Source organism: Ixodes scapularis, unplaced genomic scaffold (assembly GCF_016920785.2).
Source record: "Ixodes scapularis isolate PalLabHiFi unplaced genomic scaffold, ASM1692078v2 ptg001158l_1___fragment_1__unscaffolded, whole genome shotgun sequence".
NCBI classification, from domain to species: Eukaryota; Metazoa; Arthropoda; class Arachnida; order Ixodida; family Ixodidae; genus Ixodes; species Ixodes scapularis.
Genome location: NW_024610106.1, coordinates 160,605 through 232,693, shown reverse-complemented (window position 1 = coordinate 232,693; position 72,089 = coordinate 160,605). Strand labels below are relative to the sequence as shown.

General features: G+C 47.5%; 1 long non-coding RNA gene and 1 pseudogene across 1 annotated transcript; both read right to left on the bottom strand.

Annotated features, from left to right (window-relative positions):
* Positions 1–30,037: 30,037 nt before the first annotated feature.
* LOC121834424 lies at positions 30,038–32,931 on the bottom strand. Its single transcript, XR_006077210.1, has 3 exons — positions 32,908–32,931; positions 31,127–31,331; positions 30,038–30,101 (listed from the first exon to the last, which is right to left on the bottom strand). It is a non-coding gene; the product is annotated as an uncharacterized LOC121834424 (long non-coding RNA).
* A 15,678-nt stretch (positions 32,932–48,609) lies between these two features.
* LOC121834417 lies at positions 48,610–49,394 on the bottom strand (annotated as a pseudogene).
* Between the last annotated feature and the right edge of the window lie 22,695 nt (positions 49,395–72,089).

The window sequence follows — 72,089 nt, the reverse complement described above, 5'->3', positions numbered from 1 at the left end:
CCCGTGGTCAAACAGGTTTTGCATGAGTTCGGGTGAACTAAAAAAGTTGTCGAACACTACCAGACACTCCGTCCCGACAAGTTCCTCAGTGAATTTCTGGATTACCCTGTAGCCGAGCCCACCGCCATCGCCCTCTTTGCCCGTGTAGACTTCGAACTGGTTAATAGAGCCAGTTGTAGCATCAGCAAGCACCCATACTTTGAACCCACATTTGATAGGCTTCATGGGCATGTACTGTTTGAATGACTTCCTTCCTTTGAACAGAATCATACTCTCATCAATTGAGTGGTATGCAGATGGCTGGTAGCTAGCTCTGAATGTTTCGGAGAGCTCTGTGATAAGAGGTCGAAGTTTGTGCAAAGGGACATGGCCGACGTCTCCTTTTCTAGTCGCTGTCTTGTTGTCGTTGGCATGCAGTGATCGAAGAAGCTGAAAAAGTCGTGCTCTTGGCATCACTGGGCTAACTGATGCCACTCCGAGGTCGCTGTCCGTGGACCAGTAGTCCCGTCTGTTTTGAAGTTGAAGAATGCCCATTCTGATGAGAATATCTAGGAATCCTTTCATTTCTTCAGCTGCGGTATCCTGCCAAGCTTTCGTTTTGGTTTCTTTGGCGTATATGTTCGTTTGCTCAACGAGTATAGTCAAAGCACCTCCGAACAGGGCATCAAAGATCATTATTGGCGTGTGCGTTGGAGGAAGCTTAGGAGTTGCAGGTGTTTGGCAGCAATAATCGGGAATGTTGCTTCGGTGGGGAAGCGAACGTATTGTCCACTCACTTGCAGTCTCTTCATCATCACTGGCGTCATCACTTGAGTGCACATCATACGCACTCACCTGTGCTGCTCCTTGTGACGCTGTGCTACTCGGCTGGACTTCCGAACGGGTTACCGCACCCGACGGAACATCGTCGCCGTCTTCTTCTTCCTCGCTGTCACTTGACTGATTTGGGTCATCAGGCAGGGAGAAAAAGACATCCAGTGCCTCGTCCACTGACAAGAACTTCGACATATGTGGAGAAACAAGCGCAGGTATAATGTTCTGCTAAAGGCCCATAGGGAAATATATTCCCACCACCTATGGTCGGGAAAAACCATTACAGCATCTAATGAACGCAATGAACATGCTTATAAGTGGTTAAAATCGATGCACGAGATGCCGTAGAGACATTAATTAAATATATGCACCTTTAGAAGTTGTTTTTTGCCGTCCTCAGGCTAAAGTTTCTTCGGCAAATTGTACGAGCACAAAGATCCGAAGCCATGCCACCTTGCCGGGAAAAAACCATTCTCGCCGCCTAGTGGATGCACCGAAAACCTTCAAAATAATTTTGTGTAGTTTGTTAGGCATGTGGCTAGATGGCGCCACAATACAGAAAAAATAAAAAATTTGCATCAGTTGTTTATGGCGCCTTTTTCGAAGTGGGAAGCATATTCCCTTTGGGCTTTTAAGGGCTAAGCAAGTTGGTTAGTCTTGAATGAATTATTTTCTCAAGACCCTTAGACAGTATCGGTAAAATTGATATCGACCTATAGTTAGGTTGTTTTTGTCACCACCTTTGTGCAGCTCCGTTACTTCTGCCTTTTGCACTTTTGGAAAAACACTGGTTGTTAAAACGAGGTTAAAAATGTACGTGAGTGGAGGAGCAAATATATCAATGGCATATTTGATGGGTTTAATTTGCAATCCACATATGTTCTGGGATCAGCAGTTTTTAAGATTTAGGAACATGCTAATCACTTCACTTATTGTAGTAGGAAAAAACGTAGATTCATTAGGAACATATCGCGATGTTACCGACGGATCTATGCTATAATTTGCTGGTTGTACCAAATTTACGAAGTAATCATTAAAAGTGGTAGCAACCTGTAAGTCGGGCAGTTTGCTTCCATCTAGTTCAACATTATAACGAGAACATTTTTCAACTGGTTTTATAAAATTTGAGTTTCCATAAAATATCTCCCTTTTGTCTTACGGTATTATTGAACAGATTGTTATACAGTCGAACCTCGATATAACGAACTTCAATGTAACGAAATCTTCGATTTAACGAAGTATTTTATTTTTCATAATTTCTTGCCCATAGACCCCATGTATTTTAGTCTCTATATAACGAAGTCTAAGTCAATAACGAAGTGCCATTGCCATAGAAGGCAATAAATAAATCAACTCTAAAAAACAACTTCGCAAAAAAATTGTGGTTAAAAAAAAAAATTATGCGCAAACGCGAGCGCTTGATAGGTTACTTAACGGGGACAGGCCTTCCAACGTTCCCAGGCTGCCCGAGGATGCGGCGCCGGTAGCACCGGCGAGGCATGCGGCAAAGCGGATTCCGCGAGGTTGGCCAGAAAATGCCGAGCAAAAAGTTAACACGGCATACCAGCATCACCACTGACATTCACTGATAACCATAGTCCACTCCACTGCACCGCGGGTAGCGCGGGAGCCAACTTCAGCGGGGGAGCGACGTGATGGCGCGACCGCACGGGCAGTGCCATCTAGGAGAAGACCGAAAAGACCGATTATCGTCTTGCGAGCATGGGCGCAAGCGGCGCAAGCATCACTGTGGGCGCAAGGGTGGCAAGGGGGCAAGTAAACTGTGCGGTGAAGGGTGCTGTGTAGGTTGGAAACATTGGCACCGCCTAAACTGCCTAAACTAAACAGCTTTATTTTTTAACCGGGCGGTTCACTTACGTGCTTGCTGCCATAAGGAAACGTAAAGTTCTTTCTTTGGATGAGAAAGCAAACGTTTTGGACGCCATCCTGAAGAAACTGCCGAGATCACGAGCACTCGGGAAGTGCTCGACGCAATGGACGTACTGAGGAGGTACACGGCGTCGCATGGGCAGCAGGATGCCGTGCAAGCGCTCTGGGCGCTCGAACGCCGTATGACGCCGCTGCTACTGTCGGACAAGGCGCAAGCAAAACTCGCGGACTACTTCGCCCCTAAATAAATGTCATTTTCGGTGAGTTTTCATACCCGTAAAATGTTTCGGAATTTTTTTTCGCATGCTAAAGCCAAATTTCGATTTAGCGAAATTTCAATGTAACGAATTAAATTGCGAATTTTACCGACTTCGTTACATCGAGGTTCAACTGTAGTAATTCAATTTAGCATGTTTCAGTACGGAATTCAGTTTGTTACGGAAAGATATATAATCACATAATTGACTTGGTTCCCTGTTTTTAATAAATTTTTTAAAAAGATTTTTTTTACGGTATGTTTATTTTACGAACTGGTTCAGGTGTGACCCATGGCGTTCTCGACTTTTTGCTTTTCCCTATTTGTTATATGAAAAACAATTTTCATGAATCCTAGTTAAAGAAGACAAGAAAATGTTATGAGCTTCATCTGCTGTTTCTTTATGTATACTAAGCTCCAGTCAGTATTACCTATGGCATTAAAAAACATGTCCAATCTTTGGGCATTCATTTTTTGAGCAAATATTGGTTCCTGTAGTGGTATTGATGTTTTACTGCGAAATTTTCTAATAAATGAAAAAAAAAAATGGTGAAAGGGTCGCTGACATCACTGAGTATTACGCCAGAATACCCATGTTCATTATCATTATTTGTTATGAAGAGGTCAAATGTTAGACATTCGATTAAATAGTTAAAACCATTTGATTCGAGAATAGAGGTAAATAGAGTTTGCGAAGCAGATACAGTGGACAGGTCTATATTGAAGTCTCCACTCATTAACAATGTATATATTTGTTGACGCATACAAAATCAAGAAATTGCTCCAGAAACACATTTTCTTTGGCGCTGCACAGTAACCGCCCCTCTTGGCGTACAAGTGGTACAAGTACAGTGTAGCAGAGGCAACACATTGCACTCAGGAGTCAATTGAGATTTGTGTCATTGTACATTATTTATTATATCTGTGTTGTGTGGTTAAGCAGCTGCTCTCGCAAGTGTGTCGACTTGAATGTACTTTCTTCTACACTTCTTTTCATCCTGAGATGGACTAACTGCAAAGCCTACAATCGTGAACGAGTAGCTGTGGTACTCCCGGTGAACGTGCGCTCGTGCAGCCGAGGTAGTATGATTCAATGCAAGGAGCTCGCGCTTGTAACCTCACAGGCTAGTTGATGTTAGGATGAGACGAAGTATTGGTTAGTTATTCTTTATTTCAATATCTCAAGTTTCTACGTTACATAAACATATCTTGAAATTGCAAAGATATCTGTCGTTATTGCACTTATGGGCTATCGGTCATTGTAGGGCATGACTATGTTGTTTTAAGAGAGGACGAGCTGCGCTAAAGGGAAAGTCCAGTTTAACTAGGGAAGGTGTCGTTAGGCACGCTTGAACTGCACTTATTGACAGGTTTTTTTGCAGTGAACAGTGTTCCACGTGAAACAATTTTTTATTTACACAAAATATGGAGGTGTATCAAGTACGTACAGTACTGTGTTTGGTACTTGTATGCAAGTGCATGGTTGTTCATTATGTTTCTCATTTGGTTAAACTTCCTAGTATAAAATAAACCTCGAAATTAAAAAAAAAATTGTCATTGCATCGCTAAAGAAATTGCAATGCTATGTACGTGTACCCCATATCTTTCACTGAGGCACCACAGAAAGTTCTGATGATTTATGGAAAAAAATAGGTAGGTGAGGAAACTGAATAATCAACACGTCTGGTGCACTTCAGGTGGTGTCTTCATAGGTAGAGAATTTGACACAGCTTACACAAATCTGCAGTTGCCAAATTTTTTGTGTTTTTTTTCACACCTGAATAGTTCTCACCCAAGATACTACGTAATGAAATGAGCTAGTGTGGGCCAGTTGGGCCTCCACTTAAATGGTAAAATCTGTTTTCTAGTGCTAATCCGTATGAGTAAAGTGAAACAAAGCATGAATGTTGTGTTTGGACCAAAAAATCGTACAGGATACTGTACACTTCTGCAGTGTGATGAGAGTACTAGAAAGTGTACAATACAAGGAGTACATAATAGTGTCATAAAAATTGGAAACATGTCAATCATTCATTCAAACCAAACGGACACAAACAAAGCGAGGGTTGAAGGTGGTTCTAAGGGAACATTCACGGACAACCACGTCCCACAGAATGTACTATATTACAATTTGGAACATGTTAAAATCGAATTCTATTTAAAAAATTTAAATCTTGGAATCCTTTCCCCCATCTTGAATTTTTACTCATGTTGGTGCAACATTGTATGTTTTCCGTAGTATGGCTGCCTTTTCCAAAACACGTCCCCGTGCACGCCAATGCTCTTGATGAAGAGGGCAGTGTCGTTTCAGCCCAGAAACATTGGATAGGCTGCAGTTGCCCGATTGTCTTTTGCACTGACCGGAGTGCCCCTTTGTGGGTGAGCCGCACAGACCCAGACCGCCAACAGATGGTGTCCCTTCCTGAAGCATGGAGCTGCACTCTCTAAGCAGTTCTAGCACTCAGGTTATCTTGGCTGGTGCAGTAGTAGGAAAAGCTTTTTCCCCTTTCAAATTCAGCTGGGTCTTTTGCTTTCAGCACTCTTATTCCCAACTTTTCCCGATGTTTCAAGTCTGGGAGTGTGGTGTCTGTGGCTCTGCAATCTTTACTCACATTAGCCGCAAGATGTCCACACCTTTCCGATGGGGTGGCTACTGCAAGATCCGAGACAGTTAAGCTGTCAAGGCTCATTAATGGGCCATTCCTATAAGAGGCAGGCAGCCTGTCGAAGCACCAACCTTGGATATTCAAAATTATGGCACCAAAGTGTTTGCAGGGCAGTCTCGTCTTCTGAAAATCAGGGCAACTGCAGCTTGTTGTGGTGAACTGTGCAAGGTAAGAAGCATTTGCCGATGCAGCACTTTGAACATGAAATATGCCACTAGGCTCATCTGTGATTATGTGGTCCGCATCAATGTCCCCGGCAGCATGTAGACTTGCCATTATGTGCTTGACCACGGCACGTGGCCTGTTGTGCAGGAATGTTGGTACAGACTAGTGATAAACTCTGTGGCCTGAGGAGAAGTGCAAGTTGTCTTTTGAGAAATGTTTCTCCCTGTCACTCAGAAATGTCTTCATCATCTGCAGCAGACTTATCAGGCTCTTTCGTCCACTGTGGCATTTTAAGTAGTGCTCTTTGAGCATCTTGTTTTGGGCTTCTGTATTAGTTCTAACAGTTAGCTCACTCTTAAAGCAGGAAGCCCACATTTCTTTTACATTTAACCACTGTCCCTCCACATAGATCTGCAGCTTTCGAATCGATTTCCAGATGGTGGAAGTTAGAAGCACTCGACTTCCACCATCTGGTGGAAGTCGAGTGCCTCTAACGGCAAAATATCCCTTTAAAAAAAAAAACAAGTTTTCAAATGCCCAGCCGCGTAGGTGGCTGGCGCATCTGTGTTGATCTTCTGAGAAGAGGTGGAATGCCCCCCGTGTCTTGGTCCCGTGTGCAACTAAGCGGCGTGGCAGGCGAGTTTGGAGGGCCTGCCTCCGGCGTTGCAGGATCGTTCTGACTCTCTTGAAACGTGATTGGAAATCGGAGACGGTGAACCATTTCGCTGACTGATGCCGGAGGAAAGGGAAAACTTCCTCGATGTTTTTATGTGCCTGTGGCTCTCGTCTCGATACATAGATATTGCCTCTTGCTCCTTGGGTATATTGTCTCCGGTGTGTGTGTGTGATCCTGACATTCTGCATGCCGCCCATTTTTTATGAATACGGCTGTACCTTCCCCTCTTCTGCTTTGTCGTGTGAAACAAAACTTACTGAAACCATCCAGATGATAACATTTAGTTGCTCACTCATGAGCGTTGGTCTCCGATAGTACAAACACAATAACGTTGGCGATGACACCTCTTATCAAAAAAACAGAACTGGTCCCAATATTTTCTAATGATCCGAATATTTACGTGTACCACAGTATATATCAAATTTGGGGGTTTTACGTGCCAAACCTACGACGGGCATCTGGCACGCCCCAGCGGAGGACTGAGGATTAATTTCGACCACCTGGGGATCTTTTGACGTGCAACCGAAAGCTCGGTTACACGGCGCCTTCTCCGCAATAAGCCTCCGTCATATTGCGGGCACCTCGGTCGGGATTCGAACCCGCCACCTGGGGATCCGTAGGCCGGCGCTCTCGCCTCGGAGCCACCGAGGCGGCTCACAGTATATATGATGCCGCCGTCCAGTGCCAAGTTACTCATAAGGCTCAAAAAATCCGATAGTCAGCCTAAAAAAAAAAACCTGAGACGAAGTCATCAAGTTACACTATTTCTTCCAGGTCAACGTGTCAGTAAATTCAGATGGGACGGCCTTTCTTGTCCATCTTTGCAAAGACATTGACGTCCCTTACCTACACAAACTTCAAGTGCATTTCTCTGGCGTGGGAATGGGCCATCCAGAAGAGCTCTCGGTAGAGCCTAGTGAGGTTGCCATTGAAATACAGACGCTGCAGCGATGACCCCTTGCTTAGTGCGTGCAACCTACCGCAAGCCGTCATCCACTTTTTCTTGCCGCCAACCGGTTGGAACCTCACCAAAACTGGTGGGGTCCGCTTTTTCCACTCGGGAGGCGGTGTATGGCAAGCACCTGAACGGCCGGAAATTTGAGACGCCCGCTCTTCGCGCAATGTCTGCAATGATTTCCCCAAGGTGTTCTTGAGGTCACTGAGGCAGGCGTTGAATCTCCAGATTAGGGAGGCGGCCATACTGCTCGTTGGTGTTAAGCTCTTCTTTGAGAGCCTAGATCTCTTTGGCCTGCTCATGCATATGGCCTCTCAGCTCCATCACCTCAGCCCTGACCTCGTTAATGACCTGGTCATTAGCCGTGACCGCTGCCAAAAGTGTGTTGTACTGGGCAGAAAACAATTCCATTGAGGCCTGGACTCCACTGATTGTCTTTCATCTGCTTGACGACGCGCCTTAATGCCAAAAGGATGTCCACTTTCAAGGAAGCTGCTGGAGCGAGTCTATATGCTAGCCCTCATCATCAGGAGCTCTTTCAAAATGGAAGAGAGCTGTGACGGCCATGCGTCACATTCGGTGTTCCTGGTGTCGTTTTCCCTGCAGAATGATATTAATGGCTCTTTGCCTCACCCATCCTCAGCCTTCTGTGATCCTCGAGCACATCTTCCCGATGTGGCAGGAGGCTAAGCAGAAGGCGCACCTTATCATCCTGCCGTTCCTCAAAAGGGCCTTGGAGCACACAGAACATTCCGAAGTTTGTCACGCTGCATCACGATACAAAAATGAATGTATAAAAAAAACAATAGCCAAAGACAATGAGGTGGGCCAGCTGGTTGTGCCCCTGTGAGAAACACAAATAAAAACAAAGCCAACAAAAAAACAAAAAAAGAAACAACTGTAGTTGGTCAGCTAGCTTTACCCCTGACAGGAACAGTCAATGGTTGTGGGCGCCGGTGCAACAAAATAGTCCACTGGCTCCTGCGCTCTTGCATACTCATTGCGCGGCCGAGGTCGGAGGCAATCGGATGCGAACGGCCCCGGCCTCGACTGGGCAGTGCCGCCTGCTCCCCCCGCTGGTTCCACTTTCGGTGAATGAGCCACCTCACCGCTAGCTGGACACCGTGCCGAGCAGAAAGACCGTTGCGGAGATAGCATCCACGCACAGTCAGTATGTCAATAAATCAATCAATCGCTGACAAGCAATCAATGACAATCAATCAATCAATTAGTGTTTGAGTGTCCAGGAACAACCCCTTGAGTCTTAGCACTGGCACACTTGTGAGACAAAAAAAAAGGAAATTAAAATGGAAACACCAGGGCAATGGTGGAATGGAGTTCACCAGTCTTAAATGTACTGAGTCCTGACATGTACAGTCTTACATTCAACTGAAAAAAATAAGATGTTTACGAATCTCTAACGCAAAATTGGAGTGCAGCTCTTGAGGAGGAGGGGGAAGGGTACGGAGGGGAGGGTATGTCCCTCTTCCTCTATCCTCTCCTCTCCCGTCCTCCTCCAAGTCAGTTTCCTTGCTAACTTTAGCAAGGAAAAATAACTCGCACCTATGAAGAAATTCAATTGCTCCGCTAGATGTAGCGGGGAATTGAATCGGTGTTAAGGTCACGTGACATCAGTTTTCCCGCTAAATTTAGCGCGGTTATGCTGATATCGCAAAACATGGAAACGGGCACCTTAGAAAACTTTCAGGGCGCCGAATATACACAAGGACAAGATACAAGAAAGGAGACGTGAACAAGGCGCACTCGCAACTAGCGTTTATGAAAAAACCACTCCCTTATATACTCATGGAAAACAACACAGTCATACTACACAGTCATACTACACAGTCATACTACACAGTCATACTACACAGTCATACTACACAGTCATACTACACAGTCATACTACACAGTCATACTACACAGTCATACTACACAGTCATACTACGTCCGGTGTAGCCCCCTTCGTAGAAAAGTGTGCTCTTTTGCCGATAGTGACACAGACGTGTCACTAATGCAGTCCTGGCCCTTTTCTTTTATTTCGAAGGCCTCGTGCAGCTCCCTCGATATCCGATCGGCGTATCTGGCCAAAAACCTCGTGTCACTAAATGACGGAGTGCAGGAGCAACGGCTGCAGTGCGTGGCGAGGTGTCCCGACGGTGTAGCCCGTGTAGCCGCAGCATGTTCGCGGGCGCGATCATTAAAGCATCTGCCCGTTCGGCCAATGTACGATGCTCCGCATGACATGGGGATTTCGTATATGACGCCCGTAGCACATTCCGTGTACCTGTTGCGGTGCTTCGTATTGCAAGGATCTGCTGACTCACGGGGATTGTTGATTCTGCGACACAGTCTCGATAGTTTCTTTGGTGCGGAGAACACAATAGGCACATCGTACCTATCAGCAACCTTTTTAAGATTGTGGGTTAGTGAGTGAACATAGGGGATTACCACCGGCCTCACTGCTGCTCTTTCACGGGGCTGCCTCCGTGTGCCTTTGAACTTTTTTATTAGGGTTTCCGCTACATCCACCAGAACTCTCTGCGGGTAGCCCGCTTTTTGCAACCTCGCTGCCTGTCTCGTGAAGCTCGCTTGAGCGGTGTGTGCACACGATCTTCTTAGTGACGCCTCGAGACAACTAGATGCAATTCCTCTTTTTACAACTTTCGAATGGGCCGAGCTGAACGGAAGGATACCCTTCTTAGAGCGTGGCTCATATGTCCAGCATATGTGATTTTCTTCAAGACTTAGCCTAAGGTCCAAGAACTGTATATGCCCGTTCACTGGCTCTTCATGTGTGAACGACAACCCATCCCCGCATGACCTAAAAATGTCAAGCACTTCTTCAACCCCGCAGCTCGGTGCGTCAGCGGGTCTGCCGAGGACAAGAAAGTCGTCCACATATCTGAAGATGCGACACCGGTTCGCGTCGCCCAACCTCTCGGCAATCTTTCTTCCGCACACACTTAAAAAAATATTGGACAGTATCGGCGCAACACAAGACCCGATGCATATTCCCCTCTTCTGCACATACATCTCTCCCTCAAAAGGGACAAACATGCTCTCTAGGTAAAATGCCAAAAGTTCCAAAAAATGATCAACGGAAATGCCACAAGAGGCTTGGAACGGTAGAACACCGTTTCGTTCAATGCACTCTCTGACAGACTCAAACAGAGGCTTGTGCTCAATCGAATAAAACAGATCTACAACGTCGATCGAAAAAGCGCTGCGCATGCCGTGTTCTTCATCACTCAGGTATTCGATAATGCAGTCTGAATTTCGCGCAAAAAACGGATCATGCAATTCCAGCAAGGTCAGATACTTGCTAAGGTAGCTGGCAACATGAGCCTGCCATGACCCCCTCTCCGTGACAATAGCCCTGAAGGGGATATCTGTCTTGTGTGTTTTCGCGGTGAAGAAAATGTCAAGTTGAAGGTTCTTACTGGACTTGGCACTCTTTAGCAGTCCCGTTAGTTCCAATGCACCACACATTTCAATGGCGCGGGATTTCACCTTGGCTAGTGGGCCTGGTCTCACTCGTTTGAAGTTCTTCTGGATGGCTTCCCTTGCTTTGGTCTTGTAGAGGGCTTCAGGCAGGACCACGAAGCCTCCTTCTTTGTCCGAAGTGAGGAGCTTGAGGTTGTGCTCCAAAAAGTGGTCGACGATGGTGTTGGTCTTGAACTTCCTAGTCGTTTTGCCCTCAAGGCGTTGCAGGACATCCACGCCATCGGCTACACACCTTTCTCTGTCTTCGGGTTTGGCTTTGTCTCCCATCCATCTGATCAGCGACAGCTTTAAAACGGGATTCATGCACGGTTCCTGGCTGTACTTCGGCCCTTTATCCAAGCAGTCCTTGATTTGCTTAGGCAGTGTTACGTCTCCAAGCACAGTTACCTCCTGCTGCCCACCTTCGTTGCGTCTGGTATTCTTCGCCAGCCTCATTCTTGTTTGCTGCCAGAAGACCTCCGTGTACTGGGCTGCTGTCCGGAGGTGGAGTTTGTAGTTTCTTTCAGCGCTGCTCTCTTTCACACTGAGGGCGTGGCACTTGATCCTTAGGACGTCTCTGTACCTTCCCACCTGCTTCCAAGACTCCGATCTCAGGATCCTGCATATCCTCTTGGCATGGCCAGTCGAAGGTTGTGCTCCGTTGAAGAGGGCGACGACTTCGCGCGGGTAGCATCCGTGCCGGATGGCATAGCTGTATTGCCTGGCGCGGCAGCACTCTATCGCAATTAAGTTAATAAGGGGATACACTGTATGGTAGGTGGTGGTAGAACATAGAACAGAGCCCGATGTAAAAGAAATGTACTGCATTAGAATGGCAATCTGGGCTAGTTGGTTCATGATAACTTTCAGGGCGCCGAAAATACACAAGGACAAGATACAAGAAAGGAGACGTGAACAAGGCGCACTCGCAACTAGCGTTTATGAAAAAACCACTCTCTTATATACTCATGGAAAACAACACAGTCATACTACACAGTCATACTACACAGTCATACTACACAGTCATACTACGTCCGGTGTAGCCCCCTTCGTAGAAAAGTGTGCTCTTTTGCCGATAGTGACACAGACGTGTCACTAATGCAGTCCTGGCCCTTTTCTTTTATTTTGAAGGCCTCGTGCAGCTCCCTCGATATCCGATCGGCGTATCTGGCCAAAAACCTCGTGTCACTAAATGACGGTGTGCAGGAGCAACGGCTGCAGTGCGTGGCGAGGTGTCCCGACGGGGTAGCCCGTGTAGCCGCAGCATGTTCGCGGGCGCGATCATTAAAGCATCTGCCCGTTTGGCCAATGTACGATGCTCCGCATGACATGGGGATTTCGTATATGACGCCCGTAGCACATTCCGTGTACCTGTTGCGGTGCTTCGTATTGCAAGGATCTGCTGACTCACGGGGATTGTTGATTCTGCGACACAGTCTCGATAGTTTGTTTGGTGCGGAGAACACAATAGGCACATCGTACCTATCAGCAACCTTTTTAAGATTGTGGGTTAGTGAGTGAACATAGGGGATTACCACCGGCCTCACTGCTGCTCTTTCACGGGGCTGCCTCCGTGTGCCTTTGAACTTTTTTATTAGGGTTTCCGCTACATCCACCAGAACTCTCTGCGGGTAGCCCGCTTTTTGCAACCTCGCTGCCTGTCTCGTGAAGCTCGCTTGAGCGGTGTGTGCACACGATCTTCTTAGTGACGCCTCGAGACAACTAGATGCAATTCCTCTTTTTACAACTTTCGAATGGGCCGAGCTGAACGGAAGGATACCCTTCTTAGAGCGTGGCTCATATGTCCAGCATATGTGATTTTCTTCAAGACTTAGCCTAAGGTCCAAGAACTGTATATGCCCGTTCACTGGCTCTTCATGTGTGAACGACAACCCATCCCCGCATGACCTAAAAATGTCAAGCACTTCTTCAACCCCGCAGCTCGGTGCGTCAGCAGGTCTGCCGAGGACAAGAAAGTCGTCCACATATCTGAAGATGCGACACCGGTTCGCGTCGCCCAACCTCTCGGCAATCTTTCTTCCGCACACACTTAAAAAAATATATTGGACAGTATCGGCGCAACACAAGACCCGATGCATATTCCCCTCTTCTGCACATACATCTCTCCCTCAAAAGGGACAAACATGCTCTCTAGGTAAAATGCCAAAAATTCCAAAAAATGATCAACGGAAATGCCACAAGAGGCTTGGAACGGTAGAACACCGTTTCGTTCAATGCACTCTCTGACAGACTCAAACAGAGGCTTGTGCTCAATCGAATAAAACAGATGTACAACGTCGATCGAAAAAGCGCTGCGCATGCCGTGTTCTTCATCACTCAGGTATTCGATAATGCAGTCTGAATTTCGCGCAAAAAACGGATCATGCAATTCCAGCAAGGTCAGATACTTGCTAAGGTAGCTGGCAACATGAGCAGGCTCATGTTGCCAGCTACCTTAGCAAGTATCTGACCTTGCTGGAATTGCATGATCCGTTTTTTGCGCGAAATTCAGACTGCATTATCGAATACCTGAGTGATGAAGAACACGGCATGCGCAGCGCTTTTTCGATCGACGTTGTAGATCTGTTTTATTCGATTGAGCACAAGCCTCTGTTTGAGTCTGTCAGAGAGTGCATTGAACGAAACGGTGTTCTACCGTTCCAAGCCTCTTGTGGCATTTCCGTTGATCATTTTTTGGAATTTTTGGCATTTTACCTAGAGAGCATGTTTGTCCCTTTTGAGGGAGAGATGTATGTGCAGAAGAGGGGAATATGCATCGGGTCTTGTGTTGCGCCGATACTGTCCAATATATTTTTTTAAGTGTGTGCGGAAGAAAGATTGCCGAGAGGTTGGGCGACGCGAACCGGTGTCGCATCTTCAGATATGTGGACGACTTTCTTGTCCTCGGCAGACCCGCTGACGCACCGAGCTGCGGGGTTGAAGAAGTGCTTGACATTTTTAGGTCATGCGGGGATGGGTTGTCGTTCACACATGAAGAGCCAGTGAACGGGCATATACAGTTCTTGGACCTTAGGCTAAGTCTTGAAGAAAATCACATATGCTGGACATATGAGCCACGCTCTAAGAAGGGTATCCTTCCGTTCAGCTCGGCCCATTCGAAAGTTGTAAAAAGAGGAATTGCATCTAGTTGTCTCGAGGCGTCACTAAGAAGATCGTGTGCACACACCGCTCAAGCGAGCTTCACGAGACAGGCAGCGAGGTTGCAAAAAGCGGGCTACCCGCAGAGAGTTCTGGTGGATGTAGCGGAAACCCTAATAAAAAAGTTCAAAGGCACACGGAGGCAGCCCCGTGAAAGAGCAGCAGTGAGGCCGGTGGTAATCCCCTATGTTCACTCACTAACCCACAATCTTAAAAAGGTTGCTGATAGGTACGATGTGCCTATTGTGTTCTCCGCACCAAACAAACTATCGAGACTGTGTCGCAGAATCAACAATCCCCGTGAGTCAGCAGATCCTTGCAATACGAAGCACCGCAACAGGTACACGGAATGTGCTACGGGCGTCATATACGAAATCCCCATGTCATGCGGAGCATCGTACATTGGCCAAACGGGCAGATGCTTTAATGATCGCGCCCGCGAACATGCTGCGGCTACACGGGCTACCCCGTCGGGACACCTCCCCACGCACTGCAGCCGTTGCTCCTGCACACCGTCATTTAGTGACACGAGGTTTTTGGCCAGATACGCCGATCGGATATCGAGGGAGCTGCACGAGGCCTTCGAAATAAAAGAAAAGGGCCAGGACTGCATTAGTGACACGTCTGTGTCACTATCGGCAAAAGAGCACACTTTTCTACGAAGGGGGCTACACCGGACGTAGTATGACTGTGTAGTATGACTGTGTAGTATGACTGTGTAGTATGACTGTGTAGTATGACTGTGTTGTTTTCCATGAGTATATAAGAGAGTGGTTTTTTCATAAACGCTAGTTGCGAGTGCGCCTTGTTCACGTCTCCTTTCTTGTATCTTGTCCTTGTGTATTTTCGGCGCCCTGAAAGTTATCATGAACCAACTAGCCCAGATTGCCATTCTAATAAGGGCACCTTAGAGCTGTGTTCTAATATTAAATATATTAGTATTGCTATATTAATACCAGTGTGACATCAGGAAAGTCGCAAATTAGAAGACAGTTGGAGAAGTCAGAACAAGCAGATGAACAACGTAGAAGCTACAACAAAGCTTGCATATTCTAAACAAATGCAAGTACATGATATTGTAGTGACACACAAGTACTTATCAACCCTTTTCAAGCATTAATTGCCTGCAAACAGAATGACCAAAAGTTCTGCAGCACAAACAAAAAATAGAGTGCATCAGAGTACATGTTGTAGAACTCGGTCAATCTAAGAATAGGGCTTAATCGATTACAATGACGAGAGGTATAAAAGAATGATTGATGTCGTGTAAGCGCACGTGACACTGTAAGGCTCACTTCTAACAAAAGGCGGGGAGAGTTAATAAAATCGTGAAGAGCTCTGAATAAGAGCAACATGTTTACCTTAGCCCGGCACTGATGCAGGCTCAGCAAGTTCACAAGTTCAAAATCAGTTTCATAATTGAAGTTATGTGGACCACTCTTAACGTAGTGATGTTCTAAGATGGAAATGAACTTTTGAACTTTGTCGAGTGCCAAGGAGTTTTAGAAATGCTGTTCAATGCAACTGAGGCATACCCAAGTTGTGATCTCGCGAACGAATGGTGCAGTGTCGGAAACGTAAACGGAATTTTAAATTCTTTTGTTATGATATATGTGGTGCTAATGTGCTGAGAGACGAGTTCATAACTGTTTTTATGGGATCACCGAATCGTAAGCTTGAATCAAACGTAACTCACTGGTCCCTCATCCCAAATACAAGCGTTAAGAACTCACTGCGGATGCTGTACGCGAAAATGGTATTCAATGTTTTCCGTGAAAATGTCTTAACCATGGTTTTCGATTGGTTAAGACAAATATCATTAACCGAGCACCAGTTCTAAAAGGAACATGCATCCTCTTGAAGCTCAATGCAATCATCACTGCGAATTATTTGTTTGTAGAGTTTTATGTCATCTGAATACTGCAGAAATAAAGGCTTAGAAAACAGGGAGGAAGCGCTGTTTACGAAAGCAGAGAACCCGAGGGGACCTAAAACAGATCCCTGAGAAATTTCAGAGGAAGCCCTGTAGAATGAAGAGGCTATGTTGTTAACCCGGATGTACGCGATTCTTTTTGTCAGGTGGTCTTTAATCCAGTCCAGAAGTGAGCCACACACTCCATAGGCGGAACGCTTCGCTAAGAGAATAGTGTGGTTAACAATGTCGAAGGCCTTGCTCAAGTCAAAGCGGATAACGTCCAGCTGACCTTTATTACAAACGACCTGAGAAGGGGTGGACATTAATGTTGCGAGGTTTGTAGCAGTTGACCGGCCGGACATTAAACCGTGTGTGTTAGGGATGGCTATGTTGCGAAACTTAAGAGACGAGCATTGATGTATGACTATTTCAAAGTGCTTGGAAAATGAAGGAACAAGAGAGAGATAGGTCTATAGTTAAGGACATCAGCCCTATTTTCTGTCTTTAATATTGGAACCACAACAGCTATTCTTCATTTTTCTGGAAATATCCCCGACCTCAGGAAGTTATTAAGTACAGTGCACAAAATGGATAAGATTTAGTATTTCTGAGGGTATTCTGGCGCTCCAGCAGATAATGTGGCTCTCATTTTCTTAATACATAACGCAACACATTCTTTATCGACATGAATGCTACTGAGTAGGTTGCCGAACCCAGTCAAATGAAACAACGTAGGAGACGTCGAGTCGGAGCTGTTTTTATAGACTAAACCAAGATGAGCTGTAAACAACTACGTACACTCACCGCATCGCCTCCATGAAATTCGGAAGCTATCTCCGATCTTACTGGCGTACCTCCAGAATCTCTTTGGATATTTCACAAGATCCTATTCTACAGACTCGCGGTGAAGTTTTTGATCACAGTTAAAAAACGGTTGAATTGTTTTCTACCGCTCTTAATTCTGCTTCCCACTTTGAGAGGAAGTTTTTTTTGTTTTTTTTCTATGCAAGAAGTCTTTTTTGACCAAGAGAGATTTTAGTTCTAAGGATAACCAGTTAGGAAAGTGAGAATTTTTTGACGTTCTTAAAGGGACACTGACAGGGTATTTATGCTCGCCGAGGTTTTTAGTTGTACGTGACATATGAGAGCTCAACTACCCAGAACAGAATTTGCTGCTCAAAATTCGGTTTCTTTTTGCCCGAAAACCGCCGATCAAGAACTGGCCGGTTCGAGTCTCGCTCACTCTCTTTTTCGCGGTCACGGGCCGTTTTCTAAGGTATCGATGCGACCACCAAATTTAATCAAAGTCGTGCGTCGCTGAAGGCACACACTCATTATTAAAAATAGAAAAAAATATGAAACCCATTTTTGTGGCTTCCAAAAAGCTGTAAATACGTTGATTGAAAAAAAGCCGTTTACAACTCCCTGTAACGCCGAATTAGAGCGCAGCTCTTGAGGAGGAGGAGGGAAGGGTACTGGGGGGTGGGTCAAGTGACCTCGGGGGCGGGGGGGTCACGTGACCTTGGGGGTCACGTGACCTTGGGGTGTCACGTGACGTCGCGGGGGTCACGTGACCTGGGGCCACGTGACGATACCGATGACGTCATCAGTAGCGTCACTGATGACGCCATCAGTGATGATGATGACGATGCGGATGCCGGTGACGTCACTAATGACGTCATCAGTGATGATGATGATGACGACGCGGATGCCGGTGACATCATCAGTGACGTCACTGATGACGTCATCAGTGGCTATGACGTCAACGGGGGGTCACGTGACCTCGGGGGTATCCCCAGGTCACGTGACCCCAGGGGGGGTCACTTGACCTGGGTAACCATCGTGACCCTCGTGAGGGTAACCCTAGTAACCCTTGTGAGGGCAACTCTCGTGACCCTCGTGAGGGTAACTCTCGTGACCCTCGTGAGGGTAACTCTCGTGACCCTCGTAAGGGTAACTCTCATAACCCTTGTGACCCTCGTGAGGGTAACCCTCGTGAAGGTTACCCTCACGAGGGTTACTAACCCTCGTAACCCTCGTGAGGGTTACGAGGGTAAGTAACCCTCGTGAGGGTAACTCTCATAACCCTCGTGACCCTCGTGAGGGTAGCCCTCGTGAAGGTTACCCTCACGAGGGTTACTAACCCTCGTGAGGGTTAGTAACCCTCACGAGGGTCACGAGGGTTACTAACCCTCGTAACCCTCGTGAGGGTTACGAGGGTAAGTAACCCTCGTGAGGGTAACTCTCATAACCCTCGTGACCCTCGTGAGGGTAACCCTCGTGAAGGTAACCCTTTTGAGGGTAACTAACCCTCGTAACCCTCGTGAGGGTTACGAGGGTAAGTAACCCTCGTGGCCCTCGTGATCCTCGTGAGGGTAACCCTCATGAGATTAACCCTCGTAACCCTCGTAACCCTCACGAGGGTTACGAGGGTTGCGGTTACGCCGACGCCGACGCCGACGTCGACGCCGACGGCGACGGCGACGCCGACGCCGACGGCGACGCCGCTCAAGCCGGGAACGGGCCCCTAAGAGCTGCGCTCTAAAAAAAGTTCCACAGACAACCGGAAGCATTCTGTGTGTTCGTCGTTTCGCGTATCGTGGGACTCGCGGGGACGGCGATGGCAGCGGACGACGGGCGTGGGACCTCTATTTCAGAACTGTCGTTCGCGGTACCGGCGAATTCTGTCTACCGTTAAAAGAGAAATTTGGGACTGATCAAAAGAATTGGTATTCATCCCGTACGACACGCCCGGCCACCAAGCCGATTTGCACGAAAACGTCGCCGAGCCGTCGCTCCCTTCTCGTGGCTGAAGACATCGCTCGCGCAAACGTCAAGCACGACGTGTCTACTTCGAGTTGAGTATGCACGCGTACGATTTCTTTACTACGTGAGAATGTCACCAATGCGCGGTGCATCCCGACTTCGACCCAGGAGTGCTTTTGCTAGAGAAAAATCGACAGCAAACTTTCCAACTTACAGTTTACCGGCTGAATTGTTACTAAGGAAAGAGATCCACCAGAAAAGTGATGCCCCAGTAGCTCAGTGGGAAAGACGTCCGGTTCACACGCGGTAGGACCGGGTTCGATCCCCCGTGAAACTTTATTTTTTTTTCTTCAAACAATTTCTGATGTTTACATATATATATATATTTTTTTACAATCATCACTGAAGAAACAAACTAATGTTGTGGACGATACTTCGCTGATTTAAATGGTATGGGATTTCCGTTTTGACACCTGCGAGCTCAATGTAATCACTTTCCACAAAATGCAAGGAGCATATAAATCAGGTAACGTCCGCTTTCCGAGGTGCCCGTATATGTTCTACAGGAATTGCAGCCAGCCGTTGGTCCCGATCCCATTGATCTTTCGGAAACTCTGTCGCACAATGCCACTTTTTTTCGGATTCAGGAAATGTGAGCCAGCTCGTCACGCAACATCTTGGGTGTATTCTTTTCGGAGCCGATCATGGAAATTCACCACGGGCACTCACTACTCATCTCCAACTCCTCAATGTACAAAACAACTCATCTTGGAGTACAGAACAACGAGCGGAACAAACATAACTGCAAAACAATCGCACGGCGAGCAGTTCCCGCACGCCCCATCGCACGCTGCATGTCCTGTCGTCTGCTACCGGAGAGGAGAAAAAAAAAAAAAAACGCACGGTCGGGTGTAGCCACGTGACTTCCGCCACTCACTCTCTTCTCTCCACTTCTCCGACCTCCGTCGGGTTTCGGTTTCGGTTTCGAGGAGTTGCGTCTTTTGGCTTTATTAAAAAAATACGCTACTCTGTTGCAAAATATTAATTGGGTAGTCCTCCGACACCATAATGAAGCGCCTGGCAAAAAATAAAAAAATTTTTTTGGGGGGGTGTCAGTGTCCCTTTAATGCAATGCATATTGCCGCGCGCAGGGTCACGGACTTGTAGAAAGTTCTCGTTCATTCTTGCTTTGGACATAACTATCGTTCATCCTTGTTTTTGTTGTTCTAGAAAGTGCTTGTTCATTCTCGCCCCGAGCGCGCTACGCTCGAACCTTCTCTGCCGAATCTTCGAGATAGTGACTCACTCTAGATAAGAGGCCGCCCGCGACCTTGTCGAGTCAGTTTCGCCCCAGCGCTCGACTCCGCTGTCTCGCCGACCTCGACGCTCGCGACGCTTTGTTATTATTTTCTATTCTCCTTTTTGTTTTCGGCACAAGTTCGCCACATTAAACGTTTATTTCTTCCTGTTTATTTATTGTCATTCTGGTCACCACCCGTGACATTTTGGTGGAGGTGCGGGGTACCGCATGCCGGTACAGCGTTCCCCTCCAAGATCCCGCAGTGCAAGTCCGGTACCAAGCCCAGTGAGAAGACCACTCCCCGCGGAACCCGAAACTCGGACCAGCCGGCGCATCAAGGGAGAGGATCCTGAATACGGTTTGTTACTGGACAAGCCCAAGCCGAAGAAGACGACGATGGCCGACCAGGCGCAGGCCCCGGCTGCTCCTGCCGTCGTATACCTGCCCGTCGCACCCAAAACTCCGACGCCGTTCCACGGAGACGCACACGAGGACATCGAGGACTGGCTGCAACACTATGAACGGGTGGCCCGCCATAACGGGTGGTCAGCCGAGCACTGCTTGCAGAATCTTTACTTTTCGATGGAAGGAACTGCGAGGCACTGGTTGGAAGTCCACGAGGCTTCTTTGACGTCATGGGAGGTGTGCAAGCAAGAATTAAAGAAGAGTTTGCCTGCCAACACCGACGTGAGAGGGCCGAAGATCTCCTGCGAACAAGGACCCAAGACCTACATGAGAGCGTCACCAGCTTCGTTGAGGATGTTCTCCGCCTGAGCGCCCGCGCCGATCCTCAGGCTACCGAGGAGAAGAAGCTGCACCACTTGATGAGGGGTGTGAAAAGTGAGATATTCGGCGGCCCCATTCGCAATCCCCCGACAACCGTCGACGGGTTCGTCACGGAGGCGACGAATATGGAACGGGCCCTACAAGCACGCGCCAGACACTACCAGCGACACCCCGGCGTAACCACTCTGGCGACATCCGGATCCGACCTTGGCACCACCCTCCCCGGCATCCATGAAATTATCCGTGAAGTCGTCCAGGAGGAACTCAAGAAGCTCCTGCCCGCTGCAGTACGCCCGGCCTCACTCTCCATCGCCGAGGTTGTGCGGGAAGAAGTCCAGAGAACCTTCCAGAAAGAGGCTCCCGTCGTCGTGGCAGCCCCCGAGGAGCCCACGTTGACTTACGCCGCAGTGGCTCGACGGCCACCGCCTCCTCCTCGTCGCGCCTATGTCGCGCCGCCCCGACGTCAGTCTCCTGCGCCGCAGCACGACCGACACCACGACGACCAGGTCCAGTACGCCTGCCCGGAGCCTCGCGCACCCCGCAAGACCGACGTGTGGCGTACGCCCGACCGACGCCCTCTGTTCTTCCATTGCGGGGAAGCGGACCACACCTACCGCCGATGCCCATACCGACGACTCGGGCTTCGCGGGTTCCACCCGAACGACCCGCGACCCCGTTATGGTGAACGCCCTCGGGAGATCGACGAGTACCTGCGACGACCTCAGTCCCCCGAGCCTACGTCCCGCCGAGAGTTCCGGTCGCCGTCGCCACTACGTCCAGCTTCGCCGATGCACCGACCCCGACGTGAAAGCCTGTCGCCCCTCGCTCCTCGCCGGGGAAACTAGGCGCGGCAACCCCTGGAGGTGGAGTTGCCGAAGACGACCGACGCCAAGATCCTCCACGAACGTCGGAGGGCCCCCACTCGAACGCTACCAGAGATCGAAACCACGCCCCTGCAACGGTGTCCAGTAACCTAAACGTCGTCATCGACGGCCACGACGCATCAGCGCTCGTGGACACTGGAGCAGACTACTCAGTCTTGAGTGGGAGGCTCTCCCGCCGCCTTCAGAAAGTCACGACGCCGTGGGATGGACCTCAGATACGAACCGCCGGAGGGCACCTCATCACACCGGTCGGGAGAGGCACTGCTCGCGTCGAGATCCACGGTGAGACGTGCCCTGTCAAGTTCGTCGTTCTGCAAGACTGTTCGAGGGACGTTATCCTCGGAATGGACTTTCTCTGCGAGTATGGCGCCGTCATCGACCTCGGAGCAAACCGGCTGACGCTTCGAAAACCTGCTCCACCACATGAGGACCCCAAAATGACGTCATCCGCGGTACGAGTCCTCGCAAACCATGTGAACCTACCGCCGCAGTCAAGTGTTTTCGTACCTGTCGGGGTCGATGAGACTTTCTGTGGCGACGTTTTGCTCGAAGGAAGCCTCCAGTTGCTTCTAGGAAGAGGGATCGGCATCGCAAGAGGCGTCACGGAGCTCCAAGACGGACGCACTACTGTCGCACTCGTAACGAACTTCCGACAGGAGGCCCAGCACCTTACGAGAGGCACCGCCGTGGGCCACGCCGAGGAACTCCCGGACGCAGCCGCAATCGCCGGAATATCAGAAGACCTCTCTTCGTGGCCACCTAAGACAACGCCGCCTTCGCAGTTTGACATCGACCCAACCCTGCCTACCCCACAACGACGACAACTCAGTGACCTTCTCGCCGAGTTCACTGAGTGCTTCTCCACGTCGTCAAAGGTGCGCCAAACGACCGTTGCGAAACATCGAATTGTCACTGAAGACAACGCGCTTCCTGTGCATCGGTCGCCGTACCGTGTTTCCGTGAAAGAAAGAGAAGTCATCCAGAAGCAGGTCCAAGAAATGCTCGATGACGACATTGTCCAGCCCTCAAGCAGCCCGTGGGCTTCACCGGTAGTCCTGGTGAAAAAGAAAGACGGGACTCTTCGGTTCTGCGTGGACTATCGCCGACTAAACGCCGTAACGAAAAAGGACGTCTACCCGCTGCCACGCATCGACGACACTCTGGACCGGCTGCGCCATGCCCGATACTTTTCGTCGATGGACCTGAAGACTGGGTACTGGCAGATCGAGGTCGACGAACGGGATCGTGAGAAGACTGCCTTCGTCACGCCGGACGGACTGTACGAATTTAAAGTGATGCCGTTCGGACTGTGCACAGCACCGGCGACGTTCCAGCGCGTAATAGACACCGTTCTTTCCGGCTTGAAATGGCAAAGCTGCCTCGTCTATCTCGACGACGTCGTGGTATTCGCAAGCGACTTCGACGAGCACCTGAGACGTTTGCGAGCCGTACTACAGGCTATCCAGAATGCTGGACTGACACTAAAGCCGTCAAAATGTCGGTTCGCTTACGGCGAGCTCAAGTTCCTGGGCCATGTCGTGAGTGCTCAGGGTGTAAGCCCTGATCCTTCCAAGACATCTGCTGTTGCAGAATTTCCCAAGTCATCAGACAAGAAAGCCGTAAGAAGATTTCTTGGACTGTGCGCTTACTACAGGCGTTTTGTTCGCGATTTCGCCAAGATTTCTGCACCGCTCACGCATTTGACCAAGGACGACGTGAACTTCCATTGGGGGGAGGAGCAAGAACAAGCGTTCAACGAACTGAGGGAAAGACTCCAGTCGCCCCCTATCCTCAGACACTTCGATCCATCAGCGGAAACGGAAGTTCACACGGACGCCAGCAACGCCGGACTCGGCGCGGTACTCGCCCAAAGACAAGACGGAGCAGAGAGGGTGATCGCTTACGCAAGCCGGGCACTGTCTAAGGCAGAGAAAAATTACTCGACGACCGACAAGGAATGTCTCGCTGTCATCTGGGCGTTAACCAAGTTCCGCCCGTACCTGTACGGGATCCCGTTTCGCGTTGTCACGGACCACCACGCTCTCTGTTGGCTCGCCAACCTCAAGGACCCGTCAGGACGCCTCGCTCGCTGGAGTCTGCGACTGCAAGAATTCGACGTGGCCATTGTGCATAAGTCTGGCCGCAAGCATAACGACGCCGACTGTTTGTCTAGGGCCCCAGTCGAATCTCCTCCCGAAAGCACTGACGACGACGACGACGCCTGTTTTCTCGGTGCAGTGACAGATGCCGACATGGGAGCACTTCAACGAGACGACCCGGAACTTCGCGCCGTGATCGAACACCTCGAAGGCCAGGGAAGTTCAGTTCCGAGAGTCTTGGCCCGAGACTTGTCAAGCTTCGTTCTGCGGCGAGGTGTGCTCTTCAAGAAGAACTTCGGAACGAGCAACCCTGCTTGGCTGCTGGTTGTTCCGGCCAGCCTGCGAGAAGAAATCTTTCAAGCATGCCACGACGACCCGACGGCTGGACACCTTGGCTATAGCCGGACGCTCGCCCGGATTCGTAACAAGTACTACTGGCCGAGACTCCCGAAAACAGTCCATCTGTACACAAGGTCGTGCCATGAGTGCCAACGACGTAAGAGGCCTCCGACGAAGCCAGCAGGACTCCTGCAGCCGATACCTGCCCCAACTAGGCCTTTCCAGCAAGTCGGAATGGATTTGCTTGGGCCGTTCCCAACATCGACGCAAGGAAATCGGTGGATTATCGTCGCGACCGATTATCTTACACGATACGCCGAGACGAAAGCCCTGCCATCGGGAACAGCCGTGGAAGTCGCCAAATTTTTCGTCGAGTCCATTCTCCTTCGACACGGCGCACCTGAAGTACTGATTACAGATCGCGGGTCATCCTTCATGGCCCAGCTGACGCAAGAAGTCCTTCGTCTGAGCCACACCAGCCATCGTCGCACCACGGCGTACCACCCGCAGACCAACGGGCTGACGGAGAGACTCAACAAAACCATCGCCGACATGATTTCCATGTACGTCGACGTAGAGCACAAGACATGGGACGAGGTGCTGCCGTACGTCACGTTTGCGTACAACACAGCGGTTCAAGAAACCACGGGAATGACACCGTTCCAACTGGTACACGGCCGAACGGTTACCACGACGCTCGACGCCATGCTTCCTCACGTGCCAACCGGTGATGTCAACGACGACACTCAACTCATCTCCCAGCGCGCGGAGGAAGCTCGTCAACTGGCAAGAGTCAAGATTCAAGACCAACAGCGAGTCGACGCACGCCGGTATAACCTTCGTCGCCGGGACGTCCACTTTCAACCCGGAGACCGGGTATGGGTTTGGACACCAATACGTCGTCGCGGTCTCAGCGAAAAACTTCTGAAACGCTATTTCGGACCCTACAAGATCATCCGACGCCTCGGCGATCTGAACTACGAAGTTCTACCCGACGGAACGCGCCCATCTGCAAGACGTCAGCCGCGACCCGAGGTGGTGCACGTCGTTAGGCTGAAGCCGTATTACGAACGATAGAACTTTCCACTCTCGTCGACGGGTGAACTGTGAACTGTGAACTGCGACTCGCGATTCTGCTGCCTCTTTGTTTTGGATTTGTTTTTGTTTGTTGTTCTTCGTTTTGTGCTGCATCGGGACGATGCACTTTTTAAAGGGGGGGGATAATGCCGCGCGCAGGGTCACGGACTTGTAGAAAGTTCTCGTTCATTCTTGCTTTGGACATAACTATCGTTCATCCTTGTTTTTGTTGTTCTAGAAAGTGCTTGTTCATTCTCGCCCCGAGCGCGCTACGCTCGAACCTTCTCCGCCGAATCTTCGAGATAGTGACTCACTCTAGATAAGAGGCCGCCCGCGACCTTGTCGAGTCAGTTTCGCCCCAGCGCTCGACTCCGCTGTCTCGCCGACCTCGACGCTCGCGACGCTTTGTTATTATTTTCTATTCTCCTTTTTGTTTTCGGCACAAGTTCGCCACATTAAACGTTTATTTCTTCCTGTTTATTTATTGTCATTCTGGTCACCACCCGTGACAATATCTCTATAGCCCCCAGAACAATTCTTCGTGGGGCAAGTGACTTGCTCATTCACATTGATAGGCTTAAGAACAGATGCCCAGTTGACATCCGTAAAATAATAGTGCATTTAAATGTAGTCGCCTGCCGAGAAATTACTATACGAGGTGTGAGGAAGGCATCTTTAGGAAGGAGGAGTGCAAACTGGTGAAATACGGGAGAACACTACATCAAGTGCAGGGTGATATATATCTTCAGGGACCAATGGGGATTGACTCCGAACGATGGAAACGCGTTCCATACTAGAGAAACATGAATCTAAAGAATTCTCCTGGTTGTTAAAGGGGTACTCTGGCGATTTTTTTAGCTGCCTCAACTAACTACCCTACTGAAAAAACCCGTATAAAAATTCATACTGGTTGACCCGTATATCTCATACGGTGTTATGGGATACGGGTCTCCCGTATGATACTGGGAACCCGTACCTGTACAGGTTGACCCATTCAGATACAGGAACCCGTTTAGATACGGGGCCCGCACCTGTACGGGTTCACCCGTTTAGGTAAGGGAAAGCGTGCCTTACGGGTCGACCCGTTTAGATATAGGAACCCGTACCTTACAGGTTGACTCATTTAGATATAGGAACCAATATTTATGCATGTTCATCTGTTCAGATAGAGAAACCTATATCTTTAAAGGTTTATCCCTTCTGACGCAGTAATAGGAATCAACATGGTGTCCAACGTTTGCAAACGGATGGACGGATCTTTGCAGGTTTAACAATTCACATGCATTTGTCATGCAAAGAATGAGCATGAGCCAGGTCATTTCAGGTTATACGTGTATTTAGTGAACGCAAATTGGCATCTGCAGAACACCAACAAGAAGCTTAACCTCTAAGCAAGCTTAGAAGTCAAACTTCTAGTTAATATCCTGCAGTAGGATATTAACAAATTTGCATACTGCAGTAGATTCACCCGAGCTATCCTCTTCCCTGGAGAGGCCTCTCGAGGATGCCTCCATAGGTACTCGTTGAAGGCATCTGCAGGGGAAAAGAATACAACAATAAGTCATGTATATCTACAGTTCCCTGAAAAATTTAATATTTTACTTCCTGCAATTATAAGTAAGCAATTTCCGCTACAATTTATGCTTTGTTAATATCTTGTGATACCATGTAGACCCCAAGAGCAACTTCTTACGATTACACAGTCTGCTTAAAACAGCAGGCATGCATGATTCGGCCCGAAAGTTTTGAACCAGTTCAGACCGAGTTCAGAGGAGTGCAGAAGCAGTGCGCAAGTCGGGCTGCGGCTGCGTGAACTTAAGCTGCAGCGTTACAAACGACCCTGTAATTGGTTTCCGAAAGACCGAAGAGTTGCCATCTGTTACTGCATGAACGCTGAACTGACTTCGGCCAGCGCAAGATTCTGTGGAACTGAGGCTGAGCTCGTGCAGCACTGGAATAAATCGAACAGGCCAGTTCAGCGTCCATGCAACTTCCGGTTGAATCTAATGAGTCAGTTCTTACACTATTTGAACTAGATCAGCCAGTTCAAGCAAATCGAAAAGACCTAGTGTGACTTTCCACAACTATGCACTTAAAGTTTGCTTGCAACAATGTGTTCCTTGCATTTCAGTGTTTATGAAAATTATAGACCTTGGAGCAGGGGACAAAAAGGAACGGAAAGACACGAAGCTCCAGAGCTTCGTGTCTGTCTGTCCCTTTTTTTCCCCACGTTCCTGGGTAACCACGTCTATCCTTAACCAGCTCGCCTGCCTGTTAACTTAAGTAAAAGTATGTTCAATAAAGCTAAATATGTATTTTCAATTATGAACATGGGCCTCTGATTGCCCACAACCTCTAACTTATTTCATGCCCAACAATGTCACCATGGGAACAAGTAAAATGAACACTGAACACACAATTCTCGACCGGCAGTTTTAGTGCAAAAGAAAGATTTTGACTTGCAATTGTTGTTCTGGGCATGTATATAAATTGACAACACAGATTTGATATCAAGAACCATTTAACTAATTTAATATCCGTGTTACGACCCTTCAATGGTCTATTCATACGAGATAGTTCCCTGGTAAGAAAACTGAGCACTAGAAAGAAGGAACACCCACGGTCAGAAGGCGGTTCAGAAAAAATGGGCAGTACTCAAAGGACAGAGCCAAACATAGTTCGGTTGTAGCAGTTCTAGTGAACAAACAGACTCACTTTCACAACTCTGCTAGTGCCAGCTTTTCGTTCAAAAGAAAAAATAAGTGCCTCAGCAGAAGGTCCTGCAAGCAGGCCACTGATATCATGGACCTCCCCCAAAACTTGCAGGGATTAGCAGATATTTGCAATGCGGAGCATGTTACTGTAAAACCTCCTCAGTGTGAATACATCAGAAAGCACCAAGGGACCTAGATGACCGTGACAAGGTCACTTTACTTTTCTTCATATATTAAAAACAAAGAGGGAGATAGGGCTTCTTCATTTCGGTTTTGCGCTCAGAGCTTCACGTTCCTAAAGCTCGAACTAGTCGAACCGTGACCTTTCAACAGCCTATAACACTGAAAGTTCCGAAAGCCTTGGAATATTTTATCACATTAATTTTGTCGTAGCAGGTTGCAACTTCAGAAGCCATAAGGTTTGAGTGACTCACCAAGTATGAGACATCTGTGAGAAGTGGGCACTTACTGCTGCCAACTTGACTGGAGTCAGGGCCCTCTCGGCGAAAGCGCCCTTGAAGCGCCGGCATAGCACCCCAGTCACACTCCGCCCATGCAGCTTCTCCCTGCCGAAGATCAACTTCGTGGCCTCTTTAACGAACATGGAGTCTCCCCGGGCTCCCCTCACGTAGAACAGTTTGTCCTTTTCCACCAAGACACCATGGCAAAGGTGAACCTAGAAATAGATAGAAATGCTCTACAGGAAATGCAGCCAGCCATTGGTCCCGATCTCATTGATCTTTCGGAAACTTGTGTAGACGTCTGCCGCACAATGCCACTTTTTTCGGACGCAGGACATGCAAGGCAGCTCTTCATGCAACATCTTGGGCGTATTCTTTTCAAAGCCAATCACAGAAATTCACCACGGGCACTCACTACTCGTCTCCAACTTCTCAATGTAAAGAACACCTCATCTTGAAGTACAGAACAGAGAGTGGAACAAACATAACTGCAAAAGAATCGCATAGCAAACAGTTCCAGCCACGCATGTCGTCTGCTATGCACACAAAAAAAAAAACACGGAGGGGAAAACAAAAAAGCTCACGGTCGGGTGTAGCCACGTGACTTCCGCCCACTCACTCTCTCCTCTCCACTTCTCCGACCTCCGTGCGCGGGTTTCAGTTTCAGTTCTGAGCAGTTGCGTTTTTTGGCTTTAAAGGGAAGATGGGGGACTTCTACATTTGAGAAAAAACGCTTGAATTGCGTTCATTTGGCCTTTAGAATAACAGATATCAAAATTATATTTCAATGCGACGCGCCGGAGAGTTACAAGAGCAATTTCAAAATATGGCTGAAGCCCCGCCCCCCTAGCCTTGGGCAGCGAAAAGAGCCGTCGATGACGTCATGGACAGCGACTGTCTTTCGAGTTTTTCTCGCGTTTAACAATACTTACGCAGCAAATGATTTGGGTATTCGGGTTCACGGGGTAAAAATACACTAGAATTCACTTCTAACTCATTTTTTCCAAGAAGCTCCGTAGCTTCCCTTTAATAAAATATATGTGACTGTTGCAAAATATTAATTTGGTAGTCTTTCGACACTATTAAAAATCGGCTGGCAAAAAATGAAAACTTTTATTGGGGGGTTAAGTGTCCGTTTAAGTGAGTTCAGAGTAAAGAGAGAAAGCGAAAGAAGGGTACCAATTATAACACAATTTTAATTGGGCTACTTGGTACATGATTTATGAAAAACCTCGAAATAAGACAAGGCCACTAGATAGAAAACGTTTCAGAAAAGTGCCAATTATTTGGGAAAGAAATATCTTATCAATGCCCGGCCCTACTCTTTACATTCACCAGCATTCTGAAGCAGCCCGATGGTTCAATTTAAGGAAGCATATAAATAACCTCATTCAAGGAGCTGTGGAAACAATAAAATTTAGTCACTTGCCCAATATCTGGAATGAATATTCCATGAAATTCTGAACTTACCTCGTCATCAGCCTCTGCAAGCACTGGCACACACTCGGGAAATGCCTCCGGCGGGCCTGCTACAAGATCCGCTGCTGGAACAGCAGCATCAGCGGCCGGTACAGGTCGAGCGTGATCCACACCAGCTCGCACTACGTGAACTGAAGCAGGAGCGCCAGCTGCAGGAACCACTGCTGGGCAAGCTGGAGGAGCTGACCCAACCCTGCCAGACGGGACATTGTCCACTGCAACATAATAAAACACTCTTTAGAAACAAGACACAGTTCAGGAGTCAACCGATTTTTCGGACGCCAAAAATTCAGACAAGCTTGATTATTCGGACTTCAGCACTTTCCTGGTTCGTTGATGGCATGAGGGCTTCATAGAACTTCATGCCACAGAAGACTACCGGCAGTGTGCTTATTTGTTTTTCCGTAACACACCGGGACTGGAAAAGTAGCGCAAGCAGGACACAAAACAAAAGGATGAGAAACAAAACCAAAGAAGAAAAAGAGGAAGAAAAGAAATGCGCTCAAGTTCGCCGGCAGTGGGCGGCAGAGAGGTTGTTTAGTTTACACAAAAAATACCGGTGAATAGCTAATGAATATTCATGCCAAGCATTTCCAACGGTTTGCGAGATATAAGCTCAATCTTTCTGACGAAATTCAATGCTGTAGCAGATCGTCTGCTCACCTTTTAACCAGTTGCACAGTTGCGTCGCTAGACACAATCTGCCGCCCGATTAAAGTTCAGCCTTGTTGGTGCTGTGGTCATGCCTACGACCAGCTTCCTCACTCCCTCCTCCTCAACAAAAAGAACTCCTTTGTCCCCAATGACGAAAGGATGTGTGCTGGCCGGCCTCATCAGAAAGCGCATATTTAAAATGTTTTGACTGACAGAACAAACTTTCACTTCAAGCCTCATCTATGCGCACAGACCATGGTGTCTTGGTATGACGTAATTGTTTGACATACTGCAGAACCAGAAAAATATTTCTTCAATCAAAGCAAAAGTGCTGCCGAGCAAAACGGGCTCATCGCCATCAGCAACAAGAAACAAACTCTCAAAGCTCCATTTGCACCCTAAGAGACGAAAAGAGAATTATAGACACCTCTTAAACTCATTGATACATTGAAGCACCCCTGTAGTATATGCTTACTTCTGTTTGCGACAAAAAAAAAATTAAAATTACTTTTGATTTCTCAGATAAAGTGTGAGCACATAATGTGTAGTGTGTGAGGTAAGCAACTGAAAGTGCCTCCACGCTTACCTAGTAGTGCCAGCAGCTGCTTCTTGATAGCGTCCTCTCTATCTGGGGCTCCTGCTCCAGGTTCAGCACCCTCTGCTTTGCCGACCTCAGCTTTTCAACCAGCCGGGCATGCTTCCCAAGCGACACAGCGGACGTCCTGTCCTCTGTCTTTTTTTTTTTTTTTCTTGTACTTGCCACCCACTGCAGGGGATGGCGACATCAAAATCTGGAAAAGAAAAAGGTCCAGGTGTTGTAATATTTATTTAATATAAACTCCAACACATAATTGGGACACACATAGTTCACATTAAATTGCTCTCCCCCCTTTATTTTTTGGGTGCAGGTTTCAGCCCTATACCTGTGATAGCCCCCTCCCTGAAGAAATGCTTCCAGACGCCCCTGACAAGATATCCGGTATTCACTGTCAGTACAGGAAATAATTGGTATATCGTCCTTTACATACTCTAGTTTGTAAAGGACGATACCTGTTGTCAGAAAACACTGTGTAGGTAAACGAAATAGTATGATAAAATATTGTGTTAAAAGGTACTTCTAAGTTAGTTAGAAAGTAAAATATGATAATACTACTTTGCACCCAGTGTACTTTCTATGAGGAACGTAAACTCTCAGTTGCTTTGTACTTGCAATTCAGTGCTTTTAAATACGATAGCATCTATAAGCAAAGCATATGCACTTTAGGCGTCTGTTGGTCCGAGGATTTGTAACTGCTTTTGAAAAGAGCATGTGCCGGCACATTATAATTCAGAAAAGAAAAACATGCCGCCGGCACTGCGCCTCAAACCCACAACTGTTGAAGTCTAAGCCGGGCATCGTATCCGCTTCACTACGAGCATACATGGGTAAGCATTTGCGAAAGAGCTACTGGTTGCAGGCAAGAGCTGCGTTGATGCACGTGCCAGTGACTCAACGCCGTTGTTGCCATAGCAATGTGCGCCGCATCTGGTCGCAGTCGCACATAGCCACATCTGAGGAGAGCTCTGTGAACCAGACTTGAGTATCATCTTTCGTTGTCGGTATACGAAAGCAGGTCTCACCAGAGGAACATTACGCAAGCGTGCTGAGGCACAGTGAAAGCAAAGTGCCTAGGGTACTTCGGAACAACATAAAACATGTTTGTTGAAAGCTGGAGAGGCAAGTAGCAACAAGAGGACCATTGAAGCGGATGAAAAGATTAAAGAGAGGAAACTTCGGCTGCAACGCAAGCAGGACGCCAAACAAATGAGGACGTCTTGCGATAGTGGAGAAGAGATGTAACTTCGTGTACAGCGAGATTTTGACTTGACTTAGAGCAGGTGAGCACATCTCGTAAGACTGAAGAGTGTCGAATTCAGATTTAATGCGGTCGAGAAACGAGCAGGAGAGTGTCTCTTGAAATTGAAGAGGGACAACTGCAGCTACAGCACAGTCGAGACCAGGAGTGGCCAAGCTGCGGCACTTTGTGTGTTAATGTGCGGCTTGTGGTCCACTTTCATAGAGCGTTCTACCCACCGGATCTGTGTACCAGAATAGCAAGCAATTTAAAAAGTGTCTGTACAAATAGTCCTGACCAGCCATAATGAATGGACACAATTACTCATAAAGCGAACAAAATGCAAGATATTCTTTAGCCTAACCGTTCAAATTTACCCACGATTACTGCCCACTGGTAACGGAAGTGAAGTATGCTGCTGATTTGAAAAAGGGAAACAAAAGACGAACCCGCTCCTTCTGAACAGAGCCGAAGATGAGGTAAGAAAAACAGCCTAAAGGCACACATAAACCTCGAACCTTGAGTTCAATACCATAGGGATGGCCACGTGCTTCTTTTTCAAAGCAGCAACCAGCTCAGCTCGTGTCTCTGTAAAACAAAACATTCACACTGAATTACATCTCAAAGTCGTCGTGTTTGTCTCCCTTTCCCTTCTTGTATCGGGGTTTACAAATATGACCGTTCACCAGCCAGCCTGCGCTATAACCCTTGTTTCAAAAATTATTTTTTTCGATATTTTTACACATTAAATGCACCACCTAGTCGAACTTATGTGGTAAATTTGTCGAGCTTACAAAGCCGATTTGTTGCGATTTATTTTGAGTGTCGTCGCTACCATCTGGAGCGCCCTGTAGTTAAACAACGTAAAACCCTTCGCTCTTGCCGCCCAGTTCTTCACAAATCGGGCGCAAGGACCGAATCGGGCGCAAGGACATATTCGTGCCCACCACATTTCGCGAATTTTAGACGCCGGAACGGGGGCCCACGAAATTTCCGCTTTCCACGTGTCCTTAAATTTCGCTAATTTTTGGACGCGTGGAATTTGCAAAACATCGGGGGCTGGCGAACATTAGGGAGTGTTCGGAGACCGCGTTTCCCCCTCTGCAACGAAGATGCGCGTGCCCGCCGATAGTCTTGACTGTAGAGTTCCGGGTATATAGCGAGTTGCGGAGGGCGTTGCGGGACAGCGAAAACGATCAACGAAAACTCCCCATTAACGGTTTGCAGTATACGTTGTGCTTCGAGCCCCTGATGCGTAGACAACAACTTACCATTCCCCGGCGCACGCTCCAACAGCCTCCCAGTAGACGCTTTTCGGCACGTCGGGGTCGAAGTCGCCAACGCTCGCCGGTTTGAACTTCTTGATACGGTTCACCACGCTGACTATTGCCTTCGCGCCATCAATATAAATCACGTACGCTTAGTACATATCGACACCGATACACACCGATCGAGATAGCCCTAACGTCAATGCGGCTTTGGTTCACAGCACTGGCTCGCACTGGCCGGCTAGCCAGCGGCGCTGGTATGTAGGGATTGGATTGGATTAAATAAATAATCTGCCTTAGTTTATATTAATACTATTATTACTCAAAATAGTTTTAGAACATTTAAAAGCATAGAAACTTACCATGTTAAGTTTATTTATTGTTAAGAAAAACATTGTTTGTCCGTCGTTGGTTTTTCTGCGCTCTAGCTTGCAGCTACGAAATCCAATCCAATCCGACGTCAATAAACCGAAACCGAAACTACCGCGGTACAGGGCTCAAAGCTATGAAGCAAACTCTCGTTTATCTCGGCCTCGCTTCCCATGGATTTGGTTTTCTCATTTTATGACTTTAAATATGCATGTCATAAAATGGTTGAGTTTGATAGCTGAAACTGTTAAACTGAAATGACCTAATATGTGATTTTCTGATTAAAATTCTTTATTGAAAAAAAATATCACAGTTTAGTTTCGCGGTGAGCGCGTTCCCGTCGAGGTCTGATAATTTCTGGTCGCGTTAAATAGACCGATCTCACCGGCCAGTTTGACTACGCCACCGCTGCCGCAATGCAGCGAGGGAACTTTAGTCTTTGGGCACGTGCGACAACCTCGCTGGAGCTCTTCGCGTGCAGAGCACGAGAAGGCACGAGCCCTCGCGTGCACGGCCGTCTGCCTCCTGTGACCTAAAGTTATGGCGGCTTTACGCATGCGCCCAACGCTTAGTGAGATCGGTCTATTGTGTATACCGCTAGAGCCTGTACAAGGTTACCGACCGCCGGTTTAAGTGCGGCGCCGGTAAGGCGTTACCGGTCGCTCCGATACGTGGTTGCTGTTAGCCGCGCATCGATTACTGGCCACCGGTACGTTATTACGGCCCACGAGTGTGGCGTACCGGCTTCGCCTGTACGTGTTCACTCGCCGCCTGTATTTGATATGGGCAACCGATACGGCGTATCGGCTTCGCCGGTACGTGGTTACCGGTTACCGGTGTGGCCTACCGGCTGTTCCCGTACGCGTTTACCGGCCGCCTGTACATGGTATGGGCAGCCGGTACGGCGTATCGGCTTCGCCAGTACGTGGTTACAGGTCTCCGGTACAGAGCTACCGGTTACCGATATGAGAATACAGGACTCCGGTGTGAACCGGTATAGGCCGGTATACATTTGTACAGGTTTTTTCAGTAGGGTATATTTCCTGACTCCCCGGCCTTTACCCTTTCCGGTATGCTATTTAGTATCACGAAATTCATAATAGTTATTGCCAATGCGGCAAATGAAAATGGTGCAAAAACCAACATTCAAACATACGCGCACTTTTCAGTGCCGTGACGTCAGTGGCGGGCAGGCTTGCCAGTCGAGCGAGCAGTCTAAAAAATAGAATATGCCAATCATTTGTTCCGTGCTGGAGCACGGGGATTGGAGCGAGCATCCAAAGCATTCATTTGACACCATGAAACTGCTTCGAATCAGTTGGGAACAAATTCTACAGTCCAAAGAGTGAACCCCTGCACTTTAACTGACGTCACTTTTTCGTTGTTGCCAGTAGAGACTTTCAGTTTGAGAAACACGGTGAGGACCAAAATTGTAAATTCTATAACTTCGTGAAAAAAAATTATTTTGACCTAATATTTGGGATACTATTTTGGCGATGTTGTTTGGCGAGTTTAGCAAAATTTCAAGCCAATCGGGGACCATAAAGAAATCGCCAGAGCACCCCTTTAAGAGCATAATTGTGCTGTCTGAGATCTAAAAACGATACGAAGTTCAGCTGCATTTCTGCTTGCAATAAAAGTTGTCAGTGTGAACATTTAAATTTGTCCAGTTAATACCTGGAGCGTTAAAGTCCCCCATTATCAAAAGGTTGCACCTATACAACTCTTTCACTATATTCTCAATGTTACAAGACACCTGATGAGGTGTAGTTTGAGGAGGGAGATAAAACAATCAGAATAAAACACCCGCTTTGTGCACTCGATTTCAACCGATAGACACTCAGGGGACCCCTCTAAATCCTCGCGTCTTTTTGAATTGTACCGCCTGTCAACTGCAATCATCACACCACCTCCTATGCTACCTCGCAAAAAAAAGTCACGATCGCGATGAAAAAAATTTCAAAATAGGGCGGAAAGTTATCTTCAGAGCTAATGGTGGGACGCAACCAGGTTTTCAAGCAAGCACATAAAAGAATAGTTAGATACAGTAACACGAGAAAAGAAACACTCGGCCTTCGTCGGAAGACCACAAAATGTTTTGATAAGACAGCCTAGTCTTACTCATCAGTGTTTTCTGCAGTGGTTTTTGGCCACTTACCGAGATACTTTGAGCAAATCATCTTGAAGAACAGCTCTGAAGGGCTTGAATAAACCCCAGTCAGCGCAACGGTTCGAGCCCTCGGGCATGTGGACATGGGCATTGAATGTGCCGTTCGCTCGTCATGTCCGTCACCCTTGGAGGCAGGCGGATCTTCGAGCATACATTGATTGAGTAAAATTATATGCACGGTCGCGTGCACGTTGACTGGAAATTGCTATGCACACGACGTTTTGAAACTCGTATAAAACGAATGGTTAGAACGAATTTCCGAAGCGGTAGCGTAGCTAAGTGGCAAGGTGTCTGCCTCATACGCAGCGGACCCCGGTTCGGTCTGCAGTGTGGACTTACTTTTTTTTTCTCTTTTTTCTTGAACATTTTATTTTGTCGATATTTACTACATTTCTTTTTTATGATTAACACTTAAAAAAAAATGTTGCCAACAAAATTTTGCTGAACTAAAGGGTATAAGACTTCCTTTCCGGATGTGCAATGAAGGAAAGCAGGGCTTGGGTTGTCAGCTGGACGCCGCAACGCGGCGTGTACGGAGGGGGGGGGTGCCAAGTGGGTTAATGCTTTTGCACTTAGCAGCCACACACTGTCGCTGTGAAGCGGCGTGAACGCAGGTTGGGGGGGGGGGGGGCGGGGAGCTTTACTTATATCGATTTCCACCATGCCCGTAACATTTGCGCCTAGAACCGAGAGGAGTCGGACACCCACCCAACGATTCCGATGCTAGAGATGCCGCGGATCTCCCAGCTCCAATAGTCTGTCCTCTTGGCAGCCCGAGGGGGTGAGGAATCTGAATCCGCGCATTCCTGGCTGTCAGCCATGGTGAACTAGAAGGCTGGAGGCCCCCGACACTCTGCCCGAGGGCAGACACGGGCCACGGCAGCCGGTTTCAAAGCTGCGCCGGCCTCCGCTCTCCTCAAGCCTGTGATTTCTGCAGGGCCCGCCTTTACGTCATCGCACAGTGAGCAGACGAGCTATAGCGAACCAGAATAAGGCGGGTAGTGGAAAAAGCGGCGGCCTCCATGTGAGGCACTTTGTGTAGAATCTATCAGGTGGCACTGGCGTTCCATCCCGGACCACTTCTGCTGGCGGCGAGCCCGTTCGAAGCGTAGCTGGTTTCAACCTTAGTGGTTCATTACCACGGCCTGTATGTGTTTCATGGATGTTGCAACGTCTATGAATTAATGTTTAAAGTTTATTCGCGCAATGTAGCGATTTTGTGTTTTCGGTACGCTGTAGTGTTTGCCCTGGCTGGCTGGCAAACGCTCCTCCATACGGACCCGTCTACCTGCCTAGTCTTGCAAAGGCACCCAGAGTATCTTGTCTTTTTGGAAATAAAGACCATAATTAGTATTCTGCGTTGATTTTCAGTTATATGCCCATAATAAATGCGTGTACCACTTTCCTTTGTTAAAGAACATGCCATTGTGAAAAATAATTGTTGAAAAGCTACACTTCCATTTGGAACGTGCTGAACGAAGGAAAAGTAGGTAAAATACTCGTAATCATTGCGGCACTCTTTGTGGCACTATTTCTGGAGTGTTGTAGCGTTCGACTTCCGCCGTCCGCCGCAGGTGATCAATCAGACGACTCTTTCCTTGGGGTCAAGCGGGGTTTATTACCATGACTCCTGGATCCCGACCTGGCCAAGACTCGGGACAGCAACTCCTGTCGGCCGCACTGGCCACCCCTTTTAAGCCCGTGCGTATGCAATGGGCACCGGGAGCCGCCCCCCCGCTAGTCGCCGGTTTGGCCGCCGTGTGGCGGGCCGAGCGCCCCACACCTCTCCCCCTTAGAGGTCGAGGTCTAAGATGGCCTCCTCGTGGGCCGGGTCGCGGAGCAGATCCGGGCGGAATCGGCGGAGCACCCGGATGGCCTCCGCGACTTTCAACGGGCGGGGAGCTGCCGGAGGTGCAGCAGGAGGTGGTGCGGCTCGGCGAGCCCAGTCCGCGGCGACGCGAGCTTGGTGCAAGGCGCCCGCCAGGTGGATGGGGTGGTGCAGTTCCGGCACTCCGCAGACGGGGCACAGCAGGCATCGAGGCTCAGGCTGTAGAAGCTCTGTCGAGCCTGCTTCCTCGCCTTCATGAGGGCCTGAAGACTGATGTTGGATGAAGCTCTCCTGTCGTCGCCGAATCCACCCTGGAGGTCGTGGAAGACGTGATCTTGCGCGAACCGTCGGAGCAGCGCCCCTGTGTAGATGCGCAGTAGGATGGATGAGATGGTGATGGGCCTGAAGTCTCCGCCAGTAGTGGCCGAGCGGGACTTGGGTATGAAAACTCTTGGCCACCTTGAGGTCCTCGGGAAGCATAGCGAAGGCCAACCAGTTGGTGAAAATGATGGCAAGAATGGCTGGTGGAATCTGGAAACCTCGTTCAGGGTAAGGCCGTCCGGGCCAGGGGCAGTCTTTGCGTCGGTGTTCTTGAGCACTCTTTGGAGCTCTCCTTCGGTGAACGGCTCCACCTCTACGTTGAGTACTTGTTCGGATGTTATGAAACTGTCAACCGGTCTTGATGGTGTAGACATGAGAAGGTCGTAGACCCGGTGGAGCTCCGAGAAGAGGACTGCTGGGTCAGCCCAGTCCAGCCCCAACTCGTCGACGAGCACCTTAGGCCCCAGACTGTACAGCCGTTGATGTTCTGCATAGCGTTCGTTACGGCGCTGGTTACGGTTCTTGGCTAGACGACGCTTCTTTTTCTTGCTGCCCTCGGTGCCTCCCCTCTCCCCAGGTCCTCTCCTATCTTGATGGGGTCCAGCAACCCTTGAGCGATGGTGACAGGGGTTCCTGGTGCGGGCTGCAGACGCACCCAGGCAGATCCGGCGTCGTGAACGCGGACCGGTTGAATAGGAACCGGCTGCTTGTGTGCCGCCGCCTTGAAGGTCTCCAGGATCTCCTTGTAATGGCGTGTATTTCGCTGCCCTGTGATTCCCTGTGAGGACTGGGTGGTGAATACCCTGGCAAAAGCAAGGTTCATATGAGGGTGGTCCTTGCAGGTGATCTCTGCCCTGGCCAGTGCCGTCAGTTCCGAGACGGTCCACCGCGCGTTGAACTCTGCTGGTGGAAGAGAGTTTGCGGTGCCAATGTACGTGTGACCTCTGCGATGATGGATTTAGCAAAGGGACCAGGAACGATGACAGTTGGCGGGGTGTCTGGCGAGGGGCCACAAAGGGATGAAGTTCGGAGTAAGGGTGAGACATCCTTTCCCCGTCGCGTGCCGAGCTCCCTGCGCATCGCCTCTGCGCACTGGGGCATCAGACGGTAGTCCCGGACGCTCTGCCATGTTCTTCTTGGCATCAATGCAGCGAGCTCTTCGTCACTACGCATGCACAGAGAAGCCTGGAGCTTGCACAGCACGAGTGCATGAGTGTCCCTCTCTGTCCAGGGCCTTGCCTCCGGTGTAGGGGGGATATCTCGGGGGGTGACCGGGGTTGGAGAATGATGTATGGACTTCTCGCTTCACCGCTGTGGTCTTGGCGTGGTGAGGGGTGATGAGGGTATGTCCGTCTGCAGGCCGGAGGAATCTTGCACTGATGGCAGTGGTCCCCCTGGAGTGGCAGTGGGGGGCTCACCATGTGCAGGAACCCTGGAGTCCGGCCGAGGTAACCTGCTCCGCAGCTGTTCTTGCTGTAGCAAGTCCCTGTACAACTTCCGCCCCCTGATGCCCTTGATGGTTTGCCAAGGTACCCCTGCGGACCCCTTGGCGAGTTCTTTGTTGGTAAACTTCATCTTGGCGGGCATCGACAATTCTTGGACCGCCAAAGTCCTGACGTCCTCCGTGGTCCAGTCACCTGCTGGTGGGAGACGCAAAGCAGGGGTGCTGGTTGTGAAGGGCATCCACATGTCTGCCCTCTTGGAGTCCCGGGAGAACTCTGGGTGCTCCTTCTCCTCGGTGTGACTTGCAGGGGAAGGAGTGGAAGCCTGCGGAAGCTCGTTGCTGGCCACACTGTGTGAGTCGGCGTTCGTCACTACGGTTGAAGTGGGCGATACTAATGGTTTCTTCCGACACCTTGTGTAATGAGACGACATGGAGGTGCTCTTGGTGTACGTTTTGGCGAGGCAATAGAAGCACCTCCGTACGAAGTGACAACTATGAACATGTTCGTAGTGCCCCCCAGAGAGATGCGAGAAGTTAGTCGTTTGTCGCACAGGTGGCAGACAATCTCCTCTGAGGGATACAGCCTCTCAAAGGTTTGCTAACACGCTAGGTGATGGATGAGTCCCTGACATGCTGAAATAAATAGGAAAAAAAATATGAAGCACTATTCCCCCAGCCGCTTGCGACACAGGGTATTTGTATTTAAGTGTAGGCTGTGAGGCCGAGAGGGAGAGCCTGGTAATGTGGCCTGTGCTGTACAGGCCACAGTAACTTGTTCAAAAGGTACAAAGTTCCCTAGAGCACTAGATTATACTAGTCCTGCAGACTACGCCACTACATGTAGTGAAAACCAGCTAGTGGTGCCCTGCGTAGCCCCAAAGCGTAGATCCGATCCACAGGGCTGCATGCCGAAGCACAAAAAAAAACAACCCAAAAACCATGTTTATTGCGCCAAAGTGCCGAACTGCGCTTGATTACGAACAAAAAACCTACAAATGTTGCTAAAAGAAAGAAAAGAAAAGTGAAAAGACGTTTTTCTCTGCTGCTAGTCTAACAGAGGTGGTGAAATCCACGGGTGGAACGTATTGCCCTCTGTTGATGGCCGGCGCAACTAAACAAAGTTGCATGCGCTCCCAGTTCGCGTGCAAAGTTCGAACTGGAAACCGGCAGAGCTGCCACGAGAAAAAAAAAGGATGGCAGTGGGACCAGGGACTTTTGTGCGTGGTTCGACGCACGGAGACTGAAAAAAAAAATGTTTAGTGTAGGAACCAGCGGTCCACTAGCGCCTAGCACTAACTCCAGCAGCCAAAAAACGAGTGACCGTTAAGGGGTGAAGAAAGCCTCAGCGGCCGGCTGCTCACACGTTTGGAGAGGTGCTGAAACTGCGCTGGCGGACTTGAGAATCTTCCAAGAGCAGCGGGGGGTACCCGGCGGTGTCCGGGAGCACGCAATAGTCGTGGAGGCGTGCGGACCTGGCCAAAGGCGCGATCGCCGGGAACTCGGCTCGCTAACCAAACGCAGCCGAAACGAAGCTGACTTTCTGTTTACCCACAAAATACCCAAGGCATTTGGCTTTTTTTTTTTTTAACGAGTAGGACTTGTGCACAAAAATCGTTTCCTCGCCCACCCCTTCGCAGAGGCATCAGGCTGATCTTTGGCATGAAGTCTGGAAGTCCTTATCCTCTCCAAGGGAGAGGGACCCACCAATAGCCCCATGGCAACACACAACCGCCGGGGCGCTTCATCGCCCGTGCACCACGGAGGTCATCTGCTGATGCCGACGAAAGCACCTGACCCCCCCCGAAGGCAAAGTATAGTCAATACCTTAAAATCCTGTCTACCAAACCCAAGATTGGTAAGAGCTGCAGCACTTTTTGGCGACCAAACACTTGATATATATGTGATAGTCAAACTAGTCACAACCGGTGCAACACTATTGGCCCCTTTAATAATATCCAGAAGCTCTGGAACACTATAGTTTGCACTTTCCGCTCATGTGCGGCATCTGGGGTGGAATACGTACCCACCACCTGTGTATCAACCACAGTCATCTGACTACCTCCTGCAATAACGAGGTCTGGCACATATTTCTGTGTTGCGGTGTGGCACTCGGGTTCTACCAGCACCTCCCATCCCTTTTCTTTCAGATGACCAGGAGCATACTGCACTAAACTATCATGTCGTTTGATTCTGGCACTGTGCGTGCAGAAGCAATTTTGCGTAATGTGTCCCAGTGACTCCGCGGAGTCACAACCGGCCCGACGAGTCAAGACGTCCCGACCCCTTTTAGTCCTAGTCATGTGAGGAAGCGCATTTGCCCTCGTCTTTACCAAATCAATGAACCTCTTTCCATTCATCGGACGTGTACCTTTTCCAACCCACACCTGCGAAGACGGTACACGTGAGCACTCCTTCAGGGCAGCACCGTCTGCACTCTTGTGCCACTCTCTCGCCCAAAACCTGGATACAGCACCCCTAGATCGAAGCACCTTGCCCTTAAAGATGAACGACCGTTCTAGTCAATCTTTCAAGTCGACCATGTGCGGCAGCTGCAAGGCCACGGCGCACGCAGGATGCGATGACGTGCCCAGTGCCAACAATCTATGCAGTGCCATATCTGGTATGGCGGTACGTAAACAAGGGGCACCAAGAGAGTCATAGTTACTCCCGCCGTTTATTCGCGCTTTGATGAATCTCCTCACGTTGACATTCAGAGCACTGGGCAGAGATCACATTGCATCAACACCGACCGGAGGCCATTGCAGAGTGTGTCGGTCATATCGCTTTAGGTTCCGTCCACAGGGACCAGCAGCCATCTCCCCCTTTCAGCCTTCTCCTCCCATTTACACATAATGCCCCTTTAAATTGAATATAAATTGGAACTAAAATTATTGGTAGCTCTCGACTGAATTCAAACCCATGTGCCCACAGTTTGGAGCGCGGTGCTTTAACCACTCTGCCATCGGCAAGAGTTCATAGCCGCTTCCAAGAGCGGGGTTTTATATCCACGGTTTTCTTTTTCAGGGGAGCACTAGCAGCACTGCCAAATTTCTGAATATGGCACATGATCACGTAACATTATATGACCACATAAGTTACCTAATCACGGAGATTACGGGATCATGTGTCACCTAAGTTCAGGCCTAATTAAATCATGCAAGTGCTAAGTAGGCCAGCATGATTACAAAATGATAACCAATACAGTAAAACCTCGTTATAACAAAGTTGAAGGAGCGGTCGTAGTTATTTCGTTATAACCATTAGTTTGTTATAGCCAATGTCCATTTCTCCATACTATTAGCAAGCAAGGGGAATTATGATTGCTTTGTTATATCCATTAGTTTGTTATATCCCATTTTGTTATAACGAGGTTTTACTGTAGTGTAAGGTTACGCATCGCATGTCACGTAAGATTAGAAATAAATGGAGCGTGCAAGGCTTAAGTAGGTATGCGTTCTTACTCTTCCTTAGCGGATGGGAGTGAAGAATGCACGAAGCAAGAGGCAGGCAGAAGATGAGGCTGAGCAGCCATGAACATTGTGCCCAGCAATCCCCATATGCACAGCACGCACATCATGTGTATGGTAGAGCTTGACACATTTTGTGCTTCTAAGGCTTTGACAGGATAGTCAAGCTTGGGTAACTTTTTTAAAGTGCAGCTTTTAGACGCCCGTTTCCGGGTTGAGCGGCGTCGGCATTGGCGTAAACGCGTATTGCATTATGAGACCTTTCCCGTAATGACGTCACACTTGAAGTCTAGCTCAATTTAGCAGAAAAAATGTAACGGAAATTTTTCTGCTAAATTTAACGGGGAAATCGACATCACGTGGCCTCAACACCAATTAAGTTTCCCTGCTGAATTTAGCGGGAGAGTTTCGGTAAATTTCCCGCTGAATTTAAGAAGAATATTTCCCGGCTTTATTTAGCGGGTAAATTTTCGCTTAATTTAGGGGGAAATTGAGCGGAAATTTCCTGATTAATGGGAGAGAAGCAGGAGAGGAGGAGGAAAGGGTATGGAGGGGGAGCAGGGACATACCCTCCCCTCCCCTCCTCAAGAGCTGCGCTCTAATTTTACATTACAGAGAATTGTAAACGTCTTTCATATTTTTTTTTGTTGATCTACACTATTGCCATCGCAACATTAGAATTGCTAATCTTGTGAAAAAAAGGTTCCTAATTTACCTTGCCATCAGTGACTTCAAACAGATGCGGCTCACTGACTGGAACAGCAGTGACTGCAACAGCAGCGACTGTAGCAGCCTGCCCTCGTTCAGGCACTGTTAATATAAGCATCATTGATGAGAGACAGCTAAAAAACTGCACTTCGAACTGATCACCAAACCTATTCGAATCCAATTAGCATAAGCCTCAAACCTAAAGATTGGGATCTGTAAGTCGTGGAAATTAGACAAAAGAAATCAAAATGAAGTGTGAACAAAGCAGATGTTACATGACGTCTGACTTTAGCAGTAATATTTCATTTTTCCCACTGCATTGAATCGTTTTCACCCACAAGGCAGGGCAAGAATAGGACAGAGCGCTCCGTCTTATCCTGGTCTTCCTATTCTGATTTTGTACAATTTTACCTTATATACCTCTTATGCTGTTTTTGCACTCATCATATACAACGAATATTAACTAGCAGAGCTTTTAGCATTATCATAAAGTTGCGGTCTTGCAGCTGAAACGTGACCCCCCCCCGGCGGAGGGGGGGGGGGGGGGGAGGCAGGCGGCGGGCGGGGCGACGGGCGGCTGCTGCACTGCCACTAAGCTTGCAGTATTGGGTGACGAAAATCTAGCTCTTTCCTTCGGAGCACAAGAGACAGAGATAACAATGAGTGTCCTTGTGATCCTATATGACTCTGACTTACCGACTACTATATCTGTTGTGATGTGTCCCAGCCTATTGTGGCATAAACTTCGTCACCCTTATTATAATGATCCGCCTTCCATCTGGCCCCCTTCATGCCCGTCACGAGAAATTAAGTAAACTAGTACCACTGTATACTGGAAACAAATTAATTTTCACGAAGACCTAATTTTCACGAATCGTCTACATTTTGCAAAAAATAGGTCTCACAAACTATTTGGCTAAAATGTGAACATACAGAAAGCTGTAGTGAGGTCCTTGCGGATTGCAAAAATGGGTACCAGTAATTATTCCAGCTCTTCAGCTTCAGTCGAATTCGCGAAAAATGGAGCCCACGAAAAATCAGTCATGTACAAATGCTTTGTTTTCCCTCAATTTGAAACTTGGCGATGACACAAGCATCAGTGGCCATGGCAGAGGGTTTTGTGGTGCTGGTTGGACCATTTTGCGTAAAAGCAAGTTTTGGAAACTTCGAAGTGGTCGAACTGGTCTTTTGGGGCTCCTCCCTTATCTTTCTGGAAATCTGTCTTATGCACCTTATGACCGGAGATTATGGCGAAGGTCCCCATGACCTGGAGATACAAGAAACAACCCCCATGGTTCGCCGAGCCTTTGGTACAACACTTCCTATGTGCACTGTGAAATCTAATGTTTGTGTGAATGTAATTTCTAAGTTTGACAAAGAGTCATACATGGTAGGGGCTCACTGAGCAAATGATAGCTCGATTTGCCCACCCTGTGGGGCCTGCTAAAGCGCATCACGGCACTTTTCGTGGTGTGCAGCCGCTAGCAGTTGTTAGTCACCCGGCACTTTATGTCTTTGATGTAGTCCTGGAGAAGGAGGCAGCCAGGTGGAGCCAGCATCGAGGTGTGGTCTGCGTACTGAACGAAAGAAAATCTATCATCCTGAGGCATGTCATTGACAAGAAACCGGTACTGTGGCACACTGGAGGGGACGTTCATCGTAGCTCAGTGCACACCTTGGTAAACAAATTGTGGGATTTTTCCCTTCAGTTAGTTTGGCAGCCACTTGAGAAGGAAGCCATGAACGCTGGCGCCTGACATTTTATGTAGCAGGAGATCGATGTTGAGGGCATCGAACGCGTAACTGAGATGAAGCCGTAGAAAATCTTTCTTTTTGCGACTGCCAAGATTGTTGCTTACAAAATGACACGGGGTCGCCAGGACCGTCCCACAGCTGCGGGCGTGCCTAAAACTGTGCTGTGTCTGCAATAAGTATCCAGTGCTCTCTAAAAATCGAGGAACTGACTGTTCAGTATGCATCCTAATGTGCGGTAGATGATTAATGTTATTGAGGTTGGACGCTAATGCTTGACGTCACTTGTAGGCTTCTCTTTCCTTTCGTGAATAGGGGTGAGTAAGGCGTGTTGCCAGGTGGTAGGAACAGCTCCCTCATCGAAAATACTTTGAAGTAGACAGCTGAGGGAGGGATCAAACTGTACTGCGTTATCATCCTATAAAAGGCAGGTGCCACACCATCTGGACAAGGGCATTGTGATGGCTTGATCTTAGACACGGCTGTTCACAGTTCTTCCTTTGAAAAAATGATCCCCTTCACGCATGGTGCATCATTGTCAGATGGTGTGGGTGCGAAAGCAGAAGATTGTGACGACTCCGTGGTTCGTTGGTGTTGCAGACAGTGTTAAGGGCTGGGGGACAGCAAAGGAAGGTGGCCAACTCTGCTGTTTCTAGGAGAACCTTCTTGAGGCATCTTTCGTCTTCTTCAATGTCGGTTTCAAACCTAAGTTCCCTTTCAAAAGCAAGCTGAAATATAAATATATGTTACAAAGTTTCGCAGGCACATACTGGAGTGTACACGTAACAATACTTCCCTACCTGAGAACCCAGTTTGATTTTTTTCTGGAAGCTAATTGGAAAGCCGAAATCCAGAATGGAGAATCTTGATTCAATTCTGGAAATGTCGGTTCCAGATTGGAGAATCTGGATTCGGTTCTGGAAACGTCAGTTCCTAATTGGAGAATTTGGATTTGGTTCTGGAAAAGTCAGTTCCAGAATGAAGAATCTGAATTCTGCTCTGGAAGTTTTCAGTTCCAGAATGAAGAATCTGAATTCTGCTCTGGAAGATTTCAGTTCCAGAATGAAGTTAGTGGAACCATCACCTGAAAATTGATATCCAGTTACGCCATGTGATACATATTGTGGGAAAACAAATCCAGGAGGTGAAACTATAGTGGTCACATACTGGGTTTTTTTAAAACCACCTAGGTATCTGGCTCTATACTTGGAACCTCCATTCAGGGATCTGTTCTGTTAACTTATCCCCAAAGCCAGTTTGTGCAAACTGAAATGAATATTGAAAACAAAATGTGGTTCCTAGAAACCTGAATGTATTGTAAAAGACCCACTTAGCAGAAATTCGCTGAAAAACCCTCAGGCATCCAGGTAAAACATTTCGCGAAACAAAAAATCTCGGATATGTATGTCGTTTATATTTTTTTAGTTGTTAGGCTGGCCCAACAAAGTGCAAACAGCTATGGAAATTTAAGTTATAGGTATTACATTTGGTGGCAGAGTTGCCTATTCTGTAAAGCATATATACGAGTTTGTGGAAACTGGAAATAATATAGAACAAATGCAATTCCTGCCAACCAAAACTTACAGTATGCCTAGAATTGAAAATGCTCAGTCCAGCTAGTGGATAGTGAAATTGATATAGAGCTGTCTTAGCTAAATGTCGACACAGGTTTTTTAGTGGCATCACCTACTGCTATTATGTCTTGCTAAGACGAGCTAAAAAAGGCACGTTCTAGGCAGATTCATGACAACTTGAAGAATGCAGCTGGCCCATCAAGTGCAGAAGGCATTTTTAGAAGCATTGAAATGAAAAAAAAGTAATTGTTTTTTATAATGAAGTCGCCAAACATTTCTACCTTATTGGAATTCGTTAACAGCAGTTAGCATCCTCTGCATCCGCTCTACATTTATTTCTATACTATGATTGATCTCAGAAAAAAAATATTACTAGAACCCCCAAGACACCGAAAGGCCATTAGACACTACATAAATTTAAACCAACTTGCACAAATGCTTACTTCAAGTAATAACCTCAAAGGGCAACTCCACCCCAGAAATACATTGCTATACATTCTAATGTGCACGCTCTATTTAATATTTGTGTTTGAAAGCTCACTAGATAAGCATCAGTAACTATCTTGCTGTTCAGTTTTACGTGTGCCAGTTTAAGATTTTCACAAGTACTTGTAGGTGTTAAGAGACAAATCATCGAATGACAGTACAGTAATTAAGAGAGCCAAGAACTTATAACCCTCATACATAACCTATAGTTACTAAAACAATTAACTAGTCAAAATTAACACAGAAGTATGAAAACAAAATCAATCAAATCATATGTGAAATGCTATTAACAAAAGCCTATTTTGTGGTCCACGAATACAGAAGGTTTTTGAAGCTATTCAATTATGATGCAATGTAGACAGAATAACGAAAGGTCTAAGTCTATTTCAGTCTTTTCAACTTGCATTATAATAACAAAAGAGTGATTTTCTCATTTGCCTGCTTGCAGTTAAAAACAAGCCTACCCTACTGCTACCCCTAGAAGCCTCACACATTTTTGTCAGAAAGGTTAGGGAAAGACACATTAGGAGGCTGAGACATGGAATTGATTTACTCAAACAATAGCCATCTTCCACAGGTCGATAATCAAATTAGCCCGACTAGTCTCAGAAGAGCAAATCAAGCACACGAAGTATAACAAATTGTAAACAAAGAAAATCACTTATGAATGTAGAGTTACCTGAAGGAACACCTTAGGAGCAAAACAAGAAGTCTGAAGATGTGAAAGGCACAATCTCGATAGATTTCCCTTGTTGACACAAAGGCAAAACAGGGACAAATTATCACAGGATGTTTGTTTTGAATATTTCAACTCCTAGGGAACAGTCACTTTACTTCGACACACCTGGTTACATTACATCAATCGCGCTCAAGAAGGTTTGACAGATCACAGACATAGCATGCTGAGGGCTTCCTGAAAGTGAGAAAAAGGCATGGTGCCTTCAGCTGCTGTGGTTTAACAGCCTGCAAGTTCACGTGAGAAAGAAAACAAAGCCTGATGTGCTGCGGGAAAGCACCTGCCAAGTGATGACAACTTCCCTGCACAGAAGTGTTACCTCACCTTTCAAAGGCAACACTCTCAAAATGGTGAAATCGCACATATCCTTTATTTGAATGACCTAGGAGTCTGTCTTTTTACTCCTGGCATAGTTTCGGCTGTGACAAATCTGCCCTTTCCATGCGAAGTGCTTGTACTCTGTAGCCTGATCAAAGGCGGCCCCAGATCCAGCGGAAAGACAACTCTGTTCCTCTTTGCTCAAGGATGCCTTCGAAGAGGAACCGAGCAGGCACACTTCGTTTGCATACTTGAAGTTTTGGTGTTTAGTGTATCCCAGAATATCACAGCACATCACTTTGACGCTGTCACTTAGAAGCGAGGACACCAAAGTTTGATCCCAACTGCTGATACTTCACTACCCTTTCCGGAAGAGCATTTGATCCTTTCACCAGCTTCACAAGCTGCCCGTTACCGCTTTCAAATTCAAAAGCAGAATGGCCCCACAATGGCCCCAGTTGCTGCACTGCTTCCGCTAGGTGGAGTAACTGGTGCAGGCTGAACGTCATTGCTGGAGCTCCATACAGCCTCCCTGTCATGCCCACAAAGGTCCAGAGGAGTTTCTCTGAAAGCACAATATGACATTATTAAAGCTGGCCCGAAGCAGGACACAAAGAAACCGAAGGGGGAGAACTCGCGTGCAACATCAATGGATGCTGGAGTTACGGTGTCCCTCAAAAGTGCATGGACGGCCTCCACCAGCTTCTTTATGTACGGCCAGTATTGGTCCAGAAGGACCCTGTACATGCAGGGAAGCGAGTGGTACAGCAGCCAGTGGCGCCATTCGGAAGCCTTCCAGAATAGGCGTGTGCTCAGTGCCCTTGGGAGTCTCGTGGAGCTGTGTGGTGGCTTGATTTCTGCCAGCTGGCTGTTGATGACAGCAATAGAGGCAGTGTTTCCTGTAAATAAACAGATCAAATGTTACTAAATAAATGAAAGCATTTGCCAGTCTGTTTTTGAAAACTGGGGCAGAATCTTTGGCAATTTAGTATGAAACAATTGGCTTAGATAAATTATCCCTCTTAAAAAGAGTGCAAATTCTATGTGCCATTACTCCGATAAAACATACGCTTGGTTTTCTAATACAAACGTCTAGCTTTATGGTCGAATCCACCCAATATGTAAGTGAAATCAGTGCATACTGCCTGCTAAAGATGACAGAAAGTGCAGCAACAAAGAAAATAGTTTAGACGAGACATAGCACGAAATGCCTTGCGTGGTTTAGCTCCCCAGTTTTGCCCATGCTCTTTTCCCGGTTTATCTTTCTACGTTACACAATCCAGCTGAATTCTTCGTTTTATTGCTCAGTGCAGTCAGTCTGCAGAAGTCTTACGAGGCTTAGCCTCCACAATTCATTGAGCTCTTTTGCGAACTAATAAGCTAGTTAAAGTACCTAGAAGCCACACTGACAGATGTAATGATCTGGTTCCAACCGGCTTGGTGTCCTGTACTGTACTGTTGTAAAATCTCTAGAATTGCATAGCGAACTGACATAATGCCTCCTCTCCTTTTTCCTTCCTTGTGCTAAAAGTTATTTAAAGATTGTACAACATGTTTCGAAATTGGCACCCTGGATTAGAAAGAATGAAACAGGAGATTCTCCTGATGTTCACTTCCAAAGTCTCTTGTTTAAGCTACCGTGATATACTGGGCATGCACCATTGTCGCATAACTGCCTACCCCATATCACACTTTTGAACCGTTTGAAAAGTAAGCAAAGAACATGCAAAGGACTCCCATTAAACAAAAGGGGCAGAAGTCATTTCCAACGAGAAAGGAAATACCAGTGATGCTGATATACTTTTTAGTAAGCTGGTCTCCTCCACCTCTTCCATGTGACAGGGCTATATAACACTGGACGCAAATGTCACCACATGATGTGAGAAGAGCCTTGAGGAACTGACAGAATGCACTGAAAGAATAAAACACGTAAAGGACAAACACAGACACACACAGTTCTTTCAATGAGCAGCGAACATTTATGAGATGCCCATTACGCTACGACCTTGAACGACAAAGAATTGAAAGAAAACGAAAATATTCAAAATTTAATATAAAACCAATTTACTCACAAACTTTAAAAATACCAAATTAAAATGATAGCAAAAAAATTATAGGGAAAAACTTAAGGAAATTTCGTGAAAAAGGGGGAAAGGAAGAAAAAAAAGAAAGGAAATTAATGACGAAAATAATCCTGGAAAATGGGAACAAGAGGGACAAAGGACAAACACAAATCTCCAAACACAGCTAGGTTCTTGTCCAGCTCGCTTGTACCTTTACATTAACTGCATTATAATCAGGAAATTAACCCCTGAAAAGGGGGGAAAATAAATAAGAAAAGAAAGGAAAAGACAAAATTAATTGATCACAACAAGCTTTTTACGATAATTTTTACGCTAGAAATTCCAGCTTTTTTGACGACAAAGCCAAAGATGTCCCAGAGACATTGCTCACGGCATATCTGACCTTAAACGCTTCTATTGTTTCGGGCCCACATTTATCTATGTGTGAACTTAGCTAAGTGGTGTTTTCAAAGTGTGGGGTGCAATCGTGGCAGGTACGGGCATGCAGAACTATTGGGTGGAACGAGTCCGATGATGCCTTGGTAACATCTAAATGGTGTTCCCTAAAGCGAGCATTTAGGCATCTTCCGATGGCCGATGTATTCGCCTTCGCAGCTCAATGGACTCGAATCAAGACCAATTTCAAGTTTTATTCGCCTCAAATACGTTCGTTCAAACGTATTACATGAGGGGGGGTAGAAAAATACAAACAAATGCAATGATATAATGGAAATAAAAGAACTAACTAAGGTTAAAAATTAACAACAAACAAAAACTAAAAACAAACTATACAGAATTCAGAACAAAGTTTACAGAAACCGGGCACAACAGAACTAGGGACTCAGTGCACAATTTATAGGAAACACAAGCAGACATGGCGCTGAAAACATAGTACCAAAGCCAAAAATTTTTTGCGGAATATTTTTTATCATTCTATTCAGTGACTATGTCGTTTGGGAGAGAATTCCCATTTTTAATGGACAGAGCAAGAGGAGAGTATTTGTATCTATTAGTGCGACCAAATATAGGTGCAATTTTCAAGGAATGATCATGACGCAAAGAAATGTATGAGACAGACTTACAGTGAGTGAGCATAAATGATTGCATGTTGTAATAAAAGTTATGAAAAAGAGTAAGGCGAGCGACTGTCCGACGTGATTCAAGAGAAGTTAAATTAGAAAGAACCAAGTCTAAGTGGGAGACACTGGTTTTCGTACTGTAGTTTCGATAAATGATTCCAATGGGTCTTTTTTATTTTTAAGGCCTTTTGCAAGGCGTTTTGTTCGGCCACGCTACCCATGCATTTGCGACCTCGCTGCACCAGGATAGAAAAGTGCGTTCATTTCGCGCGTGTGGGGAAAGGGGAGGGGGTCAAAGTTTTGACTTCCCAGTTGGGGGTGGGTTTAATATGCAAGTGAAAAAAAAAGTCGAAATTTTGGAAGCCGACTTGGGGGGTGCGTTCATTACGCGAGTGCGTTCATTGTGCGAGTAAATACATACCTTACTCATAACTGTTGCAAAGCATGACCTGATGCACACCTCCGCTCTCTTTATATAAACATTGCCCTCGTACTCCACTGAGGTTGAGTGGAGGTAAACATCCAGGAGATCCAGGAACTGACACGTGCCGTGTTTGTGGATAACGTTGTTCATACTGAAATGTTTTTGGTTGACAAACTTTATTACGAGAACGGGAACGACGCCAGGCACATAGCTGTTTTGTGGTGTAAGGCTAGCTGAGTCGCACGTGTGGGTATCAACGCCGATTTGTGAGAAACTGCGAAGTGGGCACCACCAACCATAGTTTTCTAAATACATAACAGATCCTTTTTTCCCTTTTATTTTGCAAAAAGAAAGTTTATGCGAATTTTAAGAGTTCAGAGTCCACAGATTCGGCGATACCTTGCTGGCTGAACAACTTGATGGCTTGATCGAGTGGTTTCGGGTATGCGGGACTACTGGGCAGGACATTGGTGAGGTTGGTCGTTGAACGTGAGTTGGTAGTAGTCCTCAGGGATCGCGTTGTTGTTTCAAGCGAATGGTCAGATGGGGAATCGATTTCTTCTGTAATGCCCCCCCCCCCTCCCCTCCCCCGTCTTCCGCTCTGATTAGGTATGATCGTGGCTGTTGTCCGACTTGGACCACAATTCCGGGTTCCCATTTGTGGTTTCGACGGAAATAGACTCTCTCGCCTTGACTCAGAGGACGTAGTGGTTTGCTGTGTGCGTCACCATGTCGGTGCTGACACTTTTGACGGAACTGAAGGCGTGCTTGAACCTCCCTGATGTTGTAGTGCTGCTCAAGTTAACGCGGAGCAGCTGGCTTGAGGGTTGTGATCCTGCGGCCCATTAGCAGTTCCAATGGGGACAGGAGCTGATCCATCGGTGTGTCCCTAAGCTCCATAAGGACAAGAGACAGGTCGTTGCCTTCCTTCGGTGCCTTGGTCAAGCTGTTTTCATTCTTTGACCTGACCTCTCTGCAAGTTCATTCGACTGTGGGTAATCAGGAGAACTTGGATTATTTGTCATGTCCAAGCACTTGAGATACCCTTTGAATGCTTCAGAGTTGAATGGCAGGCCGTTGTCACAGACCCCTTCTAGAATGCCGAATCAAGCAAACTCCTTTTTTAGGGTTGCGATCCTTTGATAGCAGAGGTGTCCCCCTTTTGCTCTATCACAATGTACTTGCTAAAGTAGTCCACTACAAGTAGGTAGGTGACACTGTGGAGATGGAAGAAGTCATTGGTGACGATTTGCCATGGTTGTGTTGGAGACCGTCTGTCTCCCAGGGGCTCCCGTTGGTTCGACCGCTGGTGTTGCTGGCAGAGTTGGCCGTTGGAGACCATTCTTCTGCCAGCACCCGTTCTCCGAAACAATGCCGCGGAGCGGGGCGTTTTCTGCATGGGTCTTTGCAGAAAAAAAGGCACTCTTATGAACTGATGTGCGGGCAAAGCTAACGCATTTCTTTCTCAGAGCGGGGAGGTTCAGTTGAGAGCATATCTCCCTAGCCTCAGACCTTAAAGACCCTGAAGGTCTTTCCTTGAGTAAAGCAGTTCTTTTTTCGAGTGCAGCTTCCACCTTTTCCTCTTAGATGTCCTCGTTCATAACAACGAAAACTACCATCTTTTCTTACTCTAGCAGCTTTAGCTGGGCGTTGCGGAGCTCCTCTACTGTTGAGTATACATATGACTTGCCTGGAGGAGGCAGGTGGGCACAAACGGAATGCACAGCTGTCCCTACGAAGTTCTGACGATCCTTTTCAGGGTTACTTGCTGCTACCTTGTAAACGGATGTCAGTTGGTCTACCCTCGATGCTGGAAGGTCTAGGGCGAACTTGGGCCCGTGAGACAGAAGTCCCACCGTGTCCGGGGAAAGCTGTTTGTCCAAAAGTACAACAGGGGGTTTCAGTTGAAGTCCGAAGCCTTCTGGCAAGGCTTGCGTACCTCCCCAGGATTTTTACCCCTGCGGCCTCCAAGAGCCCGACTGCAGAACTCCTGAGGAAGAGGAACGAGGCTCTGTGGCGTAAAACGTATCGAGGAGTGCTGTCGTGGCCGCGGAGAGTCATTCTCATGAGTCGAAGTTCCTGGGATATCTCTATTCTTGAAATCTGCATGATCCTGTAGCTTGACAACCAAGTATGGGAGTGGAATCCCAGCACAAAGTCCACGGAGGCGTGGGCCACGTTTTTTCGCAAGCAAAGCCCCAGGGAGCGTAGACGGAGCCGCAGAAAGTTAATTATTGAGATGTAGCTGACGGCTTGAAAGAAGTTGCGGGGATTGAACACAGGGTGACGGGCGGACGTACTGAGTCAGGACATGAAGCTCACACAACTTGAATTAAAATTTAGGGAGCTTGTTTATAGAGACTTACAAACACAGAAAGAATAAACCCAAAGAGGTCAGAAACACAGACAAGTACATATCTTTCTTTTTTAAAGTTATTATATGGTTTTCCTCTTATCTTTTATCACGGAGACAGTATAGACCTTTGCAGAAACAGCTCGCTGGCCGCCGCCATTTTGCGACTCGAGTGACCCCTATTAGCCAAAAATTTCTGCCACCCGCCTGAGCTGTGGAAACCCGATCAGCGCGACTCCCCACCTGCATCGTGTGTTCGGAGTTTGCCGGCTTTCCTTCTAAGTGTTTACTCTATTTGCCTGTTCAGGATGCTTGCGTGTTTTTGTAATCTTCCACTGTGAGAACTTGGGAATACCAGGACTTATAGCCTTCTGGACCTTCGCAAGAAACGAGCGAAGAGAACGGGCGAAGAAAGCGAACGTCAAGCAGCCCGCGACGCAGGCCGTTCGACGTTCTTCGAGGATTATTTCCGTTGAGATAATCTCCGAAAAGCCTTCCCGGATATGTTCCCGGTCTTGGCGAGAAGTAGCTGATAGGGTCCGGGGAATGGGAACTAAATAGACACGTTCGTTCATTCGCACTAGTGCTGTGTATAAAAAACATCACTCTTCAAAACGTACCCCAAGACAAGCCGGATTCCGTGCGATCGTCGTGAAGTGACTGTCGTCGACACTGTATTTTGGATATGCTGTGTTATTTGAGACCTTTCTCAAATCATGTCCGGATAACGCGGCACCGTGGGGTACGCGTACAATATATGTTGTTCGATTTATGAGACTCGTTGAATTTCATATAGTGAGGGGGCAATACCCATGCAGTTCGGCTATCCTCTGGTGTGGTCAAATATATTAGGCAGTTAAGGTTGACACGGCTGAGTGTATAGTGCCGTTATAACCGCCACAGAACACAAAAGAAAAAATAAAGTGAGGCGATTTTGCCGCCACCAGCATTCAAAATTGCTCCTACGCAGGCTGCCACAGCCTACTGACGAGAAAACCCACAGCTCAGCGCAGTCGGGCAACACTGACGTACAGTCTCAAAACCAGGGATGCGCGCTGGAAATCGCTTCGTTCGAGACTGCCGCTGGAAAGGTCTATATCGAGGTCAGGGGGAGTAAACCTTGTGCGGTTTTTGATCTGGTCTGGAAACTTCAGGGAAGTGTTCTGGGTCTCTTTTTATTTTCGATATTTATAAACGATCTACCCAATGACGTTTCAGTTCAAATCAAACTTTTTGAAGACAATTGTGTGGTTCATAATAAAATGAAAACAAAAGATGATCAGATCAAACTAAACCGTAATTTACAAAAAAAGAAAAAAAAAAGAAAATAGGCATTGGTGCGACAAATGACGAATCGTGGGGTTTCCACACCATATCAAAAATCATTATTTATGTCTATAACTAAAACAAAAAATCTGCTGGCCTATAATTATGACATGAATGGTTCTGAGCTTTAAGAGTTAAAGAATTTAAGTACCTAGATGTAGTATTTAATCTTGACTTAAGATGGAATACCCATATAAACAACGTGTGCATCAAAGCTAAAAAAGCACTGTGGGGCGACAGACGCAACTTTGCTGAAGCGACTCCTGAATGCAAATATGCTCCAAAAGCCAGGGTAGTCATAACGGAATAAGTTTACAGTGGCTTAACACAACAACAAAAATTAACAACAACACAGACGTTTCGCCACCTATCCGGGTGGCATCATCAGTGTGAACTGGCCCGGTGGTTGGGAGAGTCAAAACCAGTCGACTCTAATCTACAAGTCCCCGTAAACGTCCGGTGGGGGGCCCCGGTTCGTCTTGCACGCCTCGGGGTCTCGGCGGATAAACCACGATTCCACGAACTTCCTCGGGCCTCACCTCTGCTCACGAGCAGCATTGTCCAAGTCAAACGTATGCGCAGTCGTCCAGCTGTGGTCAACAAGCTCAGACTTGCTTCTCGTGGCATGCGTGGCCTTCACCACATCCCTTCTGTGTTCCTCAAGTCGGAATGTACCACCACCTCTCAAGCTGAGGGGCAACATTCCGACGTAGTCTCCTGCCGAAAAGTTATACAATGCTTGCGGCGGAGAGGCATCAGAGTTACTGCGAGTTGGGTAATTAAAAATAGAGATCACTACATCAAGCGCGGGGTGGTACATATCCTCAGGCACCATTGGCATTTCACTCCAAGTCACACCTACACCGTTCGTATTTGAAAAACATAAATCTAAAGCATTGCCTTGCTTATTAAGAACATTGTTGAGCCGCTTCAGATCCAAAAAAGAAGAGAAGTCTAAAAGATGGTTGCATTTCTCCTTTCAATAAAAGTTATCAGTCAAAACGTTGCACGCCTGTAGCTCGTTGAGTTTTTCTAACCCAACCAGACAACGCTGAAAATCACCAGGTGGCTTTTCTGGGGGGAGATAGAACAGACCAATAAGAACACGTTCTCTCTTTGCATACTCAATTTCGACGAACAAGCTCTCAGGAAAGTTTTCTATATCTTGACGCCTCCTTGAGCTGTCGACCGCGACCAACACACCGCCTCCCGCTCCAGCTCCTTGAAACAAGTCACGGTCGTGCCGGTACACAACAAAACCAGGCGGAAAGTAATCGGAGGACCCGATGTTAGGACGCAAGCAAATTTCCGTTAGACAGAAGATTGCATAATTAGACACTGTAACGTTACAAAAAAAAGCAATCGGCTTTTGTGCGTAAGCCGCGGACGTTTTGATATAATAAATCTATGCCAGGCATCACTTGTCAGCGGTTGTGGGATGTCCCTCTGAAGCGTGGAGCATGTCTCTCTGAAGGGTTCCTCTGAAAGGTTTAAAAAGGCTGGATTTAGGCCACACAGCTGGATCAGCAAGTTTCTCAAAATCCTCCGCAGCCGCGGCCACATGAAAGGAGCCGTAAGTGTCGAAACGGGTCTTTAGGTGACGGCACTCCACTTTGTCGATTCCAACGGAGGACAGGCGCGAAGAGTCGTCCTTGCAGATAATATCCGGCGCCAGCTTCGTAACAAACAGCGCTCTCAGACTCGTTGACGGCGAAACAACGCACAGCTTGTTGGTCTTGAATGCCCCGGTCAAATAATAATAAATGTAATAATAATAATAGTAATACTAATAATAGTAATTAGACGAGCCATACACGAAAAATATGTATTTTTAGCTCACCGTTTGGACAAAGTCTACAATGCTGTCCGAATGTACTTCTATGTTGCATTCAAGTGCCGTTTGATGGTTCTGCTACCGAGGACCCTCCTCCCTCAAGGCACGGGAGAAGAGGACGCCAAAGCGGTGTTTGCAAGCCGACGGGAGGCTAAAAATGTTTAGTATATAGAGACATGGGCCGCTTTTCCTTTGGGGAAGGATCTCTACGATGTCGTGCTCCACGTCGACTCCGCCAAGATTTTTGTACGAAGCGGTTAGATGTCTACGAGTGAGGATGGCGGTATTGGGTTCCTCGTTGTCAGGAGTTTGGAAGGCTCTATAGATGGCTAGTTTGACCGCGCGGCGGGTTTTCTGAATCAATATGATATCGGGGGGAGTTTGGAGGGACTGGAGGGAGTGTTAAAGATAGCCACGCTTCAGTCGGAAGCTGTGGTAATTCCATTGCCAGATAGTGGTTTGGTGCCTACTGAGGCGTGGCGGGCGTGGGAGAGGTAAAGCCATATTGAGGGATGCACTGTTAGAGGTAGGGTATGGATGGTGGGGGTGGTGGAGGAGTTTAGGACCCCAACTGGGATGAGATGTTGGTGAGTTGGTTTATTTGACTGGTGAGTTGGGCCAATCTGGAGGAGTACTTTGAGACAGCGTTTTCTATCGCCGTACAACGGCTGTAACGTTTTGCTCTAAGGTTTGCAGTCTGGCACTGAAAATGCGAGACATTTCGGTCATTGACGCTGAGTCGGTGTAATTTGTCTACAATTTTGAGGCCATAGTATTGATTACTCTACGCTTGACAGACTGGGCGGTGCTGTCAGGTGAGGATATGGCAACTGCAACGGGTAGTGGGGGAGGAGTAGGAGTGGGCGCTGGAGGGGTAGGAGTTGGCGCTGGAGGGGTAACCTTTCTGTTTAAGGAGGGGTCGTAAGTCTGCATTTTCCTTCTAAACGGCAGTGATTTATTGTGTGAGGGTTTGGACCTTTTGCCGGAGAGTTTGGACCTTTTGCCGTAGGGTTTGGACCTTTTGCCGTAGAGAGGGGCGGTGATGAGAGACATCCGACGGGCAAGGAGAATAGCCGGGTCGTGATTGCAGTCGATTAGGTATTGGCTGATGTTCTCCGGTGGACCGTAATCTGGCACATTAAAGATGATTCCGCGTGAGATCTTCGCAGGATTTGCCATATATGTGGCCAGAAAATAGTTCTCTTCGCCCTTCAGAGGGGGTGCTGAGTAGTATAGTTTTGAATGGCATTGATTCGAATTTTATCATCGCGTGCCACGTTGTAATTGGTCTGGGCAGTGTTAAAGACGAAGTCTTGCAGCTTGCCTGTGCTCATCGAGCTTAGGTTGAGGCCACCACGTGCACGGATGATGATCTTGTAGTAGTCAGGGAGTCTTGCGAGCTGCGGCGGGAGCGTCTTGAAGCCAGGCCTTGGCGAGCTGCGGAAAACCGGACGCCAAACGCGCCTCGCCGCTCGACTTGGTCGTTTACGTCGCCATCCGTTGTTTACCCTTGCAAGTTTTTTAGCCCTATGTTTTGCAGAAAGGGAGCTACGCTTTGTAATTTTACAAAAACCAACCTGTGAAATATACCTTTGACACAAAGTTCAGATTGCTATGTGCAGGCGCCAATTTTTATGGCCCATTTTAGATCGAGCCTGGTTATTTCAGTCACCCTATACTTACTGCCAGGTTGGATCACATTGGCATCTTATTAGCCTTCCTTTTCTTCACTTGGCTTTTACTAGTATGCTTTCACAAAAGTAGGAGTGAGGTCCTCGGTCGACTTCGGCGCGAACCTTAGGATGAGAGAAAATGGCAAAATGGCCCGTTTCCCGCCTTTCATGTACTTTATGTACCCGTAGATCATTGTGAACACTACGAATTAGTTTTTAACCTCTAGGTGGTAGTGGAACGACTGGTTGGCAAGAAGCTATCGAAGGAACAAGCGAAAGTGAGAAACCAGAGCAGCCAAGGCGAGCAATGCTGGCGACACGCACGGAGTGACAGCGGATTGGATCTCGGATTGGATTGAAAGTGTCAAAGACAGTTGGTTGTAAATTAGAACGGAGCAGTAACTTGTTACCAGTATAGGGTTGTTGCACAATACCATGGTTCAATGCTGCTACCTCTTCGTGGATCTGATCAAAACCCACTGGAATCCATGTTGGAGGCATTCATTGCTGTTATCCTATGTTTTGTGTCCTTTGGGGCCTTGTCTGCATGGTACTTTGTGCACCCACTCGAGGTTGAAGACAGTCAGTTGCTCTGTGATTGTTTTAGCCGTAAAACTTGGTGTCAACGTAGCCACGGCCAGCAATATTGTTTTTTCTAGAATTCCGGAAATCATTAGGAACCAGGACAAGGCGACGCTCGAGCAATCGGTTTGCCGACATTATGAATGGCTCCCAACGGACACGCCGGCACAACCTCAACCAGGCGGGTAAAGACAGGAGTAGAACACGGCAAGTCCTGGGCGCTAACATCTCCAGTCCCGAGAGAAAGAGCGAAAAAAGGCAGAGAAATAAAGCAAACAAAAAGTTAGGCGTGTTCGTTTTGCCGCGACAAGTTGAAGTTGCTCGAGCACTTGTCAGGTTTATTTAAATTTATCACTGCGCGACTCCTGTGTTCTTCTGCAAAGACAGAAAATAACAAGGTAAAGACTTTACTGGTGATGTTTGGCTGCATCTTGGTGCATATAAAGGCCTCGGCAGCGATAGGGCTCATCGAAATCGCGAACTGGGACCGCCGATCTCCGCTTCTATGTTCCGCCATTTCGAAGCGGCCAAACGCAGGGGACCTTTCGTTTCGGATTATTATGTTAACTCTACACTCTTTAAAAAAATAATTAAAAAAGGAATGGACGGGTGTTGACTGTACTCTTTTTGGAGAGAATCCGGGTTATCGCAAGCTATACTCTCTCTAGGGACCAGGAATATGAAAAATACATGCAAATATGTATCAAAATACAAATACAAAAATACTTCGTCAAAAATGTATTTAATTACGAGTCTAATTACATTTAAAAAAATTGCGGTGGCTTAACTCGGCTATGCCAGGATATACGCAGCGTGAGCTTAGGCGCATAAAATGAGAGGTGCTATCAAGCAGCTCCGGTGCAGCGTCAGACTTGGCTACTGCGCAACGGATTCACATAGCTGGGCACGCGGCGCCGCCAGTGCGTCTGCCGTGGCTGTGACGTCAGTCCTCTGGAATGCGAAGACTGGCGAGGCGAGCGCGGTGGCGGCGGATCCCGCGGCGACTTGGCCTCCGCCCCGCCAGCTGTGCGCCGTGCGACGTCACTGCTCCTCGCACTTGCGCAGCACGGAGCATGGCTCATTATGCCAGCCACGCGAAACTGCTCAATTTCGGCCAGTGTAGCTCACGCTACAAAAAGCATTTAAATACAAGATACAAATACAACCAAATGTATTTGTTCTCTTCCAAATACTTTTCTAAATACATTCCTCAAAATTTGCGAGAGCGACTTCAGGGCACCTGCAACGGGTTTCTACGTATCTCTACGCACACTCTGGAGTAAGTTTGCGAGGCTCTAGTAACGTAATAGAAATATAATCACAAAAAATGTAATCAGCTTGGACGTAATAGGTGAAAAAGTACAGAGCCTCAAGCAGCTTTTTTTGTCGATTACATGTTGGTATATACCAACAAAGAACCGAGACGACCAAGACACGGAGCACTAGCTAAAGAATTTTTTATTGTTGCAACTCGCACCAGTTAACGAAAATCTGGACGACACGCGCATTTAGAATGTTCCAGGCAAAATTATGGATGGAAATCAGGCTGGAAAGCATCACAAGTTGTCACAGGCGCTTATTTAGCCAGTCTGCCTGTGAACGTCGATTTCATCACTATTCTTACCCTGGACTAGCACCGTAATCACAAAGTCACTAAACGCTTGTGCTTGATTAAGAGACACTGCATTCGGTGCAGAACGTAGTTTTCTTTCTGCTCTGGACAGTGCCAATAAATTTGAGGGATGCATTTTCGCCCACAAAATTGTATTTAATTACAATTGTATTTGAAATACCCACCTTTTAGTATTTAAATACACACGTCAAATGCATTACCCAATTTGTAATTAAATAGAAATTCAAAATACACAAAGTATTTGAAATACATATTTCAATTACTTGTATTTGAAATACCGCCTATCCCTGCTAGGGATAGGTAATCGTTACCTTTCCACGACTAGTGTATGTTTTACTCTCCCATACGAGTGCTCACTTAACTTTTCTATAGTCACACAAATGGTTTTGCAAGAGTCAGGACTGTCTACAGGTTTTGAATTTCAGAGTTTGGTGCATTATTTTAACTGCCCTTTTTTGCTCCTAAATACAATTGTTTAAGCGACAACCAGTCTGTCGTATGTAAGAAAAAGTGTTGCCTGAACTCTGTACTAAAGAGTTAAGCACGCTGTCCAGGAAGAGTTATTGTAACCTTAGAAGTGGTGCCTGCACTCCGTATTAAAAAGTTTAGTGTGCTCTATAGCAAGAATTAATATTACATAACAGCAAACTTAGCAGTTTATATGATCCCTTCCTGGAGACTGCTTTACTCTTTCATACAGAGTTAGGCAACACTTGAAGTGGGGATTTAATTACTCGCACTAAAGAATTTTGTAGAGTAAGTACAACCCCATTTGGAAGTGTTGCCTAAACTCAGTATTAAACAGTTAAGCACACTTTCCAGGAAGGGTTCACACGAACTCTGCTCAAGTATAGTGTTATGTGCTGAGTGTAAAATCACCCAGTAAAAAGTAACGTAAATGCCTGCTAACAGAATTAGGGGAAGGGAAGTGTACAATTGGCTCCTTGTTAGTCAAACGTTTGCTGAAACAAAAAAAACTCTACTGGCAAGTGGCATTTTTAGCCTGTTGAAGTGCGACCACTGTACTTTTATTTTTGCAGCTGTTGTATCAAATTTCAATACCTCCCTTGATTTCTCTGTAATGTGGAATAGTACTTCTGTCCTTATTATGGGAGCTGCTACATACAACTTGAGACAACTCAAGCACTTTGCAATGAACAGTAGCCCTAAAATCTAAAAGCAGCTATGTATATGTTCACAAGGGGAGGGTTGCATTGGAAATGTGGAAGTGCAGCTGAAAAAGGACATAAAAGAGGGAGCATGAGCCTGTTCGGAGGCCATAGGTTTTCATGAAAAGTCAGCATAGAAAGGATAAAAAAAGTAGAATAGAGCTCAATAAGCCAACACTTTAATGTTAGGACATGGGAAAAAAAGGCAAAAATGGCACACATATTCCCTCTGGTGAACAAGTTTCTTACTTTGTGATGAGATCCAAAGCCAAGGCAGACTTTATATCGTACTTCAAATCAATGAAGTGCCCAATCCGTCCGTCACCTCAAATAAGTGGTTCTCCAACACCGCAGTTATGGCCTTTGAGTCCTCTTTGTCAATTCGCATCAGCGGATAGGTCAATCTGTCGTGTCGGTCCTCCTGTGAAGAATGAATGCTTAAATGTAGACTCAGCAGTATGAGAAGGGAGGAAGCAACTCACTAAGTGTAGAAGGGTATGCACTTGGGCTAGTTGGTGATCCATATTTCCGAGGGAAAAAGCGCCAAAAACAATGAACAAGTAGAAGTGTTGTTGGTTTCTGTTACTTTTCCATTGTTTTTAGTCTTTTACCCTCGGATATATAGCTCGCTAAGTGCCCTTAGTTAATAGGAGTGCATTCATTTGTAAGACAAGAGACCATTTGCGAAAATCCCAGGAGCCATTCACAGGATACGTTCCAATAGTTGTCTGGTACTTGTTTTCTTGCCGATTAAACGAGAGTCCGAATCGAACACTTAGGCAGCACTCACTGCTGGCTCACTCAGCCGCAACTACCCACGACTGTTTGTATCCCCTCTGATATGAACATCTAAGAGAAAAATGAACCACATCTCTCTTTTTTTCCTTTGTATGCAGTGGCAGCCATAAGGGGTTGCATTTATTTATGGCAGGGAATCCCCAAGTTTGCATACCCTATTAGTGGCATCGGAAGAAGAGGGCAAGGCAAGGGGGGCAATTGCCTCGCCCTCCCGCTTCTCTCTGAGTGACATTTTAAACTATTATAGCAGAAAATATGGGAGACAGGGACGGGGTTTAGCTCCCTAGCACATCACCCCTCCACCTTCCAAGCAATACAAACTCAGCTGGCTCCTGCGCATAGCGATGAAAGTCATAGCTCTATATAGACTAGCCTTAGGGGTAGGATGAATGGAAGTTCTTAACTTGAAACTTGAGATCATGTCCGGTTTTCAGTTTTGAAGGCGTGAGGTCGCATCCATGGATAAGGACATAGGGGGGCTCCGAATGCGGCCGAAGCGCCACCGGCTTTCACACCCGAACTCCGACCAGGCAGCGTTAGCTTTATATGAACGGCGGGTGCTACGGCCGGGGACGCCCCGGGCACGTGACGGTTAGTCTCCCCTCTGGCTAGGTCAACGAAGGCCACCAGGCTAAACCTGCTCTCCGCGAACCCCCTCTCAGCAAGGCCCCCCGGACAGCCCGACGCGCACCACGTATGGCTACCTTGGGCCCGACTTCCTTCGTTCACCTAGACACCGGCGCGGCCGCGCCATCGCCCCCAACCCCATCCCGGTGTCCGGCCGACTATCCGCCGACCCTCTTGGTCCACACCGACATACGAAGGGACCAAGCACCCCGCTGGGCCAGGAGTGACAGGCACGAGGAGATCGGGGGGTATGATATTGCCCCCGATCCGCTTAAGGCAGGCCATGGCAGCTAGGGCCACCTCCTCAGCCGTCCGGGAATAGCCCATCGGAAACGCCTTTGAAAACTTCTCCTTCTGCTCTTCGGGAGAGCCAGCCAGGCGGCCTCACCGTCTTCGCCTCCTCGGAATTTGAGGCTCTCCGCCGGAGAGAGCGAGTTATGATCTTTGGCGACAAGATCCCTGACATTGAACGACAAGGGCAGGATCGGGCAGCCCCCCTCCTGATGTTTCCCCGCCGTCTGCACCAGCCGGAGCAACGGGTCCCAAACGAATGGGGCCCGCGGCGGCGGCTTAGGGCTCCTCTCGACCGCGAGACTCCGACAGTCTCGCTATGACGTCGAGTCTGCTGTACCCACTCGGCCGGGAAGTCTGGTATGTCAACGGTGGGACCGTTGATACATTTAAACAAGTCGAAGGTCCCGACCACCTCAAGTTGATCTCCCTTCCACGTCACTGCCAGACCCCGCTGCGTGGCCACTGCCGACAAGGTCGCGCGAAGACCTTCCTTGGCCTCCCCAACGTCTGGCAGCGTCACGGACCCGCGTTTGCCAGCAAAGAAGTCGTCATCCGAGATATCGGCCAGGACTGGGTCTGGTAGATCCGGAAAGACACGACGCACTCTGTGAGTGCCAAAGGCACGAGTTATAGTGGTGGACAAGGCCATAGGGTTAATGAGGCTCGGGTCGGCAACCCAAGCCGCTCTGGCCTCTAGCAGGTCCCTGATGAGCGGGTCCTGCCCTGCCTCAAGTGCCTCGACACGCTTAGCAAACAGATCATCTTCCCATGATCCTTGCAGGTCTATGATGCCAGTCAGATTGTTGGTGCAAAGGGGAGTCAGTGGAAAGCGCCGAGTGCTAATACGCGTGGACTCTACCAGACGGTGCCGGACAGCCCACATGACAGTAGCAAACGGGTCATCGTCAAGCCTGGCCGCATCTCGGCCCTCCACTGTTCTAAGTTCGACGGCATTCCCCTTCCCACGGAGAATGAGGCCATACTGCCTTTTGAGAAGAGATTTGAAAGAGAACATGGGAGTTCTTAAAAACTTATTCAATGTCCTCTCTCTGAGACTCAACCACGAACGGATAAGAACAAAGCAGCCTCACGAGCAACAACTGTTCTAAACCGTAATTCGCGTAGATGTACGACGCTACCTCAAGTGCGTCCAGGATTTCTCTGGAACGTCCTTCTCCGACCCTTCTCCCACAGATCAGATGTCTTCGATATCGGAGGCCCCCGATTTTTAGATTGGGGCCTCCGACATCGGAGACATTCGGGGGATATCGGGGGGCATTCGTCCAATTGGTATACAATATGTTAGGAACGTTCTTAATATTTAATTAGTTTGAGCAACCTATTGTATTTCAATGCTGACTACCGTATATCATAGTTTAATTCACAACTTTAGAAGTTAGCAAATGCAGGTAACCTCTAAGTTTGGGGACACCATTGAATAAATATTGTAATTACAGCTCTACATGAAGCTAATTTACTATAAAGTACCATTAAACCTTAATAATATAAAAAAAAACTGTACCTACTGAAATTCACAAACTCAAAAAAAAAAAGAAGCAAAATAAATATAACAGTAGACCAACCAAGAACATACAGCTTCGATTGGTCAGTGTTAAAAAATTGAAAGAAGTGCCACATTCCAAAACAAAGCACGCATCGTGGCGAGCCCAAGCTGTGCCATAACTGAAACTACTAGATAGCTAGTGAGCTGCTCACATGCACCACTCCATCATGCATGTGCACAATAGATGTGGGCTCTGAATTTCTGATTTGCATGTGGCATGGACTGGTTGCACCACTCTGAAGGCAGGTGTGGGCACGCGCATTATGTGCCAGAGCGCATCCTTCAGTATGTCCAGTAATGCTGAGGTGAAGTTTGCCCAATAAGTTGAGTTTCTACATGGCTTCATCTGTTGAAAACTGCTCTGCCAGCATTTTGTGATGCTTTGTGTGTGTTCATCAAATTGAAGATTATATATTTATGTCAGAACCGCTGGAGCCTCCTGCTAAACAGGCGTGTTAGTTTTATGAAGGCAACAAGGGCGGCAGTGGCTCCCCGCCCCTGTCTACTCCCCCATCGGAAAGCAAAGAAAGTTCTGTTGAGAGCTGGGGTCTTAAGAGATCGGCAGAAGTTCCATACCATAATTCCTCGACAAGACAAGTTGCGAAGTCCTTCAAGATCATGAGGGTTTTGATTAGCTCCATGGCAGGAGCTGCAAGAACAGCAGTTTCCCTTGTTTAGTGAGCAAACATTATCTCCAGCAGTCACACTGTAATCAATAAATTGTTCATATGCAGTAAGGTTCAAGGTTCAAGGTGTTTAATGGCACAACTTCCACACAGCCGAGTGCCTGAGGCAGCCAAAAGGCAGAAGCCCATACAACCAAGTGCTGGCTGCTTCCTCTCTTTCTCCCCAACTGGAACAAGTTTCTGCACTCTTGGCATTCCTAACTAAGGAGACAATCAGGTCTTTATATGACTTTGATATGGAAACTTGTCATCAGTGTAAGATGGCGTGCAAAACGATGACACTTGAAGAGGAGCAGCCAGACGCTGAATCCTTGTATCCCTCACCATGGTCGCTGAGCAGGTGGCACCATGGTTACAACTGATCCTCGGCCACAGCAGTAACGGTATGACCTAGGACGGTACCCTGGACTAAAGGGTGTTCTGCTGCGGTTCGGATCCAGCTGTGCGGGAAATTGGCACCTTAGAGATTTCTTTTTCTAGGACAGGGTTTATGCATGTTGAAGCATGGCATCAGAAGTTGAGTTGTATCAAGAGCGTTGAGAGTAAGTGCTCGGAGAGCTTGTCCAGTTAACTTCTTGTCCCAGCATCTCAGCATGACTGTAATCTGCTTCAACATTAAAAATAAGTCTGTAGGTAAGTAGCTAAACATTCGGATGGTTACTAATCTGCTGCACCTCTTCTTTTTGTGGAGTGCATGACGACACTCAGCTTAAAAAGAGCTACTAGAATATGAAGATGCCATCAGTACAACGAGAATATGGTGAATGTAGGCATAACGAAATGGAAGTCCTTGTTACACCTGGTCCACAGATCACGGAAAGTTCGTCGGAGTGCTTTTCACTCTGAATGGCATGCACACGAACTCGCAAACCGAAAGGCATTGTTAGGCTCCTTTTGAATTACCAATGGCTTGTCTGGTATTGGTGCTAGGACTTACCAGATCGACCTTGGAAAATATGGCAAGCTATTGTTGAGCAGTGTAATGAAGGTGCTGATGCAAAAGAACTGTGTTTTTCTGTTTTGTAGCAGCTGTATATGGCAGAACTACATCGTACAGCGCATGAATTATGTGCAAAACTAGCTTTTTTAAGTTGATGAGTATAATCAGTGCGTAGAACGCACACATTCATACATGGATATGTTAGCAAAAATAAAAACTAATGTCTCGTTGCAAGGACTCACACAAAAAGCGGAATTTGTTGAGAACCACATGTAAACTGGTAAAATCACTGCAGTACACTAACAACAACAAAAAAGCTATTTTTATGTTGGCACACCACGCTTCCTCCGCATTAAATTGTGCATACGACCGCTGCTGGAAATTCTGAGGAAAGCAGTCTGAGTAGCCACAGTCGGCAGCGACCCCAGACATGCTCAACGGGGTGCGAACCGGACCTGGATTGGCCTCGACATCATTGTCGTCGCACCCGTTTCGCACCCAGGCGGAGCCTGGGGTGCTCAGCACGTACTGGGCCGTGGCGGGCAGCTGGGCGAAGAGGCCAATAACAGCTGTACGTGTTGAAGTCTTGGAGAAAACACAGACGGCAAGCGTCGACGAGTGGCTTAAGGCTAGGTACTTCTAGCAGAGTGTGTTGGATAGACTGCAGCTCACGCAGGAAGAACTGTGTCTGTCCCTCGTCTATTTTCAGTGTTTTTATTCTCACTGTGTGAACTGTGGCCTAAGGCTGCAGCGTCACGTGGCGAGAGTAGCAAGGGGGCGTTGCCACTCGCAAGCTTGTGGATGTCTGTCGAAGGGCAGCGGGTAAAGATGTATTTAGGAAGTTGTTTGAGCTTGCCTGTCCATAGTCTCAATGCTCTCTTTAAAGCGGCGTAGGACTGACGGGATCATGCAAGCCTTCTTTTTCGGGCTCTTAGAAGGCCACCTCTCCTGAGACTCCACCTCACAAGCCTGAGCCTCGCGGCTCATCGCTTCGGGACAGGGGCCCGTTCGTCTGCAGCTCCGCAGGGTGCGCACTGGAACCCGATACCCGAGCAAGCTGCCTTTAATATTCACCACTCCAGGCTTCTTGCGCATCTCGATGAACTCTGTTGACTTTGCGCTTGAGAGCGGCCTTTTCTTCGTTCACCTCACTACATCGCACAGTTCTTCAGATTCTGGAATTGTTGAATTAAGGTGCATTTGGTTATATGCACTTCGATCAACCAGTTACTTATAAAAAGAGGAATGCTAGGGGGGAGAATTTTCGGCATACCTGGCACGTTGACAGTCTGCGCGTGGTAGTAGCCCCCCTTGGTTGTTATGTTGCCGCTCCAGAAGACATTGTACAAAAAGTCTGGGTTGAAATCCCCGCACGTAACGGGGCGGAAGTCTTATATTTCTTCTAGGGACAACCGCTGTCGTCACGGTCTATCTTATATCCCACCAACGCAAATAATTCGCACATCACTAATCCAAGCTCTATGTATAAATGGTAACAAAGCTTCCATGGAAGCTCATAAGGCGCGAATATGGCGGCTCATTGGGTGCAGCGCCATTTGTGAGGTGTGCGGCATTGCCGCTAGTCATGCTGGCCTGCGACGTACGGGAAGTGACGCCTTATTAAAAACAAACAGAAAATGACGCAATTGCCTCTTGACTGCAACATCACGATTGCTCTTCGCTAGTGACACAAAATTTAAATGCCTTTCGCCAGTGACACGAAATTGAAATGCTTTTTTTATGTGTTCTACATGCCTGCGCAACTACTGTCCTTCATAACTTGCTTCATACAAAGTAAAGTGAATGGTACTTAAGCAGGCACATAGAATACGGAAGAAAAACAATTAGACACGTTGGCATTGCTACTTGTAGTGCATTAGACATTGGAATCTATCACTTCCATATAATCTCTTTAGCAAAAGAACCACTTTTTTCATCAGTTCTGGGAACCACCAATAAGTTAATATATTTTTGAAATTATCCAGTGTGTTACAGCACGTCAATGAATGGATGCTTATTATTTAAAGTGTCGGAGGGTTAGGCGAGTGGCCAAGAGAAGGCGCCACCGCTTGGGAGACGGGGGGTGCCCGGAAAAAACAATAAACGCAAACTCGCCGGACAGTACTGACTCCCTGCCCAACCGGTACATGGTGGCATGTTCGTAGTTCTTGCCTTCGTCCTCAGTCAGCTTCAAAGAACAAAGAACGTCCTCCCCTTCGCGGCCCATGGCGTAAACGTGTTTACTTGCGTTTCTTGAGAGCGGAGACGCAACTCGGTGATTATCCTGTAGCGTTGCCATCTCGTGAACCACGTCTTCCACGTGTGCGGCTGGTGAAAGTCGAACTTTTCCAGCAGTTGTGTTGAAATCGGGTTGAAGTAGCTGCTTCCCGCTTGAACCGCTGCTTTTTGATCCGTCATGTTGGACCGGCGTTGTTGCGCAGTTACGCGTGTCCGCTGCTCCCACTGCTGCTTCGGTTGTGCGCGCCGTGCCCCCTACTGTTGCTCTTATCGCTGACAAACTAAACCACTGAGAGACCTACTTCGTCATGATGCAGTCTGGTACTGGGGAGAGGCTCAGCAGCAAGCCTTCCAGCAGACCAAGGCAGCTCTCATCACAAACTCGGCATTGGCAATGTACAACCAAAGAGACCACTTGACACTCTTGGTCGATGCCTCATCCTATGGATTGGGTGCTGCGCTCCTCCAGGAGTCCCAAGGCGAGCGATGACCAGTTATGCATCCAAGGCACTAACGGAAACTGAGCAACGCTATGCCCAGATTGAGAAGGAGGCACTAGCCATCATGTGGGCTAGTGGCCATTTCCGCACATACTTCCTAGGGCTCCAATTTCATATTGACACTGACCACAAGCCCCTTGTGCCACTTCTCACCACGAAGCGTCTAGATGAACTCAGACCTCTTCTGCAACGTTTCCGCATGCGACTACTGGAGTATGGCTTAACGATCTCCCACATCCCGGTAAAGAAGATCCACCCGGCAGATGTGCTGTAACGCAAGCCACTTACTGGAGCAGGAGAAAAGGAAGCTGCCGACCTGGAGGAAGCCGTTCTGGAGTATGAAGTTCTCACAGTGGATCTGTTACCTGCGTCAACAACACGCTCTCACGGATCAAAGATGAGATCGGGAAGGATCCTGTCACGTCTGGAGTTTCGCTCTACGGGCTGGCCGAGCATGAGAGCTCTACCACCAGAACTGCGGCGATACTGCGAAATAGCAGGTGAACTCGAGGCTGCATTACTGTTTATTGGTCTGGGGGACGACTACAGCAAGTAATATTAAGCAATTATTTACATTGCAAAAACGCGCAGTTAGGTCAATTGATAATTTACCTTGGACTGAATCGACTTCCCCTAGCTTTATTAAACATGGAATATTAACGTTAGACAATCTCTTTTGCCTAAAGGTTGCAATTTTAGTTCATACTCAAATAAACAGGAATCCCGCAATATTTTACGAAACATATTTATTTAAGCAAACAAATTACAATTTGAGACACCAGCAGTTTTCAAAACCTAAAATAAGAACTAATTACGGTACACAAAAAACATCCTACCAGATACCCGATCTTCTTAACAGAAATTATTGTGTATTCGAATTAGCCCAGACAATAGCGTCCGTGTTTCTTTTCAAAAAATACCTTACGGTATACTTCAATGTGCCTAGTGTGTATTCCTATTATAGTTCACATCAAAATAGATTGTACATTTTTGAGTGTCATATTTTTATCTTCTCAGATATTGTTTTATTTTTTATTTATGCTGTTTTTGATTCATTTCCTGTGCCCTGCTGCTGAGTGCTGTAACGGGGGTTGGGGACCTAGTCAGGTGATTCGTTTTCGCCTTTTGTCCCAACCTCCCTGACCTGACTGTCCCAACCTCTCTCGCCACGGTGCGAGCTTGAAACGGGCATCGTCCCATTAAGCCCATTTCCATGCTTTAAGCAGTAATATCGTCCAGTTATTTTAATGAATATTTGTCCCGGGTTTCAGCACCAATATTCTAAATATTCCACCGACGGTGTCTTATTCTCTGTATGTGGATGATGTGCAAATTTCAGTTTCTTCTTGCAACCTGTATAGTTGCGAACGTCAACTGCAACTGACAATCAACAGAATGAGCAAGTGGGCAGCCGAAAATGGGTTTCGTTTCCCCCCGACAAAACCGTATGAGTTCCGTTTTCGCTGCGTCGAGGGTTGTCACCAGACTTG